General features: G+C 34.9%; 1 protein-coding gene across 1 annotated transcript; it reads left to right on the forward strand.

Annotated features, from left to right (window-relative positions):
* The first annotated feature begins 12,636 nt into the window (after positions 1-12,636).
* Positions 12,637-54,531, forward strand: LOC134844523 (dopamine receptor 1-like). The gene is made up of 5 exons (XM_063861243.1): positions 12,637-12,781; positions 13,146-13,257; positions 13,770-14,230; positions 49,939-50,236; positions 54,116-54,531. Exons 1-5 carry the CDS (start codon positions 12,638-12,640, stop codon positions 54,400-54,402), a joined length of 1,302 nt encoding a protein of 433 aa, XP_063717313.1. The 5' UTR covers position 12,637; the 3' UTR covers positions 54,403-54,531.
* Positions 54,532-72,089: the final 17,558 nt, after the last annotated feature.

Below are 72,089 nucleotides of genomic sequence, written 5' to 3' on the forward strand. Positions count from 1 at the left end.
CAAGACAGGCGCAACAGGAGCAAAGTAACTACAGAACAAGGTGGGGAAAAACACTACACTGGAATGGGTACCAAAGATAGTTTGAGGTTTGATGCGCTACTGTGCTAGCACTTAGAAGGTTTGAAACAACGATTTTACAAAACATCTAAAAAGTTATTCGATAGACAAGAAGAATTATAAAATCTCTCGTTCAACATCGCTAAAACTCTATATAACCCTTATATACGAAATTTGAAAAATCTAGACGAACACCTGTTCATACAAAAGACCAGGTTCATCAGAAGTTAACGTTCAAGGGTAGACAAACGAACAAGTGACTGTGGCATTGCATCGATTGTAAGCAGTGTAGAAAAAATATTTTTCTATCAAATTGGCTATAGATGCAAAGACTATACAATAGACAACTGATGGGATTTGTTATATGGATAACGTCAAATCGAAACTGCCAAAACACATTTTTTACCGGTGCTAGGCCTAAAATATGGCAACAGTCACCTGAAATTGACCGCAGAAATAGCAGAAGATTGAGTGCAAGTTCAACAAGGTAGGAGGAAAGGCCACCTGCACGTTTGTATTCTTCTAATTTTTTTTTGCTTTGGCTGTCAGGTCTTCAGAAATTCAAAAGGCAATGGATCAAAACAAAGATAACACAAAGAACAGATTTTAATTTCTTGATGACGTTCTGATTGTTTCAAAAAGCGACGAGAATGAGCAGGAAAACTGGTCCTAAAATAATTAAAAAATTAAAAAGGAGAAAATATAGCCCTGAAATTTTCCTGAAATTTAATTGAGTTGGCTTGATCATAATCTATCTGAAAGCGATGTTAATTCAAAAATAAACAGTAGTGAGGCAAAAATGTGTTGGCTCCAAAAACAATAGAAAAAATAGATGCTTCATAGGCAGTATCACTCTTTTATCGAAATTCATACCCAATGCGTCAAGAAGAAAAGAAAAAGCAGTGGCGAACATATTCAAAGCAAATTTTCCTGGTCCATTGAAAGAATCACGGATTAAATTTGTTGATAATCAAAGAAGTTAAGGGACAACGCTTGAGCAAAAACTGAATGAGGGTGACTCAGTACCGATATGAATTGCCTCATGGTACCTGAACACTCAAGGAAAAATTATTCTACAAAAAAAACACTCTACGAAAAACTATGGGCGGGTGATATATTCAAATTGTACTCGCTGAGAAGAAGTTCATCATTACAACCGACCATGACATCTTTAAACCAGCACATCAACAGGTAAAACACATAAGTATCACGGACTACTTTTGTACCAAGAACCAAACGGTGAGCCCTTCTGCGGAATTGTTGCTACAGCAATAAAAAGTCTTTGTGCGCTGTCTAAGGTACGTTCTCGCACAGTTTTTTAAGCAACAAAATGTTCAAAACCCAATAAAACAATAAAACTCGACCGAAAAAAACGGTCGAAAACCAAGACCGTTAAACTGACAGCAATGTAGTTTATTTTTTTTCTCATAATCCATCCAGTTGAACCAGAGCACAAAATATCAGGGTTGCAATAAAAAAGAAAGACAAAAATTGGTGAAATAGTACGGTAGTAAATAAAATGGAATAAAACGGAAATCATACGAAGAAATCAAACGGAGGAAGAGGTGACTCAATAAGAAGAAAACGAACTAGAAATATAAAAAGAAAAGAAACAGAAGATCTCGACCAGAATCGGAGAAGTCATAGTCAGATATAACGAGATCATGATCATTTTACAAACAAACATAGAGATCCGCACAATTAGGAAACCAGACTAATCTCGTTCGACAAAAATTGAAAGCAGGGGAGACAAAATCAGCAGGCAAAATTAACTAGACAATCAAAAGTACGTGGAGAACGAGCTTGAATCTGGAGCCGAACACATCGTAAAACTGGATCTCATAGCGGAAGATAAGTATGATCGAGAAAACCAGGAAATGAACATTATGCATCCACAAAAGCGAGTCGGTCGCCTATCCAAAAAGTATGGTTTTCAACTGTCAGTACATCTGAGAAAAGCGGGCTTGCTACGTTTGTCGCGTTTGTTTGATAAACGTTTATTGGCGGAGATAAATTAGGAGGACAAATAAATGGATTGGCTGCGACCAGTCATCGAACGAAATGACAGACAGGGATTTTGATTGATGAGTAAGCATAAGAATACTCCCTGAACTTGAGGGCAGTTGTGGACGACTGGATCCTGGCAAAAAAAAAAGCATCGCGCTCGTGCTATTGAGGCAAGTGGTGATGAAATAATGTGGACGTTTCGGACAAAAAAATGTTAGACGTATCGAGTTGTTTGTGGTGGCTCCACAAGCATTCGAATGTTATAAATTCAAGCTGGGAGTTGAAATTTTGTACTAGATTTGGTAATAATGATAAATTCTTCTAAGATCTATTCACTGCTTACTCAGACAGTTCCAGAAGTGCAAATAGACTCTGCTGGAGTTTTTGAAGGCTATAAATGAAAAAAGTCATCTTTAGTAGCTATACATAAATATTCAAAGTTTTCGTCTACAAAAGTTACAAATTCAAGTGGGAAAAATTGTCACTTAAGTTTTCACGCACCTGTATAAAAACCCTAATGTATACCAGAATCATTTTCAAGTTCCATTCTCTAAAAATAAAATAAAATTGCCACTAAAAATATCAAAGAAACTTTTGTCCGGTGGGTCGGACAGGACTAACCAAGCGATAAAATGAACAATAGTTGTTTTGCTTTTGAAAAAGAAACACACCCCAGTACAAAAAGTCAAAATCTTAGGATGGAAAAACAAAAGATCATAGAGAAACTGCCATTTGAAGCACACTTTGCAAGATTACTTAGAAACTACTTTAAATTAATAATAGATAAAACTTTCATTAATTCTGATCAATTGGAAAAACAGCAGTCGGAGCGATAATCCTTTAAACGCTCGCTGCGCAAAAAGAGGAATGATCAATCGAGGGAGAAAGTGAAAACAGTGCAGAAAAGGCGGAACAGTCGAGATGCCAACCTGCTGTTCAAGCAGCAGCTGACGATATCAAAGGACAGGAAACTATCTAAAGTATTGAAAAACTCGCTGAAAGCGAAAACACAATGGAAAGTGGTGAGGAGAGTTGTCATGAGTAAAGGAATACTGGCATCAAACGAATAGTGAACACAAATAGGGAAAACAATCCAAAATGTCTCAAATTTTTTTTTACTCATGAAAGAAATATTTTGTAACAGCTAAGGAAGAAATTCCCTGAGAGAAAATAGAATACAACTTACTCAAATTGAATGATTACAAAAGGAATGGGAAGCTTCTGATTAGACCCCCAAAAGGAAAATTAGGGTACGAAACTGCAACGACTGTCAAAACAGCAGCCGGGCAAGATATAAAAAAGAGAAATTGGTTAAGCAAAGTTACGCTCAGAGGGTGAGGAGCCACAACGATAATCAAGCAGGAACCGGTCAGAAGATTCCGAACGCATGCATCTTGAGAAACCTATCAAACCATGTTATCAAACTCCGAGGAGAGCACTGCTAGAGAGCAGCACTGTGGACAGGATAAGGTCCACAACAAATTCCAGAACAGACAATCGATGGTAACAACCAAAGATACCGACGAGGCGTTGAAACTATTTTGTCCATTCAAAGGGCGAAACTCAACACAGCTGGTGAAAACTTGTCTGGACTCAAAAATCAGGAGGAGGTTGCGATGAAACACAAAGAAAAAAAGAAACCTACGTTTCAGGAGTCAAAACAATTACAGACTGCTGGAACAGTTAAGAAGAAACAATTGGCCGAGTTTAAAGTTCCCGAAGAACCAAGTAATTCAACGCCCTGTGATTTGTTCCGAAAAAAAGGAAAAACTCAAAAATTTTGGTTGCTAAACGAAAACCGAGACTACCCTAAACTCCTTTAGAATCAATATATGTCCCCTAAAAGTGAAAAAAAAACTTCATAAATCAGCAATTGACCGGAGGGTTTCAGAAGATTGCAAAATATATATTGGGTGAAAAGAATCCAGATGATGAGCTAGGAGCAAAATTAACTTGTCGGGGCCAAAAGATGGACGCAAGGGAAGAGCTTACAAAAATCAGGAGCCAAACGGTTCGGGAACTCTATAAAGCACTCAGTGAAGGAGATCAGCCAAAAGGAGGACATATTTGTTGAATTAGGAAGGGCAGCTATAAAGACTTACGGAGCCGACTTGGCTATTTTTACACCGATGACAAACCAGTCGACGGAAAAGAGGCTCACACTCTTGTAAAGACAATTAATTTTCCAGAAATTTGGCTATGACTACTTTGATATTACAACGAAAAAGGTTGCTGAATTGAAAAACTCACTAAAACTAGACTATGCAAACGCAAGAAACCAATAGAATATAGACAAGTAAAAACTTAGTAGTGATTACTAAAACGCATTACGAGATAAAATGTTTGCAGTCGAACCGGGAATAGGGTACTTCAGTTGAAGATACCTTGATGTTGCTATCTATGATCAACAATTTTTGTAACTAAAATGTGTCAGGGCTATTTACTGCAAAACAAAAAGATTTAGACAAACTTCTTTTAGTCAGATGCGTAGCTATGGTATCGAGCCAGTAGATCTGAGCTAATATAAAAATTTTCAAAAAAACCGGATGGATAAACTTAGCAGTTTTATTATTTACTCGACCGAGCTATGGGTAATTTCTCGCGTCATTATGATCACAATTCAATTTCGAAAGTTTTCATGACCATAACATGGCCGTAAATTAAACCTTTGACCGCTAAAAAACGCATCCAATTAAACTGAAACAAAAACAAGGGTAGCCGGTTACTCTGCAAAGTATGCCACAGTCTTGCAAAAAAAATAAAAAGCTAGTTTAATATTTTGTCGTTTTTTCTGTGTGGTGTGATAAAAAAAGATCCTAAAGAAAAAGTAGAACTTAATTATATTCGACAGTCATAGTAAATAAGGACAATTGGAAAACATTTTATGTAGAAAAATGACAAAAAAATACAGATTAAATTTTTTGAAAGTTTTCAAACATTTTCTCTACTTTTGTTTTAATTTTTTTTTAATTTTTTGATGGTTTTGATTCCCAAAGATGCGCTAAAAAACTCAAAAATTAAGTTAATTCGTGTAAAACCAAGTTTCGTTCATGGCTTAAATTAAGCATAAAACAGCTAATGTAGTCCTGCACGCTCCTCTATTTAGCTCTAAAAAGAGCAAAAATCAAAAACCTTACGAGTTTTTAAGGTCGTTTGAACTAAAATTAAAAAATCCTCAATATGTTATATCACTCGAATCATTCCGCTAATTAATTGTTGTACTTGATTTTGCGTGGAAAAAGAAAAAAAAATCAAAAATAAACCCGAACACAAAATTCTTTCCCATTTTTCAAATGAAGAGTATTTGACCTTTTAGAATATAATAGAATGTTCTGACTAAGAAACTCGTAAAATTGAGAACTTTCGCGGAAGACCATTTTGTCTTCTTGAGTCTTCTTGAGACAATTTTGTCTTCTTGAGTCCTTTTGTGTGGATATGTGGAGGTGGGGGGCGGTCGACGTCTGGGGTTTTTTACTTTTTCAGCCCCAACAACTAAATAACACCATGGGGGCCTTAAATTGTTTGCTCGGGAGCGATAATGTGTATAAGAGAGGGGTAATGTGTGTAAGGGGGGTAAGTATGAGGAGGGGAAGGAAGTGGCAGGAAGAATGGTGAAACTAAGAGTGGTGTAACTTGGCGGGGAACGCACAGCACGAAAACAATGAGAAAAAATATAATGATTAGTATTTGTCGATTAAATAGTAAGTTTACCCTTGCGATTAGCAAAAGTATTGCAATCGAGTTCTGTACTTTTTCCCGTCAAAATTTTGTTCACAAGATGGTCAAAATTAGAAAAGGTAAATTTAGGTGCAGTTCATAATGCATTCACATTTATCAGCGTGTCCGACACACTTGCTCTAGAAGTAACAAATACGCCTGGGACTGCAAAGGTCCTGAGTTTGAATCTGACAGGACCTGTTTTTTTTTCCTAACGCACAAAAAATGCATTTGAAAAAAAGGCATTGTCGGCATATTATTTGTCTGCTTACGTTTTGTCGGCTTAGTTGCCTCATCGTAAAATTTTTCTAACCAATTTTTTTCTTCTTCCGCTTAGTATCTTGGTTAATTTTTGCTGTTTGTTGTTTTACGAGCCTTGGCTTTATTTATTTTCTTTTTTTTTGTTTTTTTTCTGCTTGAAAACATTATTCTGCCCAGGTTATTTCGGCTTATGTTTTATCGACTTAAAGAAATCTCTTTGATTCGTTTCATAGGAAACTTGATTTTTGTGCTCCCCTCTGGTTTGCACAAAAGTTCCAAGATGTTAAGATATATTATAGTTTTTTATGGCAATAAATTTTTTTCAGCTTTTTTGTTTTCATTCTTTTTTCCGCTTGAAAGGTTTCGGGCTGTTTTAAATCAGCCTAATGGCCTCATGTTGCGTCTTTCGATGGGCAAAAAAGGTTTTTATGTGCTTGTGTGTGTTTTGATTTTGATGTGGACTCAATAACTTTTTATTCGACGTGAAGATTTCTGCATTTTTTTTCGTTTTTTTTGTTTTTTTTTTGGCTGAATTGAATTTGTTGAAATTTTGCTAAGGTTTTTTTCAGGTTTAATAGAATTTGAATCAAAGCTATTTTGGCTTTGAAGCCTCATGTTGTTTCATTTGATTATTAAATAAAGCTTGACGTGTGTGTGTTTAGGGTTGAGAAGGACTTAATATATTTTTATAAGTCTTAGGTATTGTTGATTTTTTCGGCTTCAAGGGTTTCTGCTGAGGTGTTTTCGGCTTTGTCACCGCTTGGTAAATCTTCTTCCAATGCTTAATTCACAATATTTTGTCTTGGCATAACTTGTTTCAAGTCCAGCCTTTTTAATTTTGATAGATCTAGTTTTTCAACGTTTTTGATTTTTTTTTCTACATAGCGGCTTACTTGTTTTGTATCGCAAAGGGTGCGAAGCTCAGATTCGCCCCTGTGTCGTAATATCTAATTATGTTTTTGTATTATTCACCGGGAACAAACTTATTTTTTGGCTAACGTAGATCGAATTTGTTTGTAGGCAATCCGAGACCGAGTTAAATATTTTTAAGGCTAACCAGGTATTCGGCTCCGTGACGCGCCACCGGCATTTTTTCGTGATACTGTTTTGTTTTAGAGCAAAACCGAGAAATAATTTCACCAAATTTCTGAGTTATTTTTTTTTTCAGAAAAAATTATGACGCCGTAGTTAGGTTATTTTTGTTTGTCAAAACCGGCATCAAATAAAGTGGCCCATTTTTGTCTTTTCAACCGCCTTTAATTTGAATTGAATTACTTTTCAAGGATTTGGGATTAGTAACAACTCAACAGCGTTTTTTTCAGCATTGTTGTAATGCCCCGCTGAACTTTTTTCCGGTCAAATTTATGCAGGCAAAGAGTTAAAAGCATTCTGTTTATTTTTGGTTATCTATTTTCTCCGCCAAAGTGCGTTCGTTTTGTTAATAAACTGCCAAATTAGGTTCAATTTAATTGTCTTACTCGTTATTAAGTTCACTGTCTAGATCAGACCCGTCTCTATGTCATTCACCAATTGACTTCTAGATCTGTTTTTGACAATGGCGCTCTACTTATGGATAATTTTCTCAATTCACATTTAGTTCAAAGCACGAATTTTTCAATTAAATATTTACTCGTCATATGAAACTTTTGTCCATTCCGGTTTATACAATATGTTTTTTGTGGAAGCCCGCTCTGATAGAAGCTTTTTTCCCAAAAAGTTCCATTTTCGTTATCAATCTGAATTTTGAGGCGGCCATTGTGGCTCTTTTCCTGCTAGCATCCTTTGTTTTTTTTTCCAGATTCCAGTGAAGGAAAGTCCGTTTTACAATAACTATTGATGTAATCTGCAAAAAAAGGTCAGCATGAATTAGTGAGCAGATTTTTACATTTGTCACATGCAAATTGCAATGTGAACTATTTTTAAACAACTTGATTTTGTAATTTTACGAGGGGGTGGGGAAAGTGGAAAAAAGCCCCCGAGACTATTTTACCGGCAGTTTAGCTGTTTTCGAGGATCGTTCGCTCAAAATTTTGCTCCACCTATGGATTATATTTAGTTCATTACAGTTCACCTAAGATTCACATGATTACCAATTTTTCATGCTCCTCATGAAAGTTAAAATGTTCAATCCAATCTATTTTACCCATGCAACGGTTTCCAACTATTGCTCTCTACATCTGGATCGTCACAGCTCACAGCTTCTTTTACGACTTTTAAGTCCCACCCGACCAATGGTTCCCTTCTAAATCCTTACCAATGATTATTTTATGCAATATCGCTCATCCAGTTAATAATTTGTTCACAATTCACTTCTACGCCTGAAAAAAAATTTTGGCTCATGGCTTAAAAAATTCGCTTGAAAAAACTTTCTTTACGCTTGAAAAAATTGAAGTTTTAACAGTTTTTGTACGCAGAAAAATTGACTTTGAGATAAGTGGAAACTTCAGAAAATTTTTAAAATTTCCGAAGCTAATATGGTAGTTTTTGGCCGGTGTAATGTTCCGACTTCATCAAGAACTATGTTTTGCTGATTCCGACCCATTAAGTGAGAAACATTGAATCAAATTTCTCACAATTTATACGCGATATATGTTTCGAAAATATTTTTTTATGCTTGAAAGACTTCCTTGTCTCATTATGAGAAACACCAATAAGATCATTGGCCCATGTGAACAATCTCCTCCCTGAATAGACCAATTAAAAATATCCCCCAAAACTAAATGGTGAATTCATGCACTATGCTCAAATCTGATTGGCTGATTAATATTACTTTAAGCCATGTGAACGGTCTAATTTGAGTTCGGAGGATGATTGTTCACTTGGTCCGATCAGTCAAGTTAACTAAATTTTGAATGCTTTTTTTTACTGACTGTTTGGACCAAACCGACAGAAAATTGGGATTTTGAGCATCTACACTCAACACCATTAGTTTGATCCTGATTTTTCACAGGCCCTTTTTTAACATTTTAAATTATTACTTTTTCAATAAACTACCCAGTTAAGAGGTGCCAACGGTGTCTCAAGATGAATTGTAAAAAAGAACTTCAAGCCGAAAAACTCTTTAAAAGTCACCAGTTTTATATAAACTGAATGTTACATTTGTCACGTTACTTTCTGAACACTTTTCAGCCGTTTAAACTTACTGATGCAATGACAAAAAAGGCGTTTCTTGTGTGGCTATATTTATCATCTATTTTAAACATGTAATTTAACGATGAAAGTTACATAACGTACAAAATAGTTTGAATTTTAGACATTTTGAATATAAAAGCTTAACGACATCGTGCGTATTGAGTAAATTAACTCATTTTGCCTCATAAACTTTTTGAAAAATAATCATTTTTTTTTTCTGCTCAATTTACCAAAATTTGCTTAGCGTAGCTATTGTTCTTAAATTTTGATTTTGTTGGGTTTACTCCTCTGGAAACCGCGTTTCAGAAAAATCATGTTAAGCCGAATTGCATATTTCAAGATATCACGAGGTCCTCATTTGTCCTTTTAGCGTTGAAAATTTTATTATTAAATGTTTTTGAAAATTCTCTGAAGACTAAGGTTAATATTTTTACGATTCTTTTTGAGAAATGATCTATAAAGCCTTATTTTCAACTGAATTTGGGTCTATTCCAATTCCCCCTTCACATTTCAAATTTTCTATAATTCTTGTTGCTTTACGTTTAATAATAACTAAACGGCTAATTTCCTTGCATTATGACAATGTTCAGATCGTTTTTCAGACTTCAGTTTCAAATGTGTGGGAGAGGAAAAGAGCAGTGAATTTAACCAGGTGAGGGAGGATGTAGGATTTTCTCGAGGGATCAGATTTTCATTTTTTTATTTTGAAAATTTTGTCAACCTTTTTTAGGTCGACCAATTTGATTTTCGGAGATCTCCCATTTAACAAAAAATACCCCTTTTTGATTAAATCTTCCGTGACTAGTTTCCCATTTTGCCCAACAAAACCCCCACCCACCCCCTACCACCACCTCTCACAATTAGCATACTTTAGAAAACTTTCAAGCTCGGTCAGCAGAAAACGGGTGTTATAAAATAGAACCAAAAAGGGACCGAATCACTGAGAGGAGAGTTGTTTTCCGCCAACCCGCCCCTTTTCCCTAAACCCCCTACGATCAATTTTTGTAGGCGCTTCCTTCACCCTCTCCAAAGTAACATTAATACAAACTTAATACAAATGGCTGCCCAAAATGGTTTCAAATGAACAGCCGCCTGCACAATCGATTGCTGAAAACAAAGCACCTCTGTCCACCTCTTGTAGTTTACAAAAATGATGCTGACCAAACTGGTGCTGAAAAAAAAGCACCCTATAGTTTGCAGTTTCTTCTTTCACAAGACTAACACCTGTAGCGGGAGTTGATAATTGGACAATGGGTTAAAATTAGTTCTCTGGTGTGGCGTTTAAAAACAATTAGATCTATGATACCTTGCCAAGTAATCTCTTCATTATTCCATGCTCAAATTTCTGTTTCCCTGTGAAAAGACGACTGAATGCGATTTTTCGTATTACCGACGGGAAAAAATGCAAATCCGATAACACCGTAATTTTTTCTATTTTACACTTTTCTTATCTTTCATAAAAATTTTGTTGTCTCGTTTCACCAATTTTTCACCGAAAAAAAACCCTAAAATGAAACAAATTTTAGAAAGTAACATTGCTGATAGTTAGCTAGTTATTTAAATTGTTTCAATAAAATTAGTTGTTTTTAAATAAAGGGTCGATTGGGCGTTTATATTTTATCTGATTTGAGATTCCACAAAAATACAAAAATAGTAAAAAGAAACAGCTCCAATTGAATCAAAATTCAATATACCACTCCGCAAGGCTTTGTATCGGCGCTTACTGTCGATTCTAATTGGCTCTACAAATTTTTGCGTTTTCTCTGGTGCATTTTGCTACCTTTTTCACAAAACTGCTGTGAGTTTTAAAGTCAGACTAAAACAAATCCAGCCTTTTTTCATTTTCGAGTCCTTTTTTTTCAGCAACTCAACTACTCAATTTTTATTGAAAAAAGTAGCTTGTTTTATAGTGGTAATGTTATTATAATGAAATATAAATCCCAACAAATAAATATGACGCAACTTCATTTTTAATTTCATAGCAAAAAATATCAATTTGATTTATTTTGACCGAAACAGTTATGAAAATAGTTGCCTCGCGCTGTTTAAAAAACTCCAGTGTTTTTCTTAGCTCGCATACTTAACTCTTGCCTAAGTTTCCGTGGTAAATTCGGTCTCTATTTACTTGCTTGCATTTTGTATTCCCCTTTCACTGATATTTATCCCAGATAAGCCAGGTATTTCTAATTTTTGAATGGCCAATTGTTGCAAACTGCTTCTAAATACGGATTAAATCTATAGAATCGGTGCGTGCGTAATCATCGGTTAAAAATTGAAGAAGAAATTTTTCCCTCTCTTCTTAAAATATATGAACGATTTTTTTATTCCAAAATACTCATTTGTTTTACTGATTTGTTTGCTTGCGCGGCAACAGTTTTGTTTTCCGTTCGTCCAACTTGGTTTAAATTAATTATTGGTGTCAATTGAAAAATTGAACATTTACTGAGGACGCTGTTACTATCTTAGTTCAAGCATAGCCTCCTTTCCCTGCTCCCAGTTCAAACAAAAATCAGTCATTTTGACCAACATGCAGTTGGTCCACATGCAGATGACAATTTACTCTTTTTCAAAATCAATTTAATCTTCATTAAATGGTCCTCCTTGAAACTTTGTGAGTGTAGAAAAAATTAAAACAGTTTAGTTAATTAGTTTTACAAAAATTTTGTTTTTTCCCCATATTCCAATTGGTTTTTGCTTTTTTTCTTTGACAGTTAATTTGTATAATCTGACCTTTCAAAGGGCTTTCAAAATAAACCCTACATGTGGCATTATTTGACTTGTGAGCGTCAACCTTGTCTCCTTGATTACTTTTTACACAAACCGACGACCGAGTTAATTTTCCCCAAGGCGAAATCGTATAGCCCATAAACTTCCTCAGATATTCGAGCACGGTCGAGATAACGTCTCAAGCTTTTTTTTTGAAGGATTTACGGAACTTGACTATTGTGCTTTATCTTGCTTGAGATATTTCAAAAATCAATGAAGTTAAAATTACTTTGAAGGTTTTCTGTTGAAAAAACGTGGAGATTTGTTCCAGTTTTGACCTGCTTTGACCACTAAAGCAAAACAATTATTCAAAGAAAGTGTCAGAGTATTTAGTTTGATACTTGGTTGGGGTGATTTGCCTGTTCAATTGAGATACCTGGCGCCGATTTCAAAATCTAAATTTGACTTGGGACTTCTGTGAGTTTATGCATTATTTGGACACAATTCTTTACTTCATTCAAAAGATTTGCGTCGCGGAGCACTAAATGTAACAGTCTCTCCATTTATGTTTTTCTATAACTTCCCCACACGGAACCTTTGTTACATTTGGCTTTTATATTATCTTCTACCTGCAAACTGCCATTTGTAATCAGTTATTTGCGTCAATTATTTAAAAAATTTGTTCATTCTATGTGTAAGCGTTTGAAACTAGAATATTTTAAAAATGAATGACTTGAATTTTGATTCCAATACTTCAATGGGGTCCCTGGATTCTAATGTCAACTCCTCAAACATGGGATCCCTGGATGCCGGATCAGGAGACGATACTAAAACCCCGACTGCAGATTTGGCCCACTGGATGGAGATTGTGTACGGCAGCATTCTCTCACTTCTCTTTCTGGTAACTATTTTGGTTTGAACTGATACCGATTAAAACAGAGTTCGATAAAAGTGACAAACGATAATTTTACAGACTCGAATTAGTGAATAGTAATGAAATCTCGCCTTTTCGCTCCTGACGAATATATTCTTCAAATTTGTGGTCTATGTCAATGTCTAATAGTTTCATTTTCAGTCGGGGGCTTCTTATTATCATAGTAGTCTCCAAATATTTTTTGTCACAAGTATCTTGTCAGCATTCAGAACATTTTTCAGCGGTAGCTTTTGATTCAGCTTTACATGAAAAAAGAAACTATAAGCAATAAAAAATGCGACCAAAGTAAATTCAGTAGATGACGTCATTAGAAAATGATGAACTTTTCCAGGTGATTGTGTCGAGCAGTGTTTTGGTGTTGCTTGTAGTGGTTACCAACTCCAAACTGCACAGTCTCCCGGGGTACTTGATGGCAGCACTAGGCATATGCGACCTCACTATGGGTACGATGTTGTACAGAACCTCCTTAAAACATGCCCCCCCTCCCCCTCCCCCTCTCTCTCCATTACAAAAAGTTTTTTTACTCGACTCAACATGCGTATATGCTAAGTAGTTATGGATTAGTTCAATATAGGGTTGAATTCAATATATTGTTGGAAGATACCATGGATGAGTGCTATTGAGGTACCATACTTTCGAGACAGTAGAAATGACTTAAGCAGAGACATCGACATTTGATTGAAACTTTTTGCTTGCGAACAAGTGGATTTCCACACTGGCATTTGTTTTGTTTTCAGAAAAGGAAACGAAAAGTTTTTGGGCCACTTTTAATTCAAACTTTTGCATAAAAACTCTATTTTATCCGTTTGCTTGACAAAAAAGATACCTAAAAATAGATTTGATCCATCAAAAAATCTGACTAGTCGTATAAAAGCATGAAAAATTACAAACTTGACTAGTTGTCATCGAAGACATTGCTCGACTAAATAACCTTGATAAATAAACATTTTTTCAGCTGTGACTTCTATAATCCCGTCTGTGCTGACTATCATCTGGGAAAAGTGGCTTTTCACAGAGACTGGGTGCTACATGCAGGCATACTGCCAGACATACCTGGGTCCCCTGGAAAGCAGCTTCATCATGTTCTGCGCCCTGGATCGCTTCAGTGCAATTCGATCCCCTCTTTTCTACAGCCAACTAGAGATATACGTATTAAGATACCTCAAGTTAATAATTCTTATAACTATACTTATTAACCTTCCGATTCCAACTGCGGCCGCTATAATAGCGAAGACGGTGAAGTTCAACCCTCGTTTTTCGCACTGTGTGTTCTCGTTCGACGGTCATTTTGTAGTGCCGTTTCTCAACTACGTGTTGCAGTATTTACTCCCCGGACTGGTGATCATCTTCTGCTACTCCTACATTGCAGTTGCTGCTTTTAGAAGCAAAAAAGAACACCTGAAGACACTCAAAAGCGTGAGTAATTGGTTTTATTCGGGAAAATTTCACGAGGGAAAAAACAGAACGTAACCACTAAGGGTCTCCTTGAAAACATTTAAGGGGACGGATCTTAAGCCATTGTCAAAAAAGGAAACTTATTGAAAAACCGATGCACTCCAACTAATTTTTGCGGTATTTGACTAAATGTCAATGTCAAAAATGAATCCGCTATTTTTTCAGTCAATTATTTTGAAGCAGTAATTGCTTCCGTTTTCTGACCAAATTTCCTTTTTTGAGAAATTTTGACTTTGAAAAAATGAGACAGCGATGATTAAGAGCAACAATCCGGATGAACAATTGCTCGTATCAGCGCTAAACTCTATGTGTTTTGAACGCTTTCAGCTTGGCTTAAATTTTTTCCTCAAAAAAGAATTATTATAAAATAATTTTGTTCCGCATCTCATTGGATAAACTTGTTGAGCTCTTCAGTCCTTAACCGACCTGCAATTATAATTTGCTCAAAAACCGGATTTTAAGTGGGGACGCTTTTTTTTCTCAGAGATTCGACCACCTGCCGACCCAAAGGGTTCCCCCTTTGTACTATTTTAGAATATCCACTTTTGGCTGACGGAGCCTAAAAATTTATACTAATTTTGAAGGCGCCAATATGTACTAATTTTGAGGGAGGAGCTTGGGCCGAAAAAACGTGATTTTTTGGTCAAAATTTCCCACAAAGTGCCTAAAAACAAAATTTCAAGAAAATTTGTCTAAAACCGGGTCTTTTGTCTTTTTAGTGTGCTTTGGCAGAGCTCGGAAAACCAATTTTGTCGACCTAAAAAAAAGTCGACAAAATTTGCTAAATTTTTTTGAACATCCGCCCCCTGAAATTTGAGCTGAAATTTTGATGAAATTTTTTTGAAAATATCGAGAAAATCCTAGATCCACCCCTGCACAAAATAAAAGCAAGAGCTGTAGAAAAAAAACGTTCAAAGAAGCAATGTTTTGAGAAACAACAACTAACTATCGTATTCAATTTTTTGGTAACCAATAAAATATATCAAAAAACAATACTAATAGTGTCCGAGTTGTTCTAAAAAGTCGCCGGATTACAATAAAAAACGTTATTTTCACCGACAAAAGATTATGAGAAGCTTTGTGATAAGCTTTACTTTTCAAACCGATAATTAATTTATATTCAGACTACGTTTTACTCCCGCAGACACGATTTATAATTATTTGAAAAAACTTCGGCAATTTGCAAAAAGTTTGAAATCAATTTGGAGCCACAAGTGCTGCCAATGAAAATCATTAACAACTTGATGGTAGAAAATTTTTTAAGAAAGTTTTTTCAATTGAAATTTTTTGAATTTTTTTGGCTTAATTCAATTATCACGGTAAAAATATCGGTACCATTCGTTTGCTTTTTGTGGAAATTTTTCAAAACTTCTCAAAATAAAACGAACAAGTTTTGTATTCAAAGTTTTGGCTTAAAATGGAAACATCGTTGACCATAAATTGTTGATACATCTAAAAACAAAAATATTTAACAATTTCAAAAAAATTCTTTTTAAAGAAGTAAAAACTTACTAGTGTGTCCAAAAGCCTTGCCCTTGCTCTGATAAAATTTTCAGTGCTTTCTGAGCCAAAGTAAATCGCGCGTTACTTCTCCCAATCTGGCAAACTTGGCGAAATTAAAACTTCTAATCCATAAAACATTCACAAAACAAAAAAGGATAACAAGAACAAATGAAAATATTTAAGAAAACTTTGAGTTCAGAACGTCAGTACCATTTATGTGGTAAAAAAGTGATCAAAGCAGTGATTAAAAAGTCAAAACTATTCGTCAGAAAACAAAAATAAAATAGCTTTTATAAGGGTAAAGCTCAAAATATTCTCACTGCCTTTTCAGGTGTCGCAAATAATTTTTTCTCTAACTTGTGAATAAAATTTTTATAACAAAAGTCAATCAAAAAACTTAAGATTTTTTTCTATACACATTCCCCAAACCCAATCCAAACTACAAAAATAAATATTTTGGTTCTACTGATACATGTCAAATTACTTTGCCGCATTTGCTACGCTCTAGAAGAAAATGGGAAGTATCCTAAACAAAGCAAACTCACAAACTGTTTGTTGTCAATCTTACTAAGGCCTTGAATGAGCTGTTTTTGAAGCTTGTCTTCGCGCCCGCTGTCTTCAAAAAAGACAAAAAATATTAACTAAACAATTTTGAGGAAAATTTTATATACATAATCAGCCATTTTCCCCAAATTAGCCATCTTCAACCCCGCAGAACTTCACAGTTCAAATCTGTGATTTCAAAGGTCGGAACAAAAACCACACCGACATCAATTATTTTTCCACTATCTTCGAGGGTTGTTTCAATAGATTAAGCTTTTAAAACTGTTTTGTAATTCACGGAGTCTAAAAAAAGTTGGCCTATGCTTGTGTCATCTCAAATAATTTTTGTTGCGTGACGCGACAATTCATAGGAGGCGACAAGTCGTAACAGGCGACAATTCATAACAGGCGACAAGTCGTAACGAGCAAAAATTTGTAACAGTAGGTTAAGCGGAGAACACTGATTCACGTCCAGTATTCCTCTCGTGCCAGATGTAAGCGCAGCGGAGCGAAGCGGAGCAAGCGTATCCTGCTTGCCGATGCCTTGTTACGAAATGTCGCGTTGTTATACGAATTTTTGCTTCTTACCTCTTTATCGCCTGTTACGAATTTTCGCCCTATCCTTTTGTTAATCTTCGTTTGGATCCAGAAAATTTTTCTTCTTATGGTTCGGGGTCCAGAAAAACTCCTTAGGAAATGGTATTTGAAAATGATTCATTCTTTTTGCAAAGACGTGAGTTATAGGCGGACATCATTTTTTGCATTTGATAGACCTTTATTATTACATAAGCATTGGAGATTATTAGAACAGTTTCAAAGCTCGGCTCATTTGCATATTGCCCTGATACAATTAGCTTTCTTTCAAAATGATTCCGGACATTTGTGAATCAGGCAACAGTGCCCTGGACGAAATTGCCTGGAATGCTGAAAAGTCCCCCTCCACACAAAACACCTCCAGACATGTGTTCCAAAATCTTCTACCGTGACATGGCAAAATTCTCGCCTGCTCGTGTGCTTAAGCACTTAGCGGCAACCATAACTAATCTAAATTTCAATGAAAAAAAAAACGAAATTATTTTGAACTGGGGTATTTTTTTTAAACAAACTTCCCAGGGAAGTGATAATTTTTCGCAATATTTTATCCGTGACACAAATGTCTATGCACTTCTTCCAAGGACCAATTCATGTCAATTAAAATTGCGAGTAATAACTCAATTGCAGACATATTTTAAGGCTGGCAAGCCTGCAGTAAACTATATCTTTACGAGAACTCAGCCATAAATTCTATGGCTGCCAATATCCATAGATTAGGTAATGGTGAACCCACATAAATCCAATAGAGTCTTTACGACTAGCAGAGATTTAGCACCTCAATGCGCACATGTTCCCAATCAAATCCCAAAGGGCCTATTTATTGTATCCAAAATAACGACCGAAAGGGTTTCTTGGAATCTATAGTTAGATCTGTTTCTTGTTTATTTTCACTTTTGAGAAATAACAATTTTAAGATTCGCAAAAACCTGCTTCACTGACTTTTGCGTTCTTATTGAGAAATATCTAGTTCTCAGGACAGATCCTGATAAGTTTCAAAGGTTGCTAATCAAAGAAAACAGTTTCAAGTTTTCCGAAGCTTATGAAAGGCTTTAATAAATATTAATCAAAGTTGAGCTTAAACGGATATATTTCGATGAGCTTATGATCGCTTGAATGGAATGAAGCTTATTCGTCTTTGTTGACTGAACAAAAGCTTTTAGCGGTGGAAAACCCTCAATGTCTTTGATTTTATGAGATCAACTTCCTCGCAAAAAAAACACAAAATGGCTCAAAAGAAGTTCTATAGAAAGACTTTCCCCAAGTCTAAAATGATCGGTTTGTGAGATCTCTTCAAAAACTGTTTGTGTTTCAAATGAAAGGTTCACTTTTGCCCAATATGAAAGATGGACCGCGTAATTGGGGAGGAACGCTGATCGTTTGTTTTTTAAGGAAAATAAGGTCGAATGAAGCCGATAGAGGCTTCTTCTTGTTAACATTCTTTCATTTATCATTTCAGAGGTATTAAGACTTTCAAAACATCTCCAAAAGTCATGATCAAAGAATTTTAACAAAAATTTTTAAATAAGAAAAACTTGTCAACTCTTCCTTGTCAAACTTGCTAAGGCGGCCTTGAATGAGCTTCTCTTGAAGCTTATCTTCGCGCCCATCGCCTCCAAAAAAGACAAAAATGTTAAAGAAAAATTTTTGAGGAAAATTATAAATACATAACTAGCCATTTTCCCCCAAATTAGCAATCTTTAACCCCGCATAACTTCCCGGCTCACATCTGTCACTTCAATGCTTGGAACAAAAACCACACTTGCAATAATTATATCTCCACGATCTTCGAATGTCGGTTCAATCTGTCAATTCTTTATTAATCACAAATTGGATAAAAGAGTCCCGAAATCAAAATCCTAGCTTTGAAACCATAATTTTTTGATACGTTGTCGCCGTCTTACTTTTTTGATTTTTGTGGATGGTGTCAATACCAGGTCATTGAAATACCACAAAAATGGCTAGTCGAGAGTCTGAATAAAAAAGCGTTTTTTTTCTGAATAAAAAAGCATCTGGTTTCTATTCTAGCATCAGGGCGAAGCCATGGTTATTGTGACCGTCTTTCAGGTATCTGCGTCAACTTTTTTCAGTAAAAAATATTAAAAAAAACTCATTATTTTTAAAGACTTTCTTTTTTCTTGTTAATCTTTGCACAAGCAATGTCAACTAGGATTTGATAGCCTTTCAAACAAATAAGCAGTCGTTTGAAATATTTCGCGCGCCTCAACTCATATTGGAAAAATTTAATTTGCCGTTTACGTTTTAACAGAACCAAATAAATTGCTCGCTATTCATTTTGCGTTGAACAAAATCATATCCGAATTCACATCCCTATAAAAATACAACAATTCGAAGCTTACGTAGAAAAAATAACACCCTATCACAAAATTTTTTTTCATAATCTTGGAGAGTAAGAGCACCAACACTTCTTGTATCAAAATTCCTCATTGTTCTAACTGGCTCAAAAAAATCTGCTTCAATTTTTTTTCAATCCGTACACTTAACAAAAAAAATCTCAAATTTTTCGTTTTTCATCTTTAGTTTTCTCCATATGCAAAGTCAAAACTAAATTGATATTTTTTGCCTCAACTTAAAATTTGATCAGAAAATTATTATGATTAATTCAAATTGAAATGATATAATGTGCCGCTTAATTTTTAATAGGAGAAATTATATCGCGCTTTGTTATACCAAATAATCCTAAAAACTAACAAGACTGCTCGTATCAGGGCGAAGCCCTGAATGTTCCGACTGCCTTTTAAGGTTCAGGAGCAGCAGTAATAACAGCAGTAATAACATTTAAAAAAATAAATGAAAAAAAAAATAAAACGAAAATTTTTTTTTCTAAAGTTTGAAATTTTTTATGAAAATCATCCCCCCACACGCCATATAAAGTACAAAAGAATACATTTCGCTCCTAGTAACAAATCAATTATGGCAAATAAGCTTCGTTCAACCAATTTGGAACGATTTATAAGACGGATTAAATCTCCGCTTACGCGTTAATAGCGCGAATTACATCGCGCGTTAATTGTCCCAAATTGGTCAAAATGGCCAAAATAGCAAACTTTAAACCCTCATAACTTTACCAAAAATGATCACAGGTGAAATATCTTTTCAAATTTAAGCTCAGGACAACAATATCTTTTGAATGATATTTAAAAAATCCGTCAAAAATGGCTAGTTAAAAAGTCGAAATTTGTCTGAAGAAAAAAAAACCGACCCCGAGCACAAATATTCCGTCACTTTCGTATCGAAAGTCGGAACAATAAAAAAACAAACCGCGTTGAAATTGTGTTTTAATTTAGAGCTCAAGCATCAAGATAATTCAGCTCTCATGTGTTGAAGTTGAAACAAAAACTAAACCGAGCACATTAATTTTATTACTTCTTTATAAGTTGATACAACCAGCTGTGGTTATAAACCTTTTTTTTTTTCACGAACTATGAAATGGACCAAATAGCGTGCCTCATTTGAATTCCGAATAGGACTGAATTTTTCTTGCCGTATTTAACTTCGCATTGATAGAAAGTTGAAACAATCTAGCGCATTAATTATCTCACAAGGATCCAATTGGCACTTTTAACCCCTCATTATAACGATAAGGTTCAAGGTATCATTTAACATCAAATGGTATGAAAATCATCCATGAAGAAGTCGAAATTGGTGTGGATAAAAAACAAAAAACCAGCAAGGTTTTCTGCCATTTCTAAAACTGGAACAAAAACCACATCGAGTTCACTAATCCGTTTATTTCTTCGAAAGTTGATAACATTATAGTTTAAAAAGCTTTAAAAACATTTTATTTTGCATTTAAAATGATTATATAGAAACTATGGCCCGCGAGTTTTTGTGTCTCCACAAAAATTGTTATACGTTTTTCTTCGGACTTGGATAAACTTTTTTAACAATTTTTTTCAGGTTTGAAAAAGTTTGTTCTAAAAAGTTATAATTTTTAGATTAATTAAGAAACTAGTGGTTTAAAAGTGCGTAGCAAAAACATCAGATTAAGTCTGCGCAGAAATCGTTTTTATTTTGAATTGATTCCAGCTAAAGGGTCCAAATTTTGCGTTCTTAAATCAGAAATAAATCATTTGGTGTTTGTTATTGTGTCTGGTTAAAAAATTGGCAAAACGAAAAAATTTTTCAAATGGTTTTCGGACGATTCTTTCTTTTTGTTTTTTTTTTGTTTTCAAAACTTATCATTTTCTAACCAGAAACTACTTCAGATACTTGATAGAACAGTCAGTTTTGCTTTTTTTGTCCTGACGCAGCCCTTAAAATTTTTTGGGAGGTATGAAAGGGTAAAAAAATCGAGTGCTTGATGTAGGTGTTCGGTCTTATTGTAACAATGATGAAGAAAAAGCTTCAAGGACCTCTTATTTTTTGTATGAATGTTGCGAAATCGATTTTGTCGGAGATGATGGAGAGATTTAATTAGTAATTTTTAGACGTAAGGAATTTTTCATCCAGTGCATCGTCGTTATAGCCAAAACGATTCATAATGGCGACAAATGTTTTCTACTTTCATGTCAAAAAACAAAAACTCCGCGACTCGAATCTGGAATAATTCTGGAATTTACTTAGAAACTTCTGTCAACCCCTTCACCCCTCAGTGGTATCTACTGAAAAACATTCACCTCATTAAATAAAATTAGCAAGTTAGCAATAAAGATGTTTTTCAGAATCATAATTTTGCTGCTTTCTGATTGGTTGAAAATCTACTAACTTAATTCACTGAACATTCTCCTCCATTCTTGAAAGTGGGAAAACTGCTAGAGATTGTAATTTTGATTAGATCATTGTTTTATTATATGTTTAATTGATTTTCTAAGAAATTTATTTTGCTCAGTTTTGTCTTACTTTTGAAAGATATTTAATCGTGTTGCAACATTATGACTGCTCAATTTAGCCATATCAATCATAAAACATCAATTGTAAAAATTGGAGTCGAAAAATTTTTTTTGTGAACAATCAATTTGTCCTAATTCAATTTAGAATAGTTTTGTTGTGTGGGATAGGTCACTACGCATAAATAGTTCGCGTTACCCTTTCAGCATTAATAATCAATTCTTCACAGCGTGCAAGAATTAGTCCAGAGCATGTACAAATTGGCAATTATCAAACCTTCAGAACTTAGCAAAAAAAATGGGAGGTAAAATATCTTTCAACATTTGAATTCAGGTAGTCGATATATTCAATGGGGTATGAAAATCTTGAGTCAAAAACTAATATTTCGATCGCCGAAATTTGACTGAATAACAACCAACCCAAGCATAACTATTATTTTGATGCTGGAACATTATGAGCTATAAAAATATATTCGAGCGATAGTTTTTCCATAGAAAACAGCCTGGAAAAATTTTCGCAAACATTTTTTCAAAAAATCTGATGTCACATCAACGTCGGTAAGTTATTTGATCCGTCTAGATGTTTGAACAGTTGAAAATTCATTTTCTAGCTAATATTTACATGACTAATTTATTCGTAGCGTTCTGTTCCGTGTCTGCCTTTTTCACTACTCTTTTAACTTTATATTAATTTTTGTGTACAATTGCTTTTTTTTGCAAGATATTCTCGCAAAAATGCAATTTTTGGTTGCTATGTTCTTCCAGTATGATTTACGAAATATTTTTTTGTTTTGTTTGCTAGTGATAACTTTCATTGGATTTATTTTATCAAGTGCTGCCATTATATGGAGACGTGTTTTTAAAAATCGAAAAAGTTGCAACATTGTCCCTTCAAATAAACTCAATTAATTATAATTTTGGTGTTTATTTCTTTTTTTAAAAGTATGCTCACAGCTGTTGGAAACTTTTTCGTGTTTTTATGTCTATTACTCTGTGCAACTTGCATTACTAACGTGTAGCACTAATTTGTTTTTGTTTTTTATATAATTAATTTTTTTATGTCCCCTGAAAAATTAATTGAGAAGCTGTTTGCTGTTTAAATCACAGCAAGTGTTTGTGAACAACATTCTAAATCGTTTTATTGGCAAAATTAGGCAATCTGCAAAACTATCATCAGTAACAACTCTTCGTCTGTTTTCGTCACTTTTCATGGTTCAATTAGTATTTTATGTTAAATAAATACTACACCTCCTCCGCTCTTGTTGCAAATACATTTTGCTAACCACCATAAATGTTCAAGTTCTAGAAATCTCAATTCGAATGTTTTTCTGCAACAAACCTGCGTCAAGGCATTTAAAAAGTGTTTTCCTTACTCATGAGAGAAGTTTTTTCCAGATCGCAAAAGTTTGCGCAGTGATTAAAAAAATGCCAAAAACATTTTCTGCGTTTATCGGCTTATTTTAGTTTGATTTTACAAAATTGATGAATGGCGCATGTTCCAACTGTCATAACTTAAAACACAATCTGCTAATTTTAATTTTTTTACAAGAAAAAATTTTTTTTTTCAAACTTAATCTTTCATTATTTTTTTTAAATATTCTTCTTATCATTTTTTCATAGTATGATTACCAGCATATCAATTAAATGTTTTATTTGTTAATATCTTAAAATGATTTGCGTTAACTTGTAATAAAAAAATCCAACACGCTGCTTACTGGCTCAGTTTCAGACTGTCGCCGAAGTCGCAGCGAGCCAATTTTTTAAAATTTGTTCTGTCAGATTTTCCAATTTTTTTTTTGTTTTTTATATAAACTTTTCTTTGAAAAGTATAAAAATTTTGTCACACGGTTTCCGATAAAACGGGTAAGTAGGATGTATAGAGTGATTCACGCGTCACCCTAAACCAATGAAACTGTAACCGTAACCAATAACAAGACAACATAGATCCTATAACCAGCCTGCAATCAGCATAGAGCAGCGAAACCTGTTGTTTTGGGAGTTTTCTCCTGCGTGTCTTTGATCCGAGTCATTTCCAGCAGTCGCCGTTTTTGCCCAGATATTAAATCGGTCCCACCGGAGACTTCAAATTATCGGTCAAATTTGTCACCTGAATTCAAAGATCAGACTTCACTAGTTTTTGGTGCAGAAAATTTCTATGGGATTATGGCATCTGAATTCAAGGCTCACATGGAAGTTTTGTCCCGACATACGTACTCAAAATTATAGCAAATCTTACAATTTTGTATTTGATATCTAATTGTTCATCAAAATAACTGAAATCATAGCGAGGAAAAGTTTTGTTTGATTTAGAAGTGCAAATTGGTTTCTGCATCGATAAACACTTTTAAGGTCCGACGCATCGAGCTTTGCTTGTTCAAGGGCAGAAACACACAACCGATTCCCATGTTACGTTCAGACAACAAAATTGGCCTAAAAATGGATTTAAATTTGAAAGGATTTGAAAGGAACAAAATTCAGTTTTTGAGTAACAAAAAAAAGTAACAAAAATATCACAGTTAGGCAGAAAAAAATTAAATTGAACAAGTAACCAACGTAACCAACTTTAGTTTAAGACGTAGAAAATACTTTATGTGCGTTGAAGTTCGCATCTCACTCAAGTGGAAAAAAATCGATTATTGTTTAGTTTCATTGTCAGTGTCCACAAAAGTGGAAAAAAAAATCGATTATAATGGATGAAAAAAGGATTTTGTTGCCTCGAAAAATAGTAATATTATAATCCATTTTTAATTGATTATAATCGATTTGTTTTCACTTTTGTGGACACTGACAAGGAAACTCAATTATAATCGATTTTTATTCATGGAACTCCAATTCGGGGAATAATTATTGGTAATCGAAATTTTGATAGAGTGGTTTGAACGACCCCGTTGAGTACACAAGTAACAAAAGATTTTTCCCGCCACTCGGCAATTTTTCTTTTTATAAAATTGGTTTGTATGAAAAAAAAAACAGCCAAAGCATAACTATCTCACATTCTTCGTGTTGCTCGAAGATGATGTGTAGCTAAATATCAAATTTTTTAAGCTAATTAACAACATTACAATAAAATCTTTTCAGCGAGGGGAAGAGCTGGTTGTCATATCCTCTATTAGAGTTTCTATTAATTGGACCGCAATCTTGTCAATCATTAACCCTAATGGCCTCACTTAGGCTATTTGATTTGTGTTTATTAGCAGATTCGTCTGGACAAATACAAAAACCTCCGGCAGAATCGTCAGGCAAACAGTCTGACAGGCATTAAACTTGTTCAAATGGCATATCATAAGTGCATCCAATAATTGATACCTGGGTATACTATTCCCCAGACAGAAATAGGACAATACTGATGCCAAACTTCGAAAATGGCCTGTTAGATGCATTAGCCGTCAATCGCAAAGATTGGAGTAAAAAGAATCATGCTAACTTCGGTCACTATTTTTAGCTTGACCTTGCTGATTTTTTGAGCTCTGCTAAAAAATTAGAGCATTTTTGGTAGTGTTGCGGCAAAAAATGCATTTCTCCAAACTAGAGACAGTTGTATTGTCCCCGTGGCGCCAGTAAAAATCTTGTTAAAGTCTGTCAGTCAGAAATGGTTGCAATAAAATTGTGCCACAAGGTTTTTCATGAGACATCTTTGGCGATCAAATTAAACTTATATAATACACTGAAGTTCTTATGAAAATGCAGTTGAGTAGAAAAAATAATTAACAAGAAACATGAATATCTATATGGAACCCAGATTGTTTTGACTACCATTTTACTGGACATGAATTGTTTTAAATGGTCCAAAATAAATAAATATTTGATAACCTGTGTATTTAGCTCTGCTAATATTAAACTTCAGCATGCTAAAATGTGCATAGAATTAGTATGACCAATTAGTAGGCCTGGCTCTTCCCCTTCCCCCGCCTCATATGAGCATCAACTTGTGAGGGGGGTTTCACAAAATACTTGTAAAAAGCAGTAGGAGTGGGGAAAAGGAAAAGGAACCATTGAGCTTAATTGAGTATGAGTGCGAAAAATTTTCACGCAAAATTTTTTTGTGTATTGAAACCATTAAGTATCAATCGAGATGCTATGTCGTTTGGTTTTTAGTCGAGTGGAAGCCTGCAAAATACAGAAATCCGATTCATTGTGCAGAGTCAGCCAATTTTCTCAGTAAAACTGGTTTAAATATAAAAGTCACTCAAAGTGTATATATTTGTTTCTTTGTTTATTTCTGTAAAAATTATGTCTCTATCAAAAGCCTTTTCAATGTCTGAAATGGACATTTATCAGGTTTTAAGATTGAACTACTGCAAAACACTACAAGAGTGGTGGACAGATGACGTTGATGGAGAATGTATTAGTTTTAACTTGTATAAAAACACCGAAAGTTCAATAATTTTGTTAAGAAGATGGAGAGGAGATTACAGCCAGATGTATCAACAATATTTTTATTTAGAAGATTTGTAACTGATCAGGATTGAAAACGTAATATTTCTCATAGTTTTTTTTGGAAAAACACGTCGAGACCTGTTTAAAAAGAGAGTCGTAATATTCAGGGCTTTCCAATGATACAATCTATTTGGTTGTATTTTTTAAAATCAATATTTGTTTTTTTTTTCATACAAATATTGATTATAAAAAATTTTGCTTGGAACATTTATAATCACTTGAATACCTCATTAACTTGTGGTACTTTACTACACAAGTTTAAAAGAAGCGGGAAAACAAAAAAAGCTATAGAATTTTCAAAAAATAAAATGTAATTTTGATTGGAACTTTTTTTTCAAAATGTCCAAAAACGTCAATTTGAATTGGTTAAATAAAAAAGTTTGCAGAGATCTTTTAAATTAGATTTTACAGGTGTTACAGGAAAGATTCCAAAATCAATTTGTTGGAGCTTCAAGAACCTGTCGATGATGTGTTTGATTTTTTTCAAAGTTTCTTGACAAAGGTTTTCCTGGTCGGTTATTTAGTTGAATGTTTCTTTTGTTTTTTATTTTATATTAACTTTGACACTTTATATCATCTTTGGTTTTTTTCTGATAATTTTTCAAAAATGGAAAAATCCAGATGCGGTCTTTTCCGAAACTTACACGCCTCAGAATCATAGAAATGTTGTTTGCGTGTATCAAATTGATAAAAACGGTATTTATGCTACTCATTCTCAAAAAATTCTCAAAAAGTGTAATACTTGCTCATTTTGTTCATTACTTTTTTGTTTGCTACTGTTTGACCTTGACAGCGTTTTCTTCTTTCAATTTATCTATCATAAGTTAATGTTCGCTTCATGAGATCAGATTTTATTTCAATCTCAATTTTTATTCTTCTTAACTAACTTAGGTAAGCCTTTTAGGGGTATACTATTTTCAAAATTGAAAATGCGGGCGCAGTCAAAAAACAAATCTGGCATGAGTAGAGTACCTCCATTCTGCTAAATCACACAATCGACTCACCTGTTCTCTGGGAAGATCGGAGACCTATGTTCCAATAGCACTGATAACCAAAAAGAACATAGACATCGAGAACTTGATAAGTGCTTCGGATAAGTGCTTCCGAAAACGCACTTATCAACATCAAAATTTTCCGGGGAAAGAGGTTCATTAGCAGATAATTGAATTAAATTCATGCTTCGCTCTAGATAACGGAGAAAAATGAAAAACTGCTTAAAAATTCACTCAGCGAGAATCCTCCGGAACACTTTCAATGAGTTCTTGAGTGATCTGAAACTGACTTTAAAAAAAACATAATATCACATTCGAACGACAGGAATTACTAGTAAAAGAGCGCGATAGAGAAAGGTAATGAGCAATAGCTGAGATGACAAAAAACGTTAAATTTCCATTAGAGAATACGAAGGAATTTGAGACATTTTATTATCAACATCAGAAACTATGACATACAAAGAATATTATTGATTGAAACCTTAGCGCCTCTAGATGCACTAAACGTAGCTTTGCTGAACGAGAAAAAGATTTTGAAACACTTGAAGATAACAATTACTTCCAAGCCTAAAAACATACGTTCGAAATCCATCGGATTTTTAACATCAAATAAAAACTTATTTCAAAAATGGAAAAAGAAATATTTTGTATGAAATGAAGAGTCAGACTTCCAAAAAACTGCCCAGATGTTTTCCATGCAAACGACGCAGAATGAACTGCTTGTAATTTTGAGGATCATTTTGCAGGAAATTGTAAATCAAATTGTAAAAATGTGACATTCCTTGATGGTTCTAATCTTATGAACAGCAATGTTCAACCTTACCAGTGATTTGTATATACGTTTGTAGATTTAAAAAAAATAAAAATTGGATCTAAAATGATGCAAGCAAAATGATGATTAATCAGCTTTAAATGTTACAAAAATTTTTGGCTTCGAAGGAAAAGAAATAAAGAAACTTTCGAACATCGGTTTAAGAAAAAAAATTGTACTTAGGAAGATTCAAGTCAATTTGGCAGTTGCAGTCAGCTTTCTGGTACGAGATCGTAACCTATGAGCGGGAGTTACGCAACCATTACGTCAAGATTTTGAAAGTAGTCCAAGCAAATAAGGACTTATGTTGCGTGTTAAAGACGACGGACGCGGTAATGTTTGTTGGAAAAGTCGTAATTGAATGCTCTTTTCAACTGCAATTTTCTTCCCGAAGAACATAACCAAAGCTTCTTTGGGATCAACAAGTATAAAAATTGGGCATCAAGGTGACACAGAGCTCATTCCTCTACTTCAAATCAGATCGCTAAAAAATTTTGTTTTACCGTCTGTAAACAGTACCGAGAAGGTGGAAAAAGCTGAAATTAACCTGGCTTGTGGTTTTAAAAACTTATTCCAAAGAATTGACAAAATTTTTTAAAAATCAATCAAAAATTACTCTCATCTTCACCACCCACTGAGATCAATGACAGAAAGAGCGAAGAGTTCGACCGCATTTACTACGCGCTGTAAGAACAGAACCGTGAAGGACAAAATCCGAAAGTCATTTAAAAAACTTGAATAAAATTGAACTAAAAATCATTTCATAAGGCCTTTTCTAATAACATGTAAAGATAGTTAAATAAACAAATTAGCATTCGATTTTATGATTCTCAATGATCAAATCTAGAAAAACAGAGAACAAATGTCCGACACGCACGGTTTCGTGGACCAGGTTGCAGCAAAAATTGCAGAAGTTTCCGAAGGAAAAATTCGGTTCACAATTTTGAATCTCAAATGAAAAATCTGCTTGCAGACAATTAGTTTTAGAATACTTGAGAATTTAACAGTCTATTTTTTTAGTAGAGTTCTTGGCAAATTCATCGGAAGTTTTGGATTGAACTGGTTTTTCGCATTAAGCGATACGTCGACTGAATTTCAACGAGTCATGAACTCATTCATTAAGTCAATTTCGCTCACAACATATTACATAGACGACAATTTAATCGCATTAACAAGCTTTCTTAGGGTCAAAAATATGACCCTCCTTTTAAATATTTTATCTATTCATCGAAATATTGAAAAAAATCGATCCTTCTTCTTATTAATATACCAATTTATAAAAGTAGTACCCAATCTAGCAAGAATACAAACACTGTATGCATTTTGGAACGAAATTCTATTTAAAATTGAAATGAAAATTATTTTATCGCATTTGAAAAAAAAATCAAGTCGGAAAGTCAATTTACCAGAGAACACTCCACGTCAAATTACAGTTGAGAGGAAAAACAGACGCTTCATGTATTCGGGTTGGCACTAACTGACAGAAACTCCTTTGGAGTAAATCAAAAACAGTTGCATTCGTTAGCAGAATTTTAAAAATACGTGATACCAAACACTCGAAGGTTAAACTCCAACTTCTGGGAGAAGTATAGGCCGTTGCACACAACTTCAACTACCTGTTTGGTTCTGAATTCAAAACACTAACAGACCACAAAGGGACTTTATTAGCATTTTTTGAAAATTTGTGGAAAAAAAACGATTCATATTCGTTAGTATAGTTGATAGAACTATACGATTGAATTTTGCTTTATAAGAGCTCACGGGAAAAAAATATGGGTTTCAGATTGCCTTTCCCTAGAGTTTTTAAACACCGACTTGTCGAAGTTTATTTTTTCTATTAATTTTCCCTTATTTCTGTTACCTATCGATTCTAAAACTTGTAAAATTCATCGGACGTAATTTTTGTGATAAGTATGCAAATAGCTAAATGTATTTTCTGCAATTCCTTCAGGCATCTAAGTCGCCTTTGATGTCAAAAATCTACACACAAAAAAAACTTTTTCTCGGTAAAAACTATAGAGAATCTTCAAAACTACCCAAAATTTTTGTGAATAGAAAATTTATTTTCAACAAGAATCTTGCTTTACTAAGTAGACATAAACGTTAAGCAACTCATAAAAAACTTGGAGATGAGAAGGGATCTACACACTACGAAAACTGGCAAACTTTTCTAACAGCTTTACAAAAAACTCATAGACTTAATTATTTTTCTCGGAAAACGTATGGTGGCCTCACATCGACAGACTGATCTGGTACCACGGAAAAAGTTGCTCGATCTGCATTGAAGCAAGTAAAAGTCCTCTCAACCCGTTTGCTTCCCATCAAATTTGTTCAAAAGTAGTAATCTTGGCACCTCTTTGGATATTAACGAGGGTACTCCGAGTTTTTTATATATTGGTAGATGTTCTAAATTTTCCTAGCCAAAAATTTAGCTCAAATATTTTAGCAAAACGTGTAGCTCATTTTCTTTGAAATAAAAATTACTTTCCTTGTTTTCTATAAAAAAAATATATAGTAGGTCAGTAGGTCAGTCATGTTGCGTTACATTTTTGGCACGTTCGCTGATCTTCATTCCAACGCTTTAGTTGAAAAATCCGTATAAAAGGTCAAAAGAGAAAAACACACTAACTCATCGGTCATGCCCAATTTTTCTTATACCTAGCCTGTTGTTTAAAATTTGAAAGTTGTTCAAATGTTAAAAGCTCAATCCAACCGAAAAAAGCTGCTCTCTGATCAAAGATATTACAATTCTATAATCTTAAAACCCTTGGACATTACTTGCGTATAACAATCCATAGAAAATTTTTGATCAAGCAAATCAATTCTATGGAACAGCAGAGCGTAAGACTGGGTAGTGCACGATTGAGTAGAAGATGAACACATAGACACACTGTGCCCTAATAGAAACAAGTCTCGTGAACCTTTAACCTCTCAGCGTCAAGATTCGATCCCCCTCAAGCTCTCTCACCATACAAGCTGCATCTTCCCGGAGTTAAAACCTGACCGGATCTTCTTCCAATAATAATTTCTTCAGAAACAAAACTTGGGGACAAAAAGAAGCTCTTCGGAAACTACTAACAAACTTTTAAAAAATGTCAAACATCTCTTTTTGGATTGTGAAGGAGGGAAACCATGAATTTTTATGGGAAAAATTACTTCACCATGTTTTAACTAAAACTTCTCAGTCGGCGTTTTTTGCTGGAAAGTTTGGGAACAAATAGACCAAGGATACGGGCCAAAGTTGCAATCTCTTTTTCACCAACATCAAAGACAACAAGAGTGCAAAAGAAAACAACCCTCCAAAAAAAACAAGACAAAAAACTGAAATCACGCACGTGCCCGAAACTATTTTCGACAAAAATTTCCACAACAGATTACTTAGCAGAGGATGAATACTTTTATTCGACTTTATTTTTTGAGTTTAAGGAGTTGGAGCAAAATTTTTGGAGGTTTCTCGTGCAAAGACGTCGCTTGGAAACGTTTTAGTTTTGAATCTAGATATGCAAAATTCATTAACAAGCCAAAACTTCCCTTCTATGAAAGCTATTGATCCTAATAATACAAATTGAAGTAGAATTACTAGATCTAGGTGACGAGTCAAACAAAAAGCGCGTCCAATCTCCATCACGCCAGCAAATGAAGAAGGCGGAGGACCAGGAACTCTCAGTTAAAAAATGGATTACAGGATACAACACCATGGGATGCTACTACTAGCCAAGAACATCCGATAATCATTGACTTGACAGAATTTGCCAATCTACGAAGTGATGAGCCCACACTTAGGTGGTTATTTCAACTCATCTTACCCCCGCAGAAAAGTTGGCTCTGTTCAGTTCTTTGGTGACCTAGTGTACTTCGATTTTGTAGATTCCTTCGAGCTACAGGGCACGAGCTCAAACCCGGTGGTCCTGAAATCCAGTGAAAACAGAATCAAATTAGAAAACACAGACGCACCACGTGTGCCATTCCCCGGATGGCCCAGCCGAACCTTCCGAAGCACGCTAAAAATGACGTTAAAGGCGTTGATGTTAAAACTGAAGTGGAAAGATGACTTAAATTGTTCCAGAATTTTGAATTTTCAAATTTTCGATTTGGACTCGAACGTTTCTGAGAAATACTAAAAACGGCCATTTTGACAATTAAAACGTGTCAAACACACAACAACCGATTGCAAGACGATAAATGGTCGAAAGAAGAAATAGTTAATAGAAGAAAATCGAAGCCTCTTATTGTGACACGAGGACACGATGAGGTGCTTACTAGAAGAAGACAGTGTAAACAGAAGTTCAATACAGCTCCGAACCATCCGGTGCAACAGGAGTTTGGAGATAACGACGTTATCTCCGAGAGAGGTCGGAATTGGGGGCCCGGTGTCCGGAGAATCTTTTACCAATCATTGACTATATTTCAGCTACCGTTATGCCCTGAACACATTTATTGAATCCGATATTGATATAGTCTTCCGATCATGAGCAGTTAGAAGCGAGCGAGGAAAGAGTTAACCCATCACTAATGGATCTAATATATATATATATATATATATATATATATATATATATATGTCACTAACAAAATCTCTAATTATGGTTTCTAGCCGTGTTTTTGAAAATAATCACGTTGTCTGGGGATCCGAGACCCAGCTATGAAGTTATTCTTACAAGCGGATTAAAAGTCGTTTGGCTGATGGCCTGAATATGGTAACATGACAGTTGGCCCTGAAACAGACCAGAAAATCAACACAACAGAAAATCAGAAGAAACAAGGTTACTGACATCAGCTATTCGTCAACGTGGAATTTCCATACGCTCCGTTGCTGTGTAATTTTTGGGCGAATGTTACACGATTACAACGATTGCTTAGGTGACAGCCGATCGCTGACCGGAGACAGCAGATTGCTGACTCCCGAGAGACAGTCGATTGCTGACGTCAGCCGATTACTCAGGTGCTTATTTCAAATCAACTTGCCCCCGCAAAAAAGTTGGCCCTTTTCAATTCTTTGGTGACCAAGTGTTTGTTGCTTTTGTAGATTCCTAGAACTACAGGGCTCGAGCTTAACCCTGGTGATCCCGAAATCTAGAGAAACAGATCCAAAACAAAACACAGACACACCAGAGACAAAATTAGACAAAAACTAGTTTTAGTAATTGAAACGATAGAGACAATCTTCGACACCTCATACTCAAGATTTCTTGGCATTATTCCTGAAACAACGAAACTCCGCATAATAGACCGAAAAAGACCAAAGATTTGTTTCGGAAAACTAAGACAAGACGTTTTGACATCAAGTGGGTTACAGAAACAGGTTTACGATTGCTGAAAAAGAAAAAAATATTAGAAAGCGAAATTTAATTTTTCAAGAACATTTGCCTCTTTTAGTGAGAAAATTTTTTTGCATTTTATCCTGTATGATTGTTTTTAGTGGTTACATGTCAATTTGCCCGAAGTCAACTTGTCCCAGCAAAACTTGTCCGATTCCAAACTGCCCCGGATGACAACTTGTCCAATGCAATCTTGTCCCAAATAATAAAAAAAAAAACTTGCCCCAGATTCTTCGATGTCCTAGTAGAACATAATGTCGGCAAAAAGAAGAAATGTATTTTTGTTGAACAATTCAGTTTGAATTGAAATGCAGAATCATTAAAACATGTGCTGAATCAAAATGAGTTCAAAGCATGCATGAACAAAATGAAAGCGGCAAACCTTCAATGCAATTTTCATGTTGAGTTAAGCATTTCAAAAGATTGATTGCTGATCTTGTAAGCTCCTATAGCATAGTTATCAGTGCACAACACTCTTAATCAAGAAGTCAAGAGTTCAAAACTTCAAGGAGACAAAAAAATTTAATATGAAATTGTTGAAATGGAAAACCGCAGGTACTGCCTGGCTCCTAAAACCCCCCTATACTGGATAATCCAGAATAGGCACGGGCGAGGGAAAAAGCAAAAATACTGCAGTTTTGGCCTTTATTACCTCTCAAAATTTGGACCCTGTACGATGACTATAAGTTAGAAAAGTGGTGATTTTTTAAAAATCAATTAAAAATGCAACAAAATGCCGACAATTTAAAAATTACGAAAATGGTAAATGAGCTAGTGCATATATATTGTCAACAATATGGAACATGGTTTTTGTTGAAATTACTAGAAAGGTTTTGGATTTTTGCATGAATATCCCGATATTTCTTCCGCCCTTGATTCTGCGTTCCCTCCATATTCTTCAAAATGTTGAATTTCTGATTAGTTGAGTCCATTTGAATCGTATTCACGAAGTTGTAGAGGCTTGGGTGGTTCCCTTGAAATAGTGCTGTAACTCCGAGATGCCAATTTTCATCGGCCTTTGTCGTTCGTATCAAGCCTTCCGCTGCTTCTTGGGAATGGTTCCACAGACTCATAGGGAATAACGGTTGCCTGCTCTTTTAGCCTATTGTTTCGCCTTTTATTAATTCTCTGAAAGTATGAGGCAAGTTCGTGAATTTTATCTGATAGGCTTTGCTCAAGATCTAATAGGTCCAACACATGCTCAATCTCCTCAAGGACGCTCTCAAACGATTGTTCCACTAAATCAGTTGGAACAAAACTGAGAGCGGATATTAAACGCAGAGCCAAGCTCAGCTCGCAGTTGTTTTCATAAGATTTCTTCAAACCCAGCTCGTTCACTGCGAAAAAAGGCCTGGCAGAGGTGAAAGTAAAAGCCTTTGATTGAAGACTCTGCGAACGCACTTGTAAAATCGTTTACTGCAGCTTGTTCAAAATCTAGAAGAATCCTCGATGGTTGAGCGTTATCAGAGACAGAGGTGATGGCTTTCAGGAATTTTGATTACGTCTGTTTGGGTTGAGGTGGGCGTAGAGCATAAAGGCGTGGTGGGTAAAATCCGCCATTTTGAATGTGTATGGTATAAAGCTGGTAAAATTGCATTGGGCAAATTTTAAATGTACAGTCGTAAAGCCAAAGAGAATTGTGAACTCGGAGGGCATGAATATTATCTCGATCACCAAAAACTGAAATTCGCCCAGGATCCATTACTCCACAGTCGAATAAACAGAAATTAGAATATTCCGTTGGAATTATGAAATGCCTGTCTTTAAAATTCTGTTTCTGGCGGTTAAGAGTTCTGCTGCGGATAATTGAACTGCTTTCTCATCTGTTATTTCCTGGAGACAAGTGGCAATTATACTACTATTGTCAGGTACAATTTGCTGCCTGGCCTCTCTTTTCATTTGATGCATGATCTAGTTTGCCTCAACTTTCCCAGGTCTATCATCGTGGCTGTGTTCAGGTTTTGTTGATACGAGTTCATCTCCTGTTGTGACGGCGAGCATGCGGCATTTGTAAGAACTGTATCTTGCGCATCTCTAGTGCTCAGTAGATTTTGTCGTTTGCTTTTTTGTGAAATCGTGTCCTTCAATAATGAGCGTTCGTTTATTTTGTTGAGAGATTCCCCACGTAAGTTGACTCATAGTATTTATGTTGGATTTTTAGGAACAAAATGGTAATCAATGAAGCAAAACGAAAGAATAGCCGTGTTTCATTTTGAAAGAATAGCCGTGTTTCATTTTGTTTCAATGGCGCTTATTGTGGATTATTGTCAAATTTTGAGGAGTAATTACCAAAAATTATGTTTTTTTTTAGGCTCAGCTTCAATATTTTTCGATTAGAGTCTTTTGTTATCTCAAAACAAGTCCTGTGTACATTAGCACTTGCTGGTCCTCATTTTGAACATCAAAGAATCAAGTAAAAGTGCTAAGTATGGGACAAAACGGGATAGGACAAATTGCCACGTAGGGCAAGTTAGTATAGGACAAGTTGGCATAGGGCCAATTGAGTTGCGGCAAATAGTCCTGACACCGTTTTTAGTAGTTGCTTCATCTATAAATGCTGTATGGTACAAACCCAATTTTTAGTTTACTCTCATAAATTTTTAAATCATTCAGTTAAAAATTTGGAATATCTAATAGAGTTATTCATCTCTATTACATCGTTAGGATCTCTACTTTGTATACGCTTAATTTCAGTTGCAATTTTTAATCTTAACTTTTTCCATGTGCCTGAGAAAAGAGAATGTGTAATTCGTTAGTTATTCATCAATCCTTTTTTTCCGAGCGACCAAAACGTTTTGACAGCTCATTTTATTAATTAGATGTTTGTTCGGTATTGTCTGTCCTTGACTGCATACACTCCGTTGAATTATTTCAACGTTAAGGTTTAGTTTATGAGAACAGTTCTGGGTTCAATCTTAATAATTACTCTTCTTAGCTTCTTTAGATAAACGTTTTAGGGGTAAAAATTTATGCAGCTTAAAGATTGTCGAAAAAGAATCTATTTCAAAAATTCAAATTGACTGTTCAAATTGACTGTTCTTTCCAGCGCTAAGGCCAGAAAACAGTTTGATGAGCTTTATGAGGTTACCGGTGGAAGAGTACAAAATATCATTCATCACTTCAAAAGGCTTAATGACCGGTTTAATCCCTTAAAACTATATCGTTTTCGTTTTGCCCAATTCTGCAACAAGCCATTTTGACAAAATAAATTTCTTTGGAGCTGAGTTGCTCAAAATTAAGAACTTGCCATATCATAGCTTTTTTCCAAATCTGAAAAAATTAGTGTGGCTGAAAACGTGTCAACTTTGTTTCTCAGCTTGGAAGGAACCATTTATCTGAGATTCGTTCGTTCCTGTTGAAAATCAATCCCTTTGAAATATTGAGAGGTTGATGAACTATACAGAATATGCTTACTGTATTTTCATTTGATTTTCTCTTGATACACCTTTGTAGCTCGTTTTGGAGCATAATTTTCATGTTTGATCCTAATTCTCTCTGGATTTGCTTGGCGCCACTTCACTTTTCTACCAAATCTAATTTGATCTTCATTATTTGTGCTTTCCTACAACCAAAGGTTGATTTTTTCTGTGAAATAACAAAGCATCTCCAGTTAATTTTTAGTCATCCGTCTATTGCCTGTTCTTTGATCTTTATAAAATTTAAGTGCCGCACAGAAAGGCAGGAGCCAAAATCTTCTTACATCCACTAGTTCTCTCTTCACAGACATCTTCACTGCTCATTTAAGTTAAAAAATGAACATTTTGGAATGAAAATCGTAGTACCTTTTTTCCCTTTCATTTGCTTATCTTTGCCAAGGCTTTCTTTTTTAAACTGAAATGTGCTAGCATAATGCTGGAATTTAGGTTTTAAAATCATCATGATATGTCTTGTACAGGGGCGGATTTAGGGGGCGGGGCGACCCCCTGCCGACCCAAAGGGTCCCCCCTTTGATACTTTTTCAGAAATCCATTTTTGGCCGACCGACCCTAAAATTTTTCTAAAGGCGCCTTTGGCGCCAATATATACTAACTTTGAGGGGGAGCGCGCGCCAAAAAACGCGATTTTTTTGTCAAAATTTTTCAAAAAGTGCCCAAAAACGGCTTTTTTGACTGTTTTTTCAAAAATTTGCCTGCGGCACAGAAATTTTTGCCAAAATAGGGGCGGGCAAAACAGTGCTTTGGGAGAGCTCGAAAAATCAATTTGGTCGACCTAGAAAAAAAAAAGGTCGTCAAAATTTTGGAAAATTTTTTGAAAATCCGCCCCCCACACCCCCCCCCCCCCCCCTCGAGAAAATCCTAGATCAGCCCCTGGAGCGCGTTTCTAACTATTTCGAAAAAGAACTCCAAAAATGTTGAAAAGACCACCCCAAAAAATGTGAAACAATACTACCTTGAACTTGGAAAAAAAACTTGCTCGTATCAAAGCGTCTTCCATAATGTTCAGTTTAGATCACGTTTTAAGTTCTATTAAGTAGTGTTCGCTTTTATAAAAATTATTGAAACTTTCAGATATCAAGAAAATCATTTTCTTTTTAGATTTTTGTAAAAATTTGTACTCCTTACTATGTAAAATGATTAAATAAGCATGTAACAAAGTATTGATTAGACCAAGCAACATTCCTCAATTCAAATAGAAACGATTGATAAAACGGAATTAAGCTCCGCCTACGCATCAATGATACGAAATTTAATTGTCCGAGTTTGACCAAATTGCCATATTTTAAATCCCCATATTTCTAGAAAAATGATCACAAGTGAAAAAAGCTTCATTTTGAGCTAACAAAAACAATACTTCTAGATTAATTTGAAAATTTGTCAAAATTGCTAGTTGAAACTTCGAAGTTTGTCGGAAGTAAAACTCACCCAAGCACAAATTTTCATTCACTTTTTTCAAAAATCGGAACAATAATGCCTATTAACCCTTGCCCATAATGCTTATAAAGGCTGCTCTAATATCAAGGCAAAGCCCTGCATGTTCCGATTGCACCTTAACTGGTTTCAAATACTTTGTTGTCAAACGATAAGCTTTGTGTAAAGAAATTTTCAAAAACTTGAGTCAAATAAACTTGACCCGGTACTTGGTCTTAGGTCAAGTTGAAACGTTTATGAGTACTGATATATCTAAAAAAACTTTAATAGGTAGTTGGCTGAATTGAATCGCGTTTCTTAGCGTAATGAAGACTAATCAAGCAGTTATGCTAACTGTATTTCACTTTGGTGCAAGCATACTCATTTGACAATTGAAAAGTTTTACCATCAAAATCCATACGCACATTTTTGTGGTAATTTGGTCCTTACAATCTTTGAAATTTGTAACAAAAAATTGAAGAATGAAACAAGACTACTTGATAGGCCTTGAGTCTTTTGGCTGCTCTGCAAGGTTTTTGAAACAAATTTTAAGAATATCAATTGAATTATAATTTTGTAAATTTTCGATTTCTAAGCCGGATTATTTCGTCGCTTACGCATTTTATAACAAATTAAACTTCCCGTTATTTTTCTCAAAATAGCCAAATTGGCAATTCTAAAGCCTCATAGTTTTTCAAAAAATAATCACAGAACAAAAAAATTGAGCTCAAGACATCAATACTTTTCAAATGCTATAAAAAATTTTGATCAAAAATGACTAGTCAAAAAATGTAATTTGGTCTGCAGGAAAAAAACTACACCAAGCTCATATTCCGTCTCTTACTTAAAAAAAATATGCGATGGTACTCAGCTAGTGAATTTTTAAATTTCTTTATAAAATGTAACAGTGAAATTTTAATTGAAAGCGGAAACAAACCGTCTCGGAAGATCCCCAAAACCACTCAAATTGCTACTTATGCCTACTTAATCAATTGCTCAATCAATCGTAACAACTTCCAGATCCGCTGGTTGAGTTTTAATACATTAATTGAACGTCCTGTTGTCGACTAAAGAAAATGAGATTAATGGAACCTTGTCTCTGAGATTCCTTGTCTCTGAGAGGTTTTTGTTCATTTAAAAACTGAGATTCCCTTAATACTCATTGAACATCAGGCAAAGCTGTTCGATAAATTACTCAAAGTAAAAAGCAAAAAAAAAGATTTTTGATTGTTTCTAGAAGAAATTGACAATAACTTTTTTCGTATTATTAAAAAACCAAGGGCATGCAATGGATGTTTTTGGCTGCAATTACAGATTTAATGTGTCGAAAGTTGATCTTTCTGCTTAGTGGGTATTATTGAAGCTCGATGCTTGACTGAGAAATTGATCAAGTGGGCCTTAAATTGAAATCATCCCAATTGGGAATTGACATGAAAGCCTTAAGAATCAATTGGCGAAATTGGGCGAGGTAAATACAAAAAGAGGCGGCCTTTTTACTGGCATGTTATTTTAAATTAAGATAAGTTTATACGATTTGAGACAGCTTAGTGGCTTCAAAATGAAATGTTACAAAAGGACCTCGGGGCCCAATTGGAAAAAAAAAACAATAACATTATGGAAATATCGCGGTGGTTTTGAAATATGGTATTTTTAAATTTTGTTTACGATGCAGAAGTTTTTTTTTCTATTACAAGAAACTGTTTTTTATCTTAGACTAATTGTTGTTATAAACTTAATAAATAATTTCAATTTGCTTGAAAATTGAGATATTTCTTACCAACTGAGTGCTGCCATGATGACTGATGTAGAAGAAAAGATTGAACAAGTAACCAAAATTACCCGCCCACTGAAAACATTTTAATCCAATTTACTAGCTGCAGCGAATAGTCCTTAAGAATAATATAAGTCTGAGGAATGAGCCTTTTTTGAAGCAGAAAATTATCGAATTCGGAAGATATTTTTATAGGAAAATGCGTCTTATTAACAAAGATAGTGCTGATTTAATTTATTCGGAGAAAATAAACAAAATTGTGTTTTTCTCCAAATCGGTCAGAAAAAAAACTGAAGAGCAAAATAATAGCTCAGAACTTTACCAGAAATATTATGCGGCAACTTATTTTCCGAAATTTGGGACCAAATTTTTAACACAAAAAGGGATAGTTTTGACTTCTTATAGTCAATCAAAAATTACACTGAAACTGCTTTGTTGGTTGATGAGCAGAAGCTTCAGACAAAACACTAAAAACATGTGTTTTTCTGCGTCTAGGGAGAGAAGAAGCTAGATTTAACATTCGAAACTCTTAACTGACTTCAAAAAAGTATTGTTGCAAAAACTCAAAACTCAGATTTTTTCAAAAAAAAACTTGAAACAATTAAATTAGGTAAAGTTTCTAAAAATAATTTGGGTATTCTGAAAAAGCGCTGAAGAAACTTCAAAAGCTGATGAAAAGATATCAAAATTTTTGAGCAAAAAAAGTTTTAGGTTGGATTTCAACTCAATACGATGTAACCTTCTTTTGACTCTTTTAGGACGATGTGAAACAAACAAAGCGCGGTTCAATTTTAATGCAAATTTGCCAAATCAGAAGAAAAAAACAGATTTGATAATCTGTGTGATAAAAACAATGTTTCTTCAGCACCTATCTTATCTTGCAAATTTCAGCAATTTCAATTAGATCATAAGTTTTTAAATGAAAAAATTTTGAAATTGTTTGAAAAACACTTTCCAATTTTGCAGAATTGCTTATCGTATGCGTAAAATCTTGACCATCACACAGATGATCAAATATTTTCAAATACCGATGTTCAACCCCCCTTCAAAATGGTGTTGTTTTTGGCTATTTTCTTCTAATAAGAAACAAAAAAAAATTTAACTGAAACTTGCAAAAGGTATTACAAAACGCCTTATGATAGCATACGTCCTATAAGTACCAAAAACTTTGCTCATCTACATGCTTAAAACACTTTCAATCGTACGTTTCAAAATAATTGCCTAAATATTTCATTTTTTATTGTTAGCATTTAGTTTTTTTCACGCATCAATATCTTGATTTATTTTGGCAAGATTATGAACTAGTGATAAACTAATGAAAAACTGATATTAACTCGAAAGTGTTTACTAAAGCAGCAAACTAAAAAAAAACATTAAAAAAAGAAACAAAAATTTTTCAAATCGAATTTTTCAACACTAACTTTTTGCGCTAAACACTTGAGGCTTTTTAGTCCGCTAAAGAAAAAAGTTAAAAAAGTTAATCACTTTTTCAATAGTTTTTGAAAAAAATCAAGCTATCCGCTGCGAGGTTCCGTAGATAATAGTCGATTATAATTGGTTTTCGTGGTCAAAAAAGTTGGCTTTATAACCAATTTTATTTACAGTTTGGGACCACGCAATCTACTATAATCCAATATATTTCATTAATTTTAGAGAAATTAAACCAACTATAATCCATTTAAAGTCCATTATAATGAGCTATAATGAATTATAAGTTGTATTATTTTTTCCACTTTTTTCTGCAAGTTTCGCTGCTTTTTCTGCAATACTCACAGCTTACTCGATTTCTAAACCTACCCACAGTTGGTTAAATTAAAAAAAACATATCCCTCAAACTCTAAACTCATTTTTAACACCCAAAAAATTACACCCATTCCCCACATTTATCTGCACACCAACCCCTAGCCGCCACATACAACACCCCACCTGCCTTCACCCCCACCACCTACCAACCCCATCTATCCCTCTTGCCCCACCTACACCACCCACCCACCCCACTACCCAAACAACCCCCGAAGCTACCCACTACTACCCCAACTACCCCCGAAGCTACCCCCACCTACCACCTACAACCTCACCTCCCCTCCCCTCCCCCACATCTACTTGACACCCCCTTAAATTTCTTTTTTGGGGGCGTAAAGATCTGTAAGCGTGTAGAAGGGAGGTGTTGTTAAAAGTGTGTGGGCGTTTTAGGGGGTAGGGGCATGCGTTTACGGTATTTTTTAACCTATTTTTACGGTAAATGTTAGTAAAGGGTAAGTACTGGGGGAGGGGAGATGTTGGTAAGTGAGTTTAATTAAAAAAAAAGAACAAAACTGCTCGTATCAGGGCAAAGCTCTGAACGTTCCGACTGCATTTTAAGGTCTATGGAGCAGTAATAACATTAAAAAATAAATGTAATGAAATGGAATGAAAATTTTTTTTCTCTAAAATTTGAGATTTTTTGTGAAAATCATCCCCCCACACGCCATATAAAGTAGAAACTGGTAGATTTTGCTCCTTTTAACAAATCAATTATGGCATATTAGCTTCCTTGAACCAATTTGGAATGATTTCTAAGGCGGATTAATCCTCGCTTACACGTTAATAGCACGAAATAATATCGCGCGTTAATTGTCCCAAATTGGCCAAAATTGCAACCTTCAAACTCCCATAACTTTACGAAAAAAGAGCACAGAAATATCTATTGAAATATTTTTTCAAATTTAAGCTTAGGACAACAATCGCTTGCGAATGATGTAAAAAAAATTCCGCTAAAAATGACTAGTTAAAAAGTCGAAATTTGTCTGAAGAAAAGAAAAAACCCACCCCGAGCACAAATATTCCGTTACTTTCGTTACAAAAGTCGGAACAATAAGTTAGTGTGAAGAATTTAGGGGGAGGGGAGACAAGTAGAAAACAATACAACTATTCGCTCTAGCCAAATTTAGAAGAAAAAAAACAGTTAAGCAATCGCAACGTTCAGGTTTTGAATATTTCCTTTCAAGGTTTTAGAAATTCCAGGCTCTTACTCATAAATATTGGCACTCTCTTGACTAGAGGCTTGATTAATTAGCTCAATCAGGATTTAAGTATTAAATAAGGCTTTGGCTTTGTTTACAAATGTTAATTGATTTGCAAAGCTTACTATTCTTTTTGATGAGCTGGCCTCCCATCTATTTGTTATGAGTTCTAAGCGTTGAATCAATCAAAGCTTTACGTCTTTCAATAGCCCATAAAAACTGTGATAAACTGATAGTTAACGTTAAGAACTTTGTGTGGAGAAAAGAAACTCATCTAACTTTGTCTGGAGAAAAGAATGGGATCTCTTTTTCTAACTCCCCATTTTGCAAAGGGGGATTCGTTACTAGGTACAAAGTTCTCAAATACTTGACCCTTGATTCATTTTATCATGGGGGGTATTCGTTACTTGGTATTCGAGGGGGAGAAGAATAGTTGAAGATATCCAAGAAACATCTCGAGCATAAGTATTTCGCCATATCCTTCAAACGTTGCGCCTACTAAAAACACCTTGTTCGATTTAAATCTCAAAAACATTCCCCCAGTCTCTCAAATAACCCCGTTCGTAATTTATAAGCGTAATAATGTATTTGTGCAAGTGTTAAGGTTGATTGATACGACTCGCATTTATAGCTTGAATTTCAGTAATAACATGAGTAAAAAAAATTTGGGATTCAAAAGGAATTCTTTTTTCTCCAATTTTCGGTTTTCTTTGGTCTCTCCCTTATTTTAGATTATCCTTGCACTATTAGATTTTGAGTCAGAAATCAGTCAAATCCTGAAAACTGAGCCTAAGTAGGAAAAAATTGTGGAGTAGCAATACCTGTTTTTTCTCGCCACTGAGAGAAAATTTTGAATGCTCTTTTTGCTATTTGAATCACAAATGAATTGAATTCAATATGAAATTACACTTGAACCCTACGTGCTTTCGTTGATGTAACAAAAAAGTGCGAAAAGGCACCCTACGTCATAGTTACTTCACACTCTTCACAATAATAATAAATTGTTTTCAGGCTTATGATTAGTGCCAGATTTATCGACAGAATCACAATTGATCTTCAAGCCTGAGAGAGCGTCAAAAGACATTGTGGCCGGTTTTCAGACGCCTTCTTCTCCGAGACGTCGCTTACTATTTCCGTCTTTATCTGAAATTCTGAACAAAAAACAGTCATATAAAAAACATTCAAAAATAAAGTGAACTGATTTCAGTGCTCTTCTAACCGGAAAGTCGAAAACAAAAAACGATAAGTCACTCTTGCGTTCAGCACAAGTAGTAAAGTGCTCATTACAGAGACGGCGTTATACAGTGATTTGGCCGAAAAAGGTTCAAACCACTGTAAAAGGGTCAAAAATGTGTTTGGGTGTTGAAGAACCTTGTAGAAGTATGCCCTCATAAATTATATCTCAGTGGCGCAAGATTCTTAAATCCAAAAACATATGGCGACTAAAAAGGGTAAAAACCTCCATGTTCCGACTACATTTTGATTTCCTTGAGGTAGTTTGAATTGATTCCTGAAAGTTGATGAAAAAAAAGAAAAAAATTCGAACAATTTTTTGAGGATTTTTTTTGTAATCATCTCCCCCCACATGCTATGTAAATTACTAAGTGATATACTTTTTGCAAATAGCAAAAATTAAATAGACCAAAGAGCACGTCTCAATCCACTTTGGAGCAGTTTTTAGAACAGTTTAAATCCCCGCTTACGCATTAATACAGTGCTGATTTAAATTAAACGGCGCAACGAACAACATTTGAATTTTTGAACGCGTTCCTCTCAAATTGGCTTAAGATTAGACAAAAATAAGAGGAACAAAACTTACTTAGAATTTCATCAAAATTAAAATGATGCTTTTTTCCCGAAAATTTAACCAAAAATTTATCTTAAAGATGGGTCATTTTGAATTTTTTAATTAATCAATAGTTACGCTGAAACTACCAAAGTAATTGAAGTAAAAAATACATCAAAAATTCTTCCTACACATCCAAAAAAGTTCTAGAAAGTCTATAATTCTAAAAATCTGTCTATTTTTAGTTGATAGCCGTAAAAGATCATTTTTACAAAACAAAAATCAAAATATTTGGCTAAAAACATATTTCAAACGTTTTACGAAAATTTTAGAAAGTTTAAACCTTCCAAAATTTTGTTGCGATGTGTAAGAAGCTTCTTTTGATACGTTTTTCATCAATTGAATAAGCCAAAGCCCCCATTTTTGAGCTGAATGTTAAGTTAAAAATTTTGGGTAAAAAATTGCAGCATATTAGTTCAAGTGAAAATCGAAGCAAATTTTATTCCCTTCATTTTTTTGTCTATTCTCAACCCAATTTGCAAAAAAGGCATATGAAACTTTTGTTAGTTTTGTCTGGATAATTTGAATCAGCACTCTAGCATGAAATATATTGCTCTTTACTTGTCCCAAATTGGCAATCTTCAAACTCAATCTTCGATCTTTGGCAAAACTTAAAGAAAATGGTCATAGGTAAATATATTTTTTTAAATTGAGCTCAATGCAATAATTTGCTTCATCCTAGAATTGGCCAATCAAATTTCTTTTTCATATCAAAATGTTTTGTTTACAATTTCAAGTCGAATTATAAATAAGCCGAATTGGCCTAAATTGAAGAATGCTTGGTCAAGCAGTCAAAACTTATTCAAATAGACTCCAGATTTTACCCAGATTAGAAAAAAAACACAAAAAACAGCTCCAGAGGAAAACAGCTCCTTGTTAGAAGTCGGCTTGAGAATAATGTATGTTTTTCTCAACATTTATGAATTGAATATAATAAAATCGCAAATTTGAGAAATTTAGGCGGAATAACCCGTCATTTTTTTCCAAAATACGTCGGAACAAAAAGCCAGGCAAGTCGAATCTAAGTCGCGCAACACGCCTTTGAATCAGGTGCTTTTTAATTTTTTCTTGAAATTTTCTTGATGAGAATTTATGGGTGTTTTCCTCTCAGCGCGGTTGCTGGCCAGCTGAAAAAAAAATCCTTTGAATTGTCTATGATAATTAATTCATAGCTTTTAAATGTTAATGAGTAAAGCATGTAAAACTACCAATCATCAAAGACAAAAAACACTAAATATGTACAAAACTTATCTTGAAGAAAAAACGCTTTTAGATGCAACTGATTTAACTTAAGTTTCATTGCAACTGGCCTCAAAAATGGTTTTTAATGACCCTTTATGAGTAAGTAAATTTACGTTCATCTTAAAGCTTCCTTGTTGAAGAAGAAACTCGAGACCGAACTTTGGCTGACTAATTAAAGAAATCTACCTTGATAAACTTCTCACGCTGAAATACTCTTAAGTGCTCATATCCATAACCTGAAGTACCTTTGCTGTTTGTTCACAACTTCATTGTTTTGCCCCGGGGAAATAATTATCGTCACCTGGGGAAATTCGCCCGCTCTCCAAATTGATTTCTGGTTCTACCTGAATTCCAATTGTAATGATTTGTCTAAGAAAGCGAGCAGATTTTAAACTGGCAATGTCTGAAGGAGAAAAGACTACGGTTTCTGGTTTATTAGTGTTCATCGAACCATATCGTCTAATTCGCACGTCAGGGAATTGTAAATTTTTCTTATCGCAAGGCACGAAATCAGATGTATCTGCAGTTTACATACCATAGATGGCGCCTCCTCTTATATGATGGAAAATATTACTAAACCAATATCGACCAAACTCGAAATTTCACAGAGGTTACAAAATCTGGTAATTTAAGATTTCAATTCACAATTTAAGTGAATTATATGAGAAAAACTTTGAGCACCCTGTTTAACCCTTTCATCCCACCTTTTTACGCCGCAACCATAAGATAAATAAAAAATACTGAAAAATTTTAGTAATTAAAATTGATGTTACGTCCAGTTTCATGAATGTTTGTTTATTTTAGATGCATCATTTGTTGAAAAGTCTAAAATTTTGCCTGAGGAAGAAAATCGCACCGAGCACAAATTTTCCATCGTTTTTTCGAAAGACCAAAGCATTTTGATTGTGAATTTTTTTGCTTGTGCGTTCTCCAGAACGTAAAATTTATATGATGGCTCGAACCAGAGAAAACGCTGAATTTCCCAACTACCGATTAACTAGAATAACCCAACCAGATACATAACTATGGGTTTAGGAACTTAGACGATCAGAAAATAACGGAATTTGGCTGATTAAACACTGGTTGTCCGATTTAGACAATAACTTGCCTGCAAATTGCGTGAAACTTGTTTAGAGACTTATATTATCTGTTGGCTGAGTAAATAATGGTTGTCTGTAAATTCCGTTTCTTTCTTGTCGTCTAATTAGCTTGTCGTCTAATTTCCTAGGCCCCCATAACTGTACAAGTTGTAAGAATTTGAAATTTTTGTTTCTTTTTTGGCTCGTAAATGCCAAATGTAAATACTAAATGCTGTAACTTGAATCCTGTTAGAAAGTAATGAAACCAATTCGCTTGTTTCAATTCATTTCAAAACAATTTGGAAAGCAGATTTTTTGCAGGGCTTAACGAAATTGCAATCAATTTCGTTAAACCCAACTAAATAGGTCATTTTGACCAAATTTGCAGGCAAGTTTCATACACCAGAATTTCACTAAAAGTGATTACAAAAAAATCAAACATTTTTTGACTATTTTTTGATCATCGAAATTAATCTAGAAAAATCAACAAATTACGAGCATAGCTATTCTCGAGTTTTGAAACCAACATGATTTCTGTGAGACATTTTATTCTCATTGATACGTTTAATCAATCGGTGGGCTACGTCATATTTTAGCATAGAAAAAAAAACCAAGACTGCGCATATCGGCAAAGCCTTGAATGCATTTTATTTTGTATAAAATGCATTTTATTTTGTATAGAGTAATTTAAATTAAAATAATTGATAAAAACTTCAAAACAAAAGAAAAAAAATAAATAAATTTCCCCCTTACGCTATTTCAAATACCTCCCGGTTAGCATTAAATGTTTTTGTTTTTAGCTCCAGGCAACAAAAATTTCCCAACGATATAAAAAAAATCCCGTCAAAATTAGCTAGTTGAAAATTCGAATTTTGTTTGGAGAAAAAAACAGGAAAATAGTCGGAGCACTAAGAAATTCTAAATGTTTATAAAATCTATGCTCACGCACAAGTTGAACAAAACTGCTCATATCAAGGCAACGCCCTGATTGTCATGACTGTCTTCTAAGCTCTACGGAGTAGTGTTTTTTTTAAGAAATGATGAAATTTTCTTTCTAACAAAAAATTACTTTTTTGATTTTTTTTTCAAAACTATCCCCCACACTCAATTCTTAGCTCAGATGCACATTTTTCTAATTTTCGCTTATACAGAAGATTTAAGCAGACCAAATAGCAAGCTTCAATTCAATTTTCACAGGTGAATTTGTTTTCTAATTTTAGCTCAAAACCACAACATTTTTCTCATGGTTTGAAAAACTTGCAAAATCGCTAGTTAAAAAGACAAAAATTTTTATGAAGAAAAAACACGACTACCCTGATTACAAAAATATACTCTCACTTAGTTCGAAAGTGAGAACAAAGACAAATCCAATTACTAAATCTTGGAACCAAAAATCTTCCCTCTGTTCAGTTTAGCATGAGTTCGAAGGGTTAAACTAATCAAAACTCTACGTTGTGCACTAGCAAAAAATCATGACAGGATAAATGTTGCAAATGCCTGAATTTTACTAATGCCCTTAAAAAGTCTCATGAATATTTTGGCCAAAAGGTAGAGATGAACATTTGCAAATAAATAGAACTTCATTTGGTTTATTTCAAATTTTGTACACACAATGTGAATTTTGCGCGTGACTTTTGGATACATTGTGAACTTTGCACAGTACACTTAACATTAATAAGAAATTAGAAATTTTGCGCAAGGCAAAAATTGCATTCTTCACACCAAGGGTGGATCTAGGGTTTTCTCAGGGAGGATTTTCCAAAAACTTTTGACACTTTGTCGGCTTTTTTGATTTTACGAGTGCTCACAGAACATACACTATAAAAATCCTCTTTTAACAAAATTTTGTGCACTGCAGCCAAAATTTGGAAAAAATAGCAGGTACAAAACTCAATTTTGGGTTTTTTTGAAAAATTTTTAATTTTAGAAAAAATTAAAGGAAATCAGTCAAAAGTGGATGTTGTAAAATAGTAGCAAAAGTGATGAGGGGGTCAAATTCTTGAGGGGGTGGGCTTGCATCCGCTTCCTCTCTACTTAATGCGCAACAAGATTAATTTTTTTTGATCTCTTGTTGAGAAATCATCGATAAAAACTCTCTTTTCAAATGAGCTTTTTAAATGAGTCCAACCAGGGAAGCATCTAAGTTTTTCGAGGGGGTGGCGTTGCTGACCACTCTTAGGTCGACCAAAAAATACAAACAGATCAACATAATATACATTGGCATCAAAAGCATCTTCAGAAAAATTTAGGGACGGCTAGCGGAAAATGGAATAGCTTATTTGCAATAGCACCAAAGGGAGGACCATCCAATCTCTGAGGGAAAAAGGGCCTCCGCCCCTGCTTCACACTTTCATAATTTTCCAAAATTTATCGCAAAAATTATCTGTTTCGTTTTACTATCACTTCCTCCGATCACTGCGATCAGAGGAACAGAATTTCTGAAGTTGATGGTATTTGTTTTTAGTTTCCCTAGCTATCTTGAAAAACTATCTTTATTAGACCTCAGGCATCCGGTTGTTTTTGACAACTCCTGCCCGTAAAAATAACGTATTCTAGATATGAGTCTGCGCTCAAAAGTAGGAGTGGTTTTTAAGATCAGAAGTGGTTCAAATACTTACTTAAAATTCGAACGAATAAAACGATGGTAGATTTCACGTTTTAGCATGTTGATCTGACTTCTTTTATCACTCGAACCAAAAAAGACAAAATAATACACAAAATAACCATAAAAAATCAAAAGAACGTATTCCCTAAATAAATCACTTAGTTTTTAGACAAAGTTTTGTGTTTTTTTGTGTTGATTGTCCTCAGCCTGGTTCTAGTTAGAGACATTCTAGGTTGAAGAGGCAAGTCGCCATCAGCGCAAGGACGCCAACACCACCACTTACTCTAACGACATTAAACCCGACCAGAATAACGGAGGACGACATCCTCTGACGTCATCGAGGAGCAATGACGTCACAAATGGCTCGTCCTCGGCTGACAGCTCGGCACACAGTTTCTTCCGACACCTGAAACTGTGCAAGATGCTGTTCATCATTACATTTGTGTATATTCTGTCGTTCCTACCGAATTTTTTGTATGGATTCCTAGTGGCATTCGATGTCATACCATTCAACATATACTTTTACAAGGGTGAGTAGCACTACTACCTATTTTATTTTAGACCCCTTAACCCCTTCCCCCATCGGCTTGGCGATAATCAGTGACATCCATTTTATTTGATCCATTTTTTAGGCCGAGTTGAATGTCAATATAAACTTTTTAGTCAGCTAAAGCGCCAAGAAATGGGAGCTATTTGCGAAGTGCTCTTCTATACACGCTTTAGTATTTGCACCGTTTTTGTCATGAGAGAGTTAGGAAAACCATCTAGATGTTTCGTTAACATTAAAGACAAAACTCTTGAAAGTTTGTTGATAATGCGCCCATCCCCCTCGCGAACACACTAGATTAATCTCTATCAGCAACATTAAGATAAGATGTCTCCGCCCATCGCTGTTTTCTACAGGTCAGAAAAAGCTGAGTTGCCAATTTGAAATACTCTCAAGTTGCAATTAGGAATCGATATTTCATTTGCACCTTTGTAAAATTTTTCTTTTTTGTGGAGTGTTATTTGACCAAAAATTGTTTATTAAGTTTCGATTCAAAACTTTTTTGAAAAATTCAAAATTAAATCACAATTTGAAAAAAAATTTGAGGCCATATTTCTCATTGAATTATTCTTTTTTGTTGTTTTATTTTTTTCTTTGATTGGTGGGAGCAAAAAAAAATGATAGCTTTGATAATTATGCAAATGATATGGAAATTATTTTGATGAAGTAAGCAACGCTCGCTAATGAAGATTGAACAAGGTAAGGTTTCGAAGTTCCCTTGAGGATTGTTCCAATGATAGATCAGATCTTGTAAAAAGTAATCAGTGGCTTTTCTGATAGCCAAGTAATCAATCACTGCCACGAATTTTAATTCTTTCAGATGCATTTTTAAAATGATGAAGTCATTCGCAATCATCAATTTTAATCAAAGCTGGGCCATCTTTTTTTGATTTGGAAAAATTATCCTTTTTCACCAAAAGCTGCTTCAAACACTTTAGATGGCAGTCGGTAAACTCGGCGGTGCGCCTTGATTGGAACAGTTTTCCTTGGTAATAAATTGTTTTTCCAGGCAAGGGCGGATCTATGATCTTCTCGAGAAGGGGCGGCTTTTTTATCCAACCAAATTAATTTTCTAAGCTCTCACAAATCACTTAAAAGTTTTCTGAAAAAAATCAGGCCAAAAAAGGCGTTTTTAGACACTTTTTGGAATAATTTGCCCAAAAAAATGCAATTTTTCGGCGCGACCTCCTCCTTAAAAGTAGTATATTGGCACTAAAGATGCTTTTAAGAAAAATTTAGGGTTAGTCAGTTAAAAATAGATGTCCTAAAATAGTACCAATTTTTTAAATTATGATTCCAAGACTACCTTTGAGTTAAACTACTTTTAAGATTTTTAGTTAAACCAAAAAAAAATAAAACGAGATACTGCTCGTATCTTGAATAATCGTCACTTCTCTGGAAGTTTCGATTGCTCTCTAAAGTGTCTTAATACAATTTTGGATGCAAGCTTCGCAAAAATTTTGAAAAATTTATCGAAACTTACATCCATTTTATCGAAATTTTTATCAAATCAAAAATCTCTGGAAGTTTCGATTGCTCCCTAAGGTGTCTTAATTTAATTTTGGATGCAAGCTTTGCAAAAAATTTGAAAAATTTATCGAAGCTTACATCCATTTTATCGAAATTTTTATCAAATAAAAAATCTCTGGAAGTTTCGATTGCTCCCTAAGGTGTCTTAATTTAATTTTGGATGCAAGCTTTGCAAAAATTTTGAAAAACTTATCGAAGCTTACATCCATTTTATCGAAGTTTTTATCAAATCAAAAATCTCTAGAAGTTTCGATTGCTCCCTAAGGTGTCTTAATTTAATTTTGGATGCAAGCTTTGCAAAAATTTTGAAAAATTCATCAAAGCTTACATCCATTTTTTCGAAACTTTTAACAAATCTAAAATCAACAAGAGTCGCGGGTCTTATTTTAATGTGAATATTTTTATTTAGTGTTCTATGAAAATTTTCTGTTACTGCTGATTTCACTCAAAAAGTTTGTTCAATTCCACCTGCCACATTTGGACCAAAAAGGTTCTTAAACTATATGCGTATTAGTTTCTCAGACGAATCGATTCGCCGCATTTAATATGCGCTGAACAAAAACTGAGAACTTTAAGCAATTATATTATCTTGAATTAGCTGTTTTGATAATTTTCAAACCTCCGTAACTTCACATAACAAAATCATATGTCTTTTCAAATTTGGGCTCAAACCATCAATTTTTTTCTGACGGTTTGAAAAATTTAGTCAAAAATGGTTTACTAAAAATCAAATTTAGTCAATTTAGATTGGTCAACTCAGATTTGAAACTGAGTAAGAAAACTTATAAATATTCCGACCGACACTTTCTTTAAAAAATGTTTCAAAAATATTATTTCAAAAATTTTTCCAGAAGGTTGAACATTTAAGCTCAAGTTTTTCTAACAATTTTTATAAGTTAATTGAAAAAATCGGGACATGTTTCAATAGATTTGGTCAACACATTTTGCTTTATTGGGAAGTTAGGGTGCCTGAGTTCTATATGTACTGATTTCTGAGCCATATCGAATCGCCGCATTTACTACGCTACTTGTCTATTAAAAAATAGGGAAATTTGCGCGCATTGATTATCCCGACTTAGTTAATTTGTTAGTTGTCAAACTTCCATAACCTCACAAAAAATAATCACACCAGAAATATTTTTTATATGTTTGAGTTTACGCCATCAATCTTATTCCTATGGTATAAAGAACTGCCGAATACGATTAAATAAAAAATCAAAATCAGCATGAGTGAAAAAATTTGATTTATGTTGTCAATTTTTTGAAAAATCTGTTCGGAAATATAACTTTAAGTCGTTTTAGAACATTTAAATGTAAAAAGTTTATACCAAGTTTTATCATCAATTTTCATCATTTATTTAGAAAAATAAGAGGTTGTTATATTTGTTATAAAATATCTTTAAAAAATGGCCAGGCTGTGGGAGACCTAGAAATAACGAAAAAGTAAGGCTTCGCTCTCGCACTACTGCCGTTTGCATATACATTAAAAACACCTCAAAGGGAACGCCTTTATTATTTTGAGTGCCTTTAAGTGTGAAACCTCTCAATAGTTCAAAATATTTTGAAATAACACACTTTATCTCCAGGCTCTTGAATTAATTTCTAGCGACGGCAGATGGCACAAACTGATCAACGAAAAAATAACAACTTTTGTTTCTGATATCAGAAATCAATGTTAAATAATTTAAGTAACAAAACAGAGTTGGACTTTCTGTCTGCTATCAGTAGAACTTCTTTTTTTTCTTTTCAAATTTTGGTGAATATTAATTTTCGCGCCAATGGAGATTGATTTATGCTTGTATAAGAAATTGAATCATGTTTCTGAGAAAGAACGGTTCCAAGATTTTATAGGGAGGGGAGAGTGGATTTCAAAAAAAATCGACCTTTTGTTGAGGTCAAACAAATTAATTTTCTGAGCTCTTCTACATTTATATAAGGATCGTATTTAGCCAGCATTTTTGGCGCCGCTGGTGACTTTATAACAAAGGCCAAAATGACATTTTTGCTTTGTTTTGGAAGATTTTGATCAATTAAATGAGCTTTTTTTGGCGCGCGCTTTTCCTTTCCTAAAATTTAGAAAGTATTATCGCCAAAGGTGAATCCCTGAGGGGAAGAGGCGTCCCCCTAAATCCTACCCTGTTTCTGATACTAACAAACTGCATTTATAAAACTAAAATAGTTCGCTATAATAGCAAGCAGGAGCGTTTCTGCTTAAAAAGTTGAAAGTCTGACATCTTGAATAATACCTTCGTAGATATACATGTAATTCGTCGCAAAAGCTTCAACTCTAACAGGGTACAGCTCAAATTTGATTGCTCTTCTCATATTTTAGTGATTCATTTTCTGACGTATATCAACGGGGCATTTAATGCTCTCATTTATTACTCCATGAGTGTGGTTTTCAAAGATGGGTTCCACAGAACTATGTCCAAACTATTCCCCAATCTCGCATTCTCCGACCCCTCGGAAGTTGGCGAGGAGCTCTTGGACTCCAATGGAAACAAAGCAACCCAAATAGAACTGCAGCAAGAAGCTGTCACAGGAAAGAATTCGAAAACAGGGTCGTATCCAGGGAACAGATCGAATAAAAAACGACCTAAGTTTGAACTAGATGTATGAACTCTACTCCCTTCATTATAATGCATATAACTCTAATACGTACCAAAGTTTCTCGCAAACAAATGGACATAACAAATAAATTATTAAAATTTAAGTTTGAACTCATTGGTGCCAAATATAAACAAACCTCTGAAAGTCAATTATAAAAAATTTGTCAAAAAGTTCGTTTTGGAAAAACGTTGACTTTTGCAGGAGCCAAGGAGATCATAAGTTTTGCAATACTGTTTTTGCTTCGAAACTTTTTGAGATCAAAAATTATTTGAACATTTTAAGAGATATATCAAATATTCAGAATAAGACATATTCAGTAAAAGGCAACTTCTGTAATTTCTTAACAACGTTACATTTTCTAGAGTTTGAGTCGAAAAAAAATACAGATAAATGGTGAACGGATGATCACTTTTAGGGCAACCAATTTACCAGTCCGAAATTTGGTACAGCCGGACACGGAGCTGCGCTTAGCACCACACGCAGAATCTAAAAACTCAGTTGAAAATACGACAGTGATATGGAAAAACCATCTAATAAATCTGTTGACAAAATGAACTGTCGACAAGTAGAAGTTGAATGTAATATTTCAACTTTTTAAGAAGAAAAAAGCAGAAAATTGGACAGTTTTCTTCTAACAACTTAACTCAACAATTATGATCTAATGGAAAAGATAGACAAAATATTTTAGTACGTTACTTCAATTCAGATACCACAAATGCGCGTCAGATGATGTCACATAAATGCCATAATAAAGCCTTTTCACTTGTCATTCAAGCTGCTCTGATCATTTCTTAATAGTCTTTTCAGTGTAGAAATAAAGCCCTTGTTTTAATTTTTAGTGATAAGTTTTTCTCTTTAAGACTAATTTAGAGCGGATGAAGGGTTGGACAAAAGTGGATGTCTGAAAATGAGTTAGTTTTCAAGGTAACAACAATTAATGTACTTAAGTCTGATCATTCTGTGCTTCTTCCTAAGAAACCTGCATTTCTTGTTCCAATGTGAACTTCTATTCACTCTTTAGTTTATGGATGCACATTGGATTTTAAGGGAAAGCAATTAATGAGAGTGTGAGTTTGCTGAATACGTTCTAAAAATTCAAGACGGTGAGAAATGCTCTTGAGAATTAGACATGGAGACAAATTTACTTTCCTCTGGATGGGACTTGAATGGCGAGCTTTTGTCTCCTTAGAACTTTGTCTCTCTAGATTTTCTATGCCTTGAGGACCTAAAAGTTAGTGGTCCTCTTTTTCATTTTTTTAATCTTATTTCGTCTTTTTTTTCCAACTGCATCAAGGCTTCGTCTTTTATAATATGCACAGCAAACTATTTATATGTACAACGAAAATATCAGTGTTAAAATAAGTAAGTTTAACTGGTTTGAGTTAATGCTAACTTGATTGACAAAAAAAACAGACTTTTGGAATCGCAATACAGTAAAAATTGTTGTGCCTGGTTAGTTTGGACATTTGGATAAGGCGGACATTTGGATTGTGTAGGCCGCATACTTCGGTCGAATAATGAACAAAAAAAACGCCACGTGCAAACTTCTAAATATGTCTCTTTGTTGAAACGGCCTCTCGTTGCATTTTATCTGCCTTCATTTTTTGTCTGGTGACTGACCTCTTCTTTTAGTTTGACGCAACAGTGTTTGATGAAAAAAGGCCATAACATGCATTCAGTCAATTAAATGAACGAAAGAACGAAAGACTGTTCGTATAATGGCAGAGGCCTGAATACTTCTACCGTCGTTTAACGTCTGAAAGTTTTAGGATTTCTTTCTGAAAAAATTTTAAACATTGATGAAGTTTTCACAAAAACTTTATTGACCACACGCTTATATTATCTAAAAACTCTATGTAAAAATAAAGATCATTTTGATATACCCCCTAAATGATGAAAAACAAACTAAAAATTTTGTTACCAATTTCATTGCTTAACCACCTAGTTATAAAAAGTGAGGATAATCCAGGTGTGAATCTTCAGAATGAACACCTGTGAAGAGGTACTTAAACTAAGATTAGCTTAAAGCTAGGTAAAACTACGGGGGCTCTCTACTAAAATACTTTTAGACTTTTGAACTAAGACTAGATATTAAAAGACGGCAGGCTAAAAGGTATCTAAGTTGAATGAAAATAAAATCAATTAGGAAGTAAAATTGAAATTAGTAGCATAAAATAAAACACTGACTAAAGATCCCGGTTACAACAGAAAGTACTGAAATTAATTATGAAGTTTTTTTATAGAGCCTTTCTGCAGAAGTGGAGGTTTTTGTTTTAAGAATTTTAGGAGGCGTCTCAATTCGTTGCTCTGGATTCCGTCCATTTTCTGAGCTCTTCTAGTGTCATTGGGCAGCCTAAGAAGTCCATAGCTTCGATAACCGAGGTTGTGTTCAGCCAATCAGGGGTGTCGACAGTTAACAATTCAATGGGAGTGGGCGACGGGTCATATTAGCTTTCTCGAACTTTCGGGTCAATTTCAGTTTCTTGGAAGGCTAGGCGGGGTAATCGGTTAAAAAAGACCTCATCTTGCCTTATAAGTCTACTCCACTTCTTCTAGAAATCTTCGGGATTGAATGCTTTAATGGGGATGAATTCGGGGTGGTGAGATCCACGACACCACGACAGTTACAAAAGATTTTTTTATTTCGATAGTCATCGCTTCTACTAATAAAGTGGAAGGGGTCTTTAAACAGGTCGAAAAATGTTCACCAGGTCTGTCCTCGAAACTTTTCTCCAGGCTCGTAAAGACTCGTTCTCCCAGCAATGATGGTGGCTTTCTGGACCGGATGGGTATGGAGTTATCTCTGACATGATGATTAAATATCTTTCTTGTGGGTGAAGATTTCATGGGCGAGGACGCTTTCCTATTGACGATCTCACTGGATTTTGATTTTTAGGAGCCTTGAATCAGGATTGGCTCGTGTCTTGGGTTCTCGGATACCTTCTGTTAAGGTTTACAGGCGCGTTCCTATTCGGGTTGGAAATCAAGTTTTGCTGTTGAATCACATCATTTTGGTTGCTACTTTCTTGTTGTCTGCCGTCTGTTTCTTCTTGGCTGTCTAGAAGGATGATGGGTGGTTTGTGTGGGTTTTACAGTGTTCGGAATCGGTAATTTCAGTGGAATTAAAGTTTGTGGTAGAGCCTGATCAGTGACAGAATCTATATCCTCCTTACGTGGACCTTCTTGTTTAATATCCAATGAGAGTTGGCGTGCGGAGTCTTGAAAACGATCGGGGTTTATTCGAGTAAGTGGCTTAGGGTCTTATAAGACAATCACATTGCTAGAGCCGTCGTCAGATATAGTCTTCTTCTTCCTCTCGCAGAAGGGTTTCTCTTGAGCTATTCATGGCAACATTAGGTCTAGCGATGACCAATTTTTCAAATTTGGCTTCGAGGTTTCGTTTTGTTTCTGGGTTGCTTCGGAATTTTTGAACCCGACATTTCTGGCCGGCTTATTCACTCGCCTTTTTTTTCTGGGTCTCACCCTCTTCTGATTATCTTTTCATTGCTGTTGAGATACTCAGCACGGGATATGCTACCCCTAGGGTTTTTTGCTTCTGTGAGCAGGATAGAAGTTTTACTAGGGAACCCGAACTCGTTGGAACGTATGTGGCGGCATTCGCGATATCTTCTGAAGAAGAGGAGCCGTCGTTTAGATGTCCATCCTTTATATCATCCGGAGCGCTCACTCGTTTCGTCGGTCCGGCTCATAAGTTTTCTTGCTTTATCTGCTTTTACCAACATGATGCAAATTTCGGAGTGAACTTGATTCCATGATAAATTCTTGGCCAACAGATTTAGAGAGTCGCCAAGTTCAAATTGGCCGAGGGGTGCTTTTTGGAGTTTATGTAACATAGTGATCCTCACACATGCCGGTATAACGAGTCTTCCATCAAATTACAGACACCCACCATTGACGTGTAAATTATTATTATAGGTTTAAAATAGTTTCCCATTTGTGAAATGTGCTTTTTCTGGTCTTCATCTGTAGCTTTGATAATTTTCTTTAATGCAAGGTCTTCTTTTGTGAGTAAGGCCATAAGTTTCGAATCAAAAATTTCGGACCAGGGCGATGGGAACAATTTAGGTTTAATAGTCCTAAGATTCTGTTCATTAGCAATGGTTTCGTCTATAGAAATACCCGACGGTAAACTCGTACTCAGTATTGTAGGAGGGAATTTATTAACAAGTGTATTTTTATTAGCCTGAGTTTGATTGATTGTATCTATTTGGTCTGACTTGTCTTTTAAAATTCTGAACTTGTAAGATAATTCAACTGTTTGACAGGATAGAAAACAGTCTTCTGTACGCAATAAGAGATTTTTGGCACACCGAATTTTTAGAATGAGCGAACAAAGTCTGCAAAGTTTCTGCGGCATTCTCAATTTGTTTCGCGCGTTCAGTTGTTTGCTTTGTCAGCTTACTATTTGATTGACTAATCACGTCGCAGTGTTTTAAGTCGTGAGATAATGTTTGGTGAAAGTTTTTTCTTATTTCTTCCAAAGCCGAGAAGGAGGCCAATGCGATTTGCTGAGGCGATAACAAGTTTTTCGTTATCTTTTGAAACTGGTGCGAGATCGCCCGATGTGTGCCTAGATTCGTAAGAAAAAAATACAAATTTTTTGCACCAGAATTGTTCGACGGTGAGATCGTAGGGTCGAAGTTTATCTGCCCAACGGGTAAGGCGGGATTGGGTCGTCTTTGGATACTACGCATCCTTTAAGACTCCGATTAAGGCTTAATGATCCGTAAGAATATAAATTGTCTGACATAAAAGGTAATCTTTGACATGATCTAGTGCCCAAAGTTTGTTAATGCTGAAAATTAACTCACTTATTTTTAGAAATCTGCTCGCAAATACAACTGTTTCTTAAATTCCCGCTTGCTTTTGCTCGAGATATGTGCCCACGCAGATTTCCGTCTCAATTCTTTTAAGCGCCGCGAGATGTACGTCTGACCAGTTGAGCTGTTTATTTTTTGCATTAACTTTCTTAACGGTGTAAATAGGTATGCTAAAATGGGATTAGTTGGTTAACATGATTATTTGAGCCCATTAAAGATCTTACATTTTTAATGCATTCTGTTTTTTTTTAGATTCCGGATTGCATCAGATTTATGAATCAAAGAAGTGGATCTCTTTGCGTTGATTTTGAATTCAACTGTAGCGGTTAAAGTGTCGTCTAAATAACAAAGCATATTTGGTAATTTTTAGGTCAAATGGTCCATTATGCGTTGCAACTCATTCGGCATATCGCCTAAACCGTAAAATCCCTGTTGCGGAGTGTTTGCTTATTTAGTAATTTTGAAATTCTTGCTAACTTAACTTATCCTTCCATTTTTGCTGTTATAACAATACGTGATATGAAGCAATCTTCCGAACATCTAAACAATTTTTTCTTTGTACCCGTCGATCAGTAACTGGTCGATACAGAGTTTAATTTTGGGGAGTAGATGTATGGGTATGCGCTTGCCTCTTACTTGTATCGGTTTTAGTGGTTCATTGAAACATGGATTTACAGTATATTTTTTGTCTGCCTGTTTTTGTTAGGAATCAAGTAAGTTATTGTATATATACAATTTGAACTCACGGCGTTATAATCATGTGTGGAGGTTTTGGCAAGAGTGTGTGTCAGACTCGAATTTGATCTGCTTAACTTCCTTCGCGACAGATTTTTCCTCGTTCTTGACCGTGCATCGGATAATGTGGGCGGTGCCTGATTCTTTGAAACCTTTATTCCCAGGTTTGGTGGGATGTCGTTGTCTAGCAAGTTTGCTTCTTTGTTTCTGCCCCTTTGGTGATAAATAATTGTTGATTTTAAGCGTCCAATCACTTCGATTATATCCTGACCACGACTTTGCCCATACTGTTTATCTTAAGTTTTTGGTAAGAATTTTTCGTAATTTCATCGACTGCTTCGGTTTGTTAAAATTTATCTACTATGTTTTTTCATGAAAAATACCGGATGGCTGAATCAATTTGGATTTTAGTCGTGAATGAATTCAGTTTACCAATTGACATTTTTATTGTCTTCTTTAGTTCATGACCTTCGTGAGTCAGCACTGTTCTAATTCCCCCTCCAATTCTGTCCTTAAAAGCTTTAACTTCATTATCATTATCTACAGTTAAAACTAGGAAGTTCTCTACGTCTACTTCAAATTCGGAGTTGTCCTGTGGGCTATTCCGGTGGGTTTCTTAATGGGGTAATTTCGATTTTTGCTCCACAACAATGGTTTGTGATCTGGCTGAACTTCTGCAGTGTGTAGCGAAATGATCTTTCACACCTAGGACAGTTTGCTTAGACATCAGAATTCATTGCATCGAGTGAAAAAATTGATTTTATTTTCACATCAGTTAGGGGGTGGGTGACATTACTGAAAAGACCCGAAAAAACGAAAGCAAAATTGTGCAAAAATTTATAAACTACCCAATGGGGATTACTGCCAGGCGTAGTAGACAAAATTTCTTTTATCAGAACCCGTATGAGCGCAGCTGCAGTTTCTGTTGGTTTTTGTTTTCGGCAATCTTACGTAAAGTAAAGCCATGATTAAATTTGCTTTCTTCAATAAACTCGCAAATATTTTGAGTAGAAAACTAAGTCGACAACTGCTCCCATTTTCAAGAGAAATCCTCCTTACAAATGAGCAATTTAAATGGAAATACTCTTATTTTACTGCGTAATTTTGAAAAAGCGACAAAAAGGGAAGCTGAAAAAGTTGCAGAGCACAAGAGGACAAAAAACTATTTTTTTTTAAAATGTTGCCAAATTTGTTTCTTTTCAGAGGTTGGTGTCTACAGGATTAGTTCTCACATTGCGAATAACAAATTAAGGAATTACTGATCAAAAATAGGAAGAATTGGCAATGAAGAGAAGTATGAAATGAAATAGGTTTATACCGATATTATAACTCTGAGAAAATTAAACCCACCATTTTTAGTTTGAGCTCAATTCACGGCTTAAAAAAAAACGTTTTTAAAAAACCTCGCTGAAAATTTTCGTCTGTCAATGAGGCAACTGGGAATTAAAAAGTAGAGATTGTAGAGCAAATCTAAAGCTTATGTAAGAGCCAGATGTAGTTCAGTAGCACATGAAGACCAAAAATCGGATAATTTTTTAATAATCTTCCAATTAAAAAATGCTGAAAATATCTTGCTTTTCATTTTTGAAACTATTTCGTGGGGGGTAAAATATGCAAGAATGAAAAGATTAGAAGAATCAAAACTGCGCCTCTTTTTTAAAGTGATATGCGAAGCAGATCCTAAAAAGGTAAGGGCGATGTCGAAAAATCTGATATGGAGAAAAACTAAGACCCGAAATTTGCCAGCACAAAACAACAAAGATTTGAATATAAGCTCAAAACACGGCTGAAAAAATTGAAGGAGACGTTCCTCGACCCTGTACAACGTTTCTCGTGGCAACGTTTCTCATGAAAATAATTGCTGGGTATTAAAACACGACCTGACGGATTGTTCTTGAATTGTTCCGATTAAAGTGTTCGAGTCGGTTGCCAAAAGTTAAAATTCTAAAAAAAAATACATGTTTTTTCTCGTTTTTTTAGCAAATAATGAATTGTTTTCTAGAAATATTGGTGCACAAAATAGTTTTAATGATAAGAAAAAGTAGGTGAATGGAGGGAAAGGGAAACCAAAAAAACTCTGCTCTGCTTGAGCAAGCATACACCTCTTGAGTCGTATTTTGTCAATCGATATAGTGTTATAAGCAAAAACAAAACCTGAAACATTTTTTCCCTGACAAAATCATTATACTTTTCATAAATTAGCTCTAGTAAAATTTCAGCTGTTGGAACTGATTCTTACTCTTCCCAGCACTCCAATGGCAGTCTCGTAACATCTCGTGATCAAACAATAGTCAATCTAATGAAACCATTTATCACCGAAGTGAAATTCTTTACATTTTTGGACTGCATTGGTTTCAATTTAACCCATCGATTGAGATATACATGGCATTATTTCAGAATTTACATATCAATAATTTAAATTACTGCAATCTGGCTAGGTTTCTATATCATACAAGAAAGATTTATCCAGATTTAAAATATTTCAAATATATAGCTTTTGGCTTCGAGGTTTCGTTTTGTTTCTGGATTGCTTCGGAATTTCCGAACCCGACATTTCTGGCCGGCTTATTCACTCTCCTTGGCCCTTTCGTAGCGTAGAACTTAACCAAATGGTTTTTTTTTCTGGGTCTCACCCTCTTCTGATTATCTTTTCATTGCTGTTGGGATACTCAGCACGGGATATGCTACCCCTAGGGTTTTTTGCTTCTCTGAGCAGGAGAGAAGTTTTACTAGGGAACCCGAACTCGTTGGAAAAAATGTGGCGGCATTCGCGATATCTTCTGAAGAAGAGGAGCCGTCGTTTAGATGTCCATCCTTTATATCATCCGGAGCGCTCACTCGTTTCGTCGGTCCGGCTGATAAGTTTTCTTGCTTTATCTGCTTTTACCAACAAGATGCAAATTTCGGAGTGAACTTGATTCCATGATAAATTTCTGGCCAACAGATTAAGAGTGTCGCCAAGTTCAAATTGGCCGAGTTGTGGTTTTTGGAGTTTATGTAACATAGTGATCCTCACACATGCCGGTAAAACGAGTCTTCCATCAAATTACAGACACCCACCATTGACGTGTAAATTATCATTATAAGGTTTATAATAGTTTCCCATTTGTGAAATGTGCTTTTTCTGTTCTTCATCTGTAGCTTTGTTAATTTTTTTTAATGCAAGGTCTTGTTTTGTGAGTAAAGCCATAAGTTCCGAATCAAAAATTTCGGACCAGGGCGATGGGAACAATTTAGGTTTAATAGTCCTAGGATTCTGTTCATTAGCAGTGGTTTCGTCTATGGAAATACCCGACGGTAAACTCGTACTCAGTATTGTAGGAGGGAATTTATTAACAAGTGTATTTTTATTAGCCTGAGTTTGATTGATTGTATCTATTTTGTCTGACTTTTCTTTTAAAATTCTGAACTTGCAAGATAATTCAACTGTTTGACAGGATAGAAAACAGTCTTCTGTACTCAATAAGAGATTTTTGGCACACCGAATTTTTAGAATGAGCGAACAAAGTTTGCAAAGTTTCTGCGGCATTCTCAATTTGTTTCGCGCGTTCAGTTGTTTGCTTTTTCAGCTTACTATTTGATTGACTCATCACGAAGCAGTGTTTTAAGTCGTGAGATAATGTTTGGTGAAAGTTTTTTTCTTATTTCTTCCAAAACCGAGAAGGAAGCCAATGCGATTTGCTGAGGCGATAACAAGTTTTTCGTTATCTTTTGAAACTGGTGCGAGATCGCCCGATGTGTGCCTAGATTCGTAAGAAAAAAATACAAATTTTTTGCACCAGAATTGTTCGACGGTGAGATCGTAGGGTCGAAGTTTATCTGCCCAACGGGTAAGGCGGGATTGGGTCGTCTTTGGATACTACGCATCCTTTAAGACTCCGATTAAGGCTTAATGATCCGTAAGAATATAAATTGTCTGACATAAAAGGTAATCTTTGACATGATCTAGTGCCCAAAGTTTGTTAATGCTGAAAATTAACTCACTTGTTTTTAGAAATCTGCTCGCAAATACAACTGTTTCTTAAATTCCCGCTTGCTTTTGCTCGAGATATGTGCCCACGCAGATTTCCGTCTCAATTCTTTTAAGCGCCGCGAGATGTACGTCTGACCAGTTGAGCTGTTTATTTTTTGCATTAACTTTCTTAACGGTGTAAATAGGGATGCTAAAATGGGATTAGTTGGTTAACATGATTATTTGAGCCCATTAAAGATCTTACATTTTTAATGCATTCTGTTTTTTTTTAGATTCCGGATTGCATCAGATTTATGAATCAAAGAAGTGGATCTCTTTGCGTTGATTTTGAATTCAACTGTAGCGGTTAAAGTGTCGTCTAAATAACAAAGCATATTTGGTAATTTTTAGGTCAAATGGTCCATTATGCGTTGCAACTCATTCGGCATATCGCCTAAACCGTAAAATCCCTGTTGCGGAGTGTTTGCTTATTTAGTAATTTTGAAATCCTTGCTAACTTAATTTATCTTTCCATTTTTGCTGTTTTAACAATAGGTGATATGAAGCAATCTTCCGAACATCTAAACATTTTTTTCTTTGTACCCGTCGATCAGTAACTGGTCGATACAGAGTTTAATTTTGGGGAGTAGATATATGGTTATGCGCTTGCCACTTACTTGTATCGGTTTTAGTACTTCATTGAAACACGTATTTACAGTATATTTTTTTTCTGCCTGTTTTTGTTAGGAATCAAGGAAGTTATTGTATATATACAATTTGAACTCACGGCGTTATAATCATGTGTGGAGGGTTTGGCAAGAGTGTGTGTCAGACTCGAATTTGATCTGCTTAACTTCCTTCGCGACAGATTTTCCCTCGTTCTTGACCGTAAATCGGATAATGTGGGCGGTGCCTGATTCTTTGAAATCTTTATTCCCAGGTTTGATGGGATGTCGTTGTCTAGCAAGTTTGCTTCTTTGTTTCTGCCCCTTTGGTGATAAATAATTGTTGATTTTAAGCGTCCAATCACTTCGATTATATCCTGACCACGACTTTGCCCATACTGTTTATCCTAAATCCTTGGTAAGAATATTTCGTAATTTCATCGACTGCTTCGGTTTGTTAAAATTTATCTACTATCTTTTTTCATGAAAAGTACCGGATGGCTGAATCAATTTGGATTTTCGTCGTCAATGAATTCAACTTACCAATTGACATTTTTATTGTCTTCTTTAGTTCATGACCTTCGTGAGTCAGCACTGTTCTAATTCCCCCTCCAATTCTGTCCTTAATAGCTTTAACTTCATTATCATTATCTACAGTTAAAACTAGGAAGTTCTCTACGTCTACTTCAAATTCGGAGTTGTCCTGTGGGCTATTCCGGTGGGTTTCTTAATCGGGTAATTTCGATTTTTGCTCCACAACAATGGTTTGTGATCTGGCTGATCTTCTGCAGTGTGTAGCGAAATCATCTTTCACACCTAGGACAGTTTGTTTAGACATCAGAGTTCATTGCATTGCAAAATTGTGAATTTCATGAGAAACAAACGGGAGAAAATATACCGAAGAGAAACTAAAATGAATGAAATTGTTTCGTTTTTGCCTGCCTCAGAGTAAAACCGAGACACTAATCGAGTGAAGAAAATGATTTTATTTTCACATCAGTTAGGGGGTGGGTGACATTACTGAAAAGACCCGATAAAACGAAAGCAAAATTGTGCGAAAATTTATAAACTTCCCAATGGGGATTACTGCCAGGCGTAGTAATCAAAATTTCATTTATCAGAACCCGTATGAGCGTAGCTGCAGTTTCTGTTGGTTTTTGTTTTCGGCAATCTTACGTGCAGTAAAGCCATGATTAAATTTGCTTTCTTCAATAAACTCGCAAATATTTTGAGTAGAAAACTAAGTCAACAACTGCTCCCATTTTCAAGAGAAATCCCCCTTACAAATGAGCAGTTTAAATAAAAATACTCTTATTTTACTGCGTAATTTTGAAAAAGCGACAAAAAGGGAAGCTGAAAAAATTGCAGAGCACAGTAGGACAATAAACTATATTTTTTTAAAATGTTGCCAAATTTGTTTCTTTTCAGAGGTTGGTGTCTACAGGATTAGTTCTCACATTGCGAATAACAAATTAAGGAATTACTGATCAAAAATAGGAAGAATTGGCGAAGAAGAGAAGTATGAAATGAAATAGGTTTATAGCGGTATTATAACTCTGAGAAAATTAAACTCACCATTTTTAGTTTGAGCTCGATTCACGGCTTAAAAAAATGTTTTTAAAAAACCTCGCTGAAAATTTTCGTCTGTCAATGAGGCAACTGGGAATTAAAAAGTAGAGATTGTAGAGCAGATTTAAAGCTTGTGTAAGAGCCAGATGTAGTTCAGTAGCACATGAAGACCAAAAATCGGATAATTTTTTAATAATCTTCCAATTATTAAATGCTGAAAATATCTTGCTTTTCATTTTTGAAACTATTTGGTGGGGGGTAAAATATGCAAGAATGAAAGGATTAGAAGAATCAAAACTGCGCCTCTTTTTTAAAGTGATACGCGAAGCAGATCCTAAAAAGGTAAGGGCGATGTCGATAAATCTGATATGGAGAAAAACTAAGACCCGAAATTTGCCAGCACAAAACACCAAAGTTTTGAATATAAGCTCAAAACACGGCTGAAAAAATTGAAGGAGACGTTCCTCGACCCTGTACAACGTTTCTCGTGGCAACGTTTCTCATGAAAATAATTGCTGGGGATTAAAACACAACCTGACGGATTGTTCTTGAATTGTTCCGATTAAAGTGTTCGAGTCGGTTGCCAAAAGTTAAAATTCTAAAAAAAATACATGTTTTTTCTCGTTTTTTAAGCAAATAGTGAATTGTTTTCTCGAAATATTGGTGCACAAAATAGTTTTAAGGATAAGAAAAATAGGTGAATGGAGGGAAAGGGAAACCAAAAAAACTCTGCTCTGCTTGAGCAAGCATACACCTCTTGAATCGTATTTTGTCAATCGATATAGTGTTATGAGCAAAAACAAAACCTGAAACATTTTTTCCCTGACAAATCATTATACTTTTCATAAATTAGCTCTAGTAAAATTTCAGCTGTTGGAACTGATTCTTACTCTTCCCAGCACTCCAATGGCAGTCTCGTAACATCTCGTGATCAAACAATAGTCAATCTAATGAAACCATTTATCACCGAAGTGAAATTCTATACATTTTTGAACTGCATTGGTTTCAATTCAACCCATCGATTGAGATATACATGGCATAATTTCAGAATTTACAAATCAATAATTTAAATTACTGCAATCTGGCTTGGTTTCTATATCATACAAGAAAGATTTATCCAGATTTAAAATATTTCAAATATATAGCGTTTGGCTTCGAGGTTTCGTTTTGTTTCTGGATTGCTTCGGAATTTCCGAACCCGATATTTCTGGCCGGCTTATTCACTCTCCTTGGCCCTTTCGTAGCGTAGAACTTAACCAAATGGTTTTTTTTTCTGGGTCTCACCCTCTTCTGATTATCTTTTCATTGCTGTTGGGATACTCAGCACGGGATATGCTACCCCTAGGGTTTTTTGCTTCTCTGAGCAGGAGAGAAGTTTTACTAGGGAACCCGAACTCGTTGGAAAGTATGTGGCGGCATTCGCGATATCTTCTGAAGAAGAGGAGCCGTCGTTTAGATGTCCATCCTTTTTATCATCCGGCGCGCTCACTCGTTTCGTCGGTCCGGCTGATAAGTTTTCTTGCTTTACCTGCTTTTACCAACAAGATGCAAATTTCGGAGTGAACTTGATTCCATGATAAAATTCTGGCCAACAGATTAAGAGTGTCGGCAAGTTCAAATTGGCCGAGTTGTGGTTTTTGGAGTTTATGTAACATAGTGATCCTCACACATGCCGGTATAACGAGTCTTCCATCAAATTACAGACACCCACCATTGACGTGTAAATTATCATTATAAGGTTTATAATAGTTTCCCATTTGTGAAATGTGCTTTTTCTGGTCTTCATCTGTAGCTTTGTTAATTTTTTTTAATGCAAGGTCTTGTTTTGTGAGTAAAGCCATAAGTTCCGAATCAAAAATTTCGGACCAGGGCGATGGGAACAATTTAGGTTTAATAATCCTAGGATTCTGTTCATTAGCAATGGTTTCGTCTATGGAAATACCCGACGGTAAACTCGTACTCAGTATTGTAGGAGGGATTTTATTAACAAGTGTATTTTTATTAGCCTGAGTTTGATTGATTGTATCTATTTTGTCTGACTTTTCTTTTAAAATTCTGAACTTGCAAGATAATTCAACTGTTTGACAGGATAGAAAACAGTCTTCTGTACTCAATAAGAGATTTTTGGCACACCGAATTTTTAGAATGAGCGAACAAAGTTTGCAAAGTTTCTGCGGCATTCTCAATTTGTTTCGCGCGTTCAGTTGTTTGCTTTTTCAGCTTACTATTTGATTGACTCATCACGAAGCAGTGTTTTAAGTCGTGAGATAATGTTTGGTGAAAGTTTTTTTCTTATTTCTTCCAAAACCGAGAAGGAGCCCAATGCGATTTGCTGAGGCGATAACAATTTTTCGTTATCTTTTGAAACTGGTGCGAGATCGCCCGATGTGTGCCTAGATTCGTAAGAAAAAAATACAAATTTTTTGCACCAGAATTGTTCGACGGTGAGATCGTAGGGTCGAAGTTTATCTGCCCAACGGGTAAGGCGGGATTGGGTCGTCTTTGGATACTACGCATCCTTTAAAACTCCGATTAAGGCTTAATGATCCGTAAGAATATAAATTGTCTGACATAAAAGGTAATCTTTGACATGATCTAGTGCCCAAAGGATGTTAATGCTGAAAATTAACTCATTTATTTTTAGAAATCTGCTTGCAAATACAACTGTTTCTTAAATTCCCGCTTGCTTTTGCTCGAGATATGTGCCCACGCAGATTTCCGTCTCAATTCTTTTAAGCGCCGCGAGATGTACGTGTGACCAGTTGAGCTGTTTATTTTTTGCATTAACTTTCTTAACGGTGTAAATAGGGATGCTGAAATGGGATTAGTTGGTTAACATGATTATTTGAGCCCATTAAAGATCTTACATTTTTAATGCATTCTGTTTTTTTTAGATTCCGGATTGCATCAGATTTATGAATCAAAGAAGTGGATCTCTTTGCGTTGATTTTGAATTCAACTGTAGCGGTTAAAGTGTCGTCTAAATAACAAAGCATATTTGGTAATTTTTAGGTCAAATGGTCCATTATGCGTTGCAACTCATTCGGCATATCGCCTAAACCGTAAAATCCCTGTTGCGGAGTGTTTGCTTATTTAGTAATTTTGAAATCCTTGCTAACTTAATTTATCCTTCCATTTTTGCTGTTTTAACAATAGGTGATATGAAGCAATCTTCCGAACATCTAAATATTTTTTTCTTTGTACCCGTCGATCAGTAACTGGTCGATACAGAGTTTAATTTTGGGGAGTAGATATATGGTTATGCGCTTGCCTCTTACTTGTATCGGTTTTAGTACTTCATTGAAACACGTATTTACAGTATATTTTTTGTCTGCCTGTTTTTGTTAGGAATCAAGGAAGTTATTGTATATATACAATTTGAACTCACGGCGTTATAATCATGTGTGGAGGGTTTGGCAAGAGTGTGTGTCAGACTCGAATTTGATCTGCTTAACTTCCTTCGCGACAGATTTTCCCTCGTTCTTGACCGTGCATTGGATAATGTGGGCGGTGCCTGATTCTTTGAAACCTTTATTCCCAGGTTTGGTGGGATGTCGTTGTCTAGCAAGTTTGCTTCTTTGTTTCTGCCCCTTTGGTGATAAATAATTGTTGATTTTAAGCGTCCAATCACTTCGATTATATCCTGACCACGACTTTGCCCATACTGTTTATCCTAAATCCTTGGTAAGAATTTTTCGTAATTTCATCGACTGCTTCGGTTTGTTAAAATTTATCTACTATCTTTTTTCATGAAAAATACCGGATGGCTGAATCAATTTGGATTTTAGTCGTGAATGAATTCAGTTTACCAATTGACATTTTTATTGTCTTCTTTAGTTCATGACCTTCGTGAGTCAGTATTGTTCTAATTCCCCTTCCAATTCTGTCCTTAATAGCTTTAACTTCATTATCATTATCTACAGTTAAAACTAGGAAGTTCTCTACATATACTTCAAATTCGGAGTTGTCCTGTGGGCTATTCCGGTGGGTTTCTTAATCGGGTAATTCCGATTTTTGCTCCACAACAATGGTTTGTGATCTGGCTGAACTTCTTCAGTGTGTAGCGAAATGATCTTTCACACCTAGGACAGTTTGTTTAGACATCAGAATTCATTGCATTGCAAAATTGTGAATTTCATGAGAAACAAACGGGAGAAAATATACCGAAGAGAAACTAAAATGAATGAAATTGTTTCGTTTTTGCCTGCCTCAGAGTAAAACCGAGACACTAATCGAGTGAAGAAATTGATTTTATTTTCACATCAGTTAGGGGGTGGGTGACATTTCTGAAAAGACCCGATAAAACGAAAGCAAAATTGTGCGAAAAATTATAAACTTCCCAATGGGGATTACTGCCAGGCGTAGTAATCAAAATTTCATTTATCAGAACCCGTATGAGCGCAGCTGCAGTTTCTGTTGATTTTTGTTTTCGGCAATCTTACGTGCAGTAAAGCCATGATTAAATTTGCTTTCTTCAATAAACTCGCAAATATTTTGAGTAGAAAACTAATTCAACAGCTGCTCCCATTTTCAAGAGAAATCCCCCTTACAAATGAGCAGTTTAAATGGAAAAACTCTTATTTTACTGCGTAATTTTGAAAAAGCGACAAAAATGGAAGCTGAAAAAATTGCAGAGCACAAGAGGACAAAAAACTATATTTTTTTAAAATGTTGCCAAATTTGTTTCTTTTCAGAGGTTGGTGTCTACAGGATTAGTTCTCACATTGCGAATAACAAATTAAGGAATTACTAATCAAAAATAGGAAGAATTGGCGATGAAGAGAAGTATGAAATGAAATAGGTTTATACCGGTATTATAACTCTGAGAAAATTAAACCCACCATTTTTAGTTTGAGCTCGATTCACGGCTTAAAAAAATGTTTTTAAAAAACCTCGCTGAAAATTTTCGTCTGTCAATGAGGCAACTGGGAATTAAAAAGTAGAGATTGTAGAGCAGATCTAAAGCTTGTGTAAGAGCCAGATGTAGTTCAGTAGCACATGAAGACCAAAAATCGGATAATTTTTTTAATAATCTTCCAATTATGAAATGCTGAAAATATCTTGCTTTTCATTTTTGAAACTATTTGGTGGGGGGTAAAATATGCAAGAATGAAAGGATTAGAAGAATCAAAACTGCGCCTCTTTTTTAAAGTGATACGCGAAGCAGATCCTAAAAAGGTAAGGGCGATGTCGAAAAATCTGATATGGAGAAAAACTAAGACCCGAAATTTGCCAGCACAAAACACCAAAGTTTTGAATATAAGCTCAAAACACTGCTGAAAAAATTGAAGGAGACGTTCCTCGACCCTGTACAACGTTTCTCGTGGCAACGTTTCTCATGAAAATAATTGCTGGGGATTAAAACACGACCTGACGGATTGTTCTTGAATTGTTCCGATTAAAGTGTTCGAGTCGGTTGCCAAAAAATAGAATTCTAGAAAAATATATGTTTTTTTTCTACAACTATTGGTGCACAAAATAGTTTTAATGATAAGAAAAAGTAGGTGAATGGAGGGAAAGGGAAACCAAAAAAATTCTGCTCTGCTTGAGCAAGCATACACCTTTTGAATCGTATTTTGTCAATCGATATAGTGTTATAAGCAAAAACAAAACCTGAAACATTTTTTCCCTGACAAAATTATTATACTTTTCATAAATTAGCTCTAGTAAAATTTCAGCTGTTTGAACTGATTCTTACTCTTCCCAGCACTCCAATGGCAGTCTCGTAACATCTCGTGATCAAACAATAGTCAATCTAATGAAACCATTTATCACCGAAGTGAAATTCTTTACATTTTTGGACTGCATTGGTTTCAATTTAACCCATCGATTGAGATATACATGGCATAATTTCAGAATTTACAAATCAATAAATTAAATTACTGCAATCTGGCTTGGCTTCTATATCATACAAGAAAGATTTATCCGAATTTA

Source organism: Symsagittifera roscoffensis, chromosome 4 (genome assembly GCF_963678635.1).
Source record: "Symsagittifera roscoffensis chromosome 4, txSymRosc1.1, whole genome shotgun sequence".
NCBI lineage: Eukaryota > Metazoa > Xenacoelomorpha > Acoela > Convolutidae > Symsagittifera > Symsagittifera roscoffensis.

What these genes read in the sequence shown, in the direction of transcription:
- LOC134844523 (XM_063861243.1), top strand. Translation starts at nt 12,638, where the DNA reads ATGGGGTCCCTGGATTCTAATGTCAACTCCTCAAACATGGGATCCCTG. An exon ending in ACCTGAAGACACTCAAAAGC is followed by an intron (nt 14,231 to 49,938) that starts GTGAGTAATTGG and finishes GAGACATTCTAG; the next exon opens with GTTGAAGAGGCAAGTCGCCA. An exon ending in CAACATATACTTTTACAAGG is followed by an intron (nt 50,237 to 54,115) that starts GTGAGTAGCACT and finishes CTCATATTTTAG; the next exon opens with TGATTCATTTTCTGACGTAT.